Source organism: Bufo bufo, chromosome 9 (assembly GCF_905171765.1).
Source record: "Bufo bufo chromosome 9, aBufBuf1.1, whole genome shotgun sequence".
NCBI lineage: Eukaryota > Metazoa > Chordata > Amphibia > Anura > Bufonidae > Bufo > Bufo bufo.
The window spans coordinates 195,334,019-195,406,107 of NC_053397.1; the positions used below are offsets into that span (position 1 = coordinate 195,334,019).

Genomic DNA, 72,089 nt, shown 5'->3' on the forward strand with positions numbered 1-72,089 from the left:
TTTCGAGTTTCACCTGTAAAATGTGGTTACAGTTATGGGGACAACAAATATGTGGGGTCATTTTATTTCATATAGTTTTTATCTAAAAGATCTGGGATCTTTTTTTGTTTTATTCTTCTCCTATAAAGGGACTTTCATTTTACAATCCTAATTTGGCCTAAAATATGGTGTCATACTGGCAATGACATGTATTAGACGCATAGAAACATAGAAACATAGAATGTGTCGGCAGATTAGAACCATTCGGCTCATCTAGTCTGCCCAATATACTGAATACTATGGATAGCCCCTGGCCCTATCTTATATGATGGATGGCCTTATGCCTATCCCATGCATGCTTGAACTCCTCCACTGTATTTGCAGCTACCACTTCTGCAGGAAGGCTATTCCATGCATCCACTACTCTCTCAGTAAAGTAATACTTCCTGATATTACTTTTAAACCTTTGCCCCTCTAATTTAAAACTATGTCCTCTTGTAGCAGTTTTTCTTCTTTAAATATTCTCTCCTCTTTTACCTTGTTGATTCTCTTTATGTATTTAAAAGTTTCTCTTATATCCCCTCTGTCTCGTCTTTCTTCCAAGCTCTACATGTTAAGGTCCTTTAATCTTTCCTGGTAAGTTTTATCCTGCAATCCATGTACTAGTTTAGTAGCTCTTCTCTGAACTCTCTCCAAAGTATCAATATCCTTCTGGAGATATGGTCTCCAGTACTGAGCACAATACTCCAAATGAGGTCTCACTAGTGCTCTGTAGAGCGGCATGAGCACCTCCCTCTTTCTACTGGTAATGCCTCTCCCTATACACCCAAGCATTCTGCTAGCATTTCCTGCTGCTCTATGACATTGTCTGCCTACCTTAAAGTCTTCTGAAATAATGACCCCTAAATCCCTTTCCTCAGATACTGAGGTTAGGACTGTATCACTGATTTTATATTCTGCTCTTGGGTTTTTACGCCCCAGGTGCATTATCTTGCACTTATCAACAGCCCTAGGGACCTCTGTCTGGAGCTGGGTAGTAGTGATGGACGAACATTGGCTTGGACGTTTTTGCGGATGCAGGTTTGCAATCAAATGTTTGCGAACCGCGCGTTTACGGCGGGCGCCATTCACTTTAATGGCAGGCGAACTTGAAAAACCTTCAGGTCATATTTGCAGCCACCAAATACTTACTAGAAGTGCACAAAGTGTCCCACAACATGGTGAGTGACATACCAGAGGGGGATCAATGGAAAAAATTCCCACAAAAAGTATGTATTTTAATCAGGGGCCATTTTTATGTGTCTTAAAGGGAAACTCTCAAAAATGTGCCCTGCTGGAGCCTAGAACAATTTTATTTTAGGCAACGGGAGTACGGGCCCCAAAAATTAGGCATTCATCTCACAGAAAAGAACAAGTGATTATGTGGCTGGAGGTATATGAGACGGTAAGTGCATAACAATTTTACCGTAGGCCAGTACAGGCCCCAAAAATGAGGCATTCACCCAACAGAAAAGAACTTGTGATTAAGTGGCTGGAGCTAAATTAAGCGGTCACTGGCTAAAAATTTTACTGTAGGCCAGTACAGGCCCCAAAACGTAGGCATTCACCTGACAGAAAAGGCCTTTTATGCTGCTGTATATACATAAGACAAGGACCATTCTTTGTTATGTGTGGCAGATATGTGTGGGTTGGCATGAGGAAATTCAATTACACGCGGTCTTCACAGGTGTTGAATTCTTCCAAGATACATACCTCATTCATTTTTAGAAATGTGAGGTAGTCCACACTGTTGTGAACTAGGCGAGTGCGCTTATCGGTCACGATTTTCCCTGCTGCGCTGAACGTCCTTTTGCACAGGACACTCGACAAGGGGCAAGCCAAGAGTTCAATGGCAAATTGTGCCAGCTCTGGCCACAGGTCAAGCCTGCACACCCAGTTGTCCAGGGGTTCCTCACTTCTCAGAGCGTCTACATCGACCGTTAACTCGATGTAGTCAGACACCTGTCGGTCTAGGCGTTCCCTGAGGCTGGATCTGGAGGGCGACTCTCGATAGGTTGGCTGCAAGAATGATCTCATATCCGAAGTGACCAACACATCTTCAAACCGCCCTCTTCATGCAGGCGTGGTAGGATTGGTACCCGCACCTGTTTCGCTGTGGATGTAAATTCCTCTGCCTGCGCCCGCAACAGCAGAATGCAGCATCTCTCACAGCATGGCCTGTAAATGCTGCATTCTGACAGCCCCCTGTGATGCTGGTAACATGTTCCTCCTTTTGTGTTTGTACCGGGGGTCTAAGTACGTTGCCACCCAGTACTGGTCCTTGCCCTTTATGCTTTTTATACAGGGGTCCCTCTTCAAACACTGGAGCATGAAGGCCCCCATTTGCACTAAATTGGAAGCAGTGTAGCACCCTGGCTCCTGCTCATCTCCCAGGAGAATGTCGTCTTCGGTCTCCTCCCCCCAGCTACAGACAACACCAGGGATCCCTGAAAAGTTTAAAGCATGCTCTTCTTGCTCCTCCTCCTCCTCCCTCCAGCCACCATCCTACTCTGACTCCTCTTCAGACTCCTGCTGACTTGTCTCAGATGGAGTAGCCCCCCCCCCTGGGAATTCATTCAGCATTGCGACTTCCTCATCTTCCAGCTCCTGCTCCTCGATGGCTTGATCAATGACACGATGCAATGCACGCTCTAGAAAGAAGACGTAAGGTACGATGTCACTGATGGTGCCCTTGCTGCGACTGACCAGTTTAGTGATCTCATCAAATGGCCGCAGAAGTCTGCATGCGTCGCGCATGAGCAGCCACTGGCACGGTGAAAAGAAACCAAGCTTCCCAGAACTTGTCCTGCTGCAGAGTTCGTACAGGTAGTCGTTAACGGCACGTTGCTGCTGGAGCAGCCTATCAAGCATATACAAGGTGGAGTTCCAGCGGCCTGTCACAAATCAGACATCTGACGGGCAAGTGGTGTCGCCGCTGAACGTCAGCAAAGCGAGCCATGGCCGTGTAAAATATTCTAAAATGGCCAGAGATTTTCCTGGCCTGCCGCAAGACGTCCTGGATCCCGGGGTATTTGGCAACGAATCGCTGCATGACTAAGTTCAGGACGTGTGCCATGCATGGCACGTGTGTCATTTTGCCCTGTTTCAGCAGATTGACACTGTTGTCGCACACCACTTTACCAACTGTCAAATTGAGCAGGGTTAACCACTGATCAGCCTGTGACCGCAGAGCTGAAAGCAGTGTAGGACCGGTGTGGCTCTTGGCTTTCATGCACAACAGCCGCAGCACAGCAACGTCTCACCTGGCACGTCGAATAGGTTCTGGGGAGCTTGGGGGGTGCAGTGGAAGAGGCGGTAGCAGTGGCAAAGGAGGAGAATCCACACGGGTGCCACGGGTTACATGCTTGACGGCCGTCAGAAGGTTCACCCAGTGGGCAGTAAAAGTTATGTACCTTCCCTGCCCGTGTTTGCTAGACCACGTGTCTGTGGTCAGATGTATCTTGGCACCGACACTGTGTGCCAGAGATATATTCACTTGCCGCTGAACGTGACCATATAGCTCTAGGATGCCCTTCTGGGAGAAATATTTCTTTCTGGTGGACCTTCCATTGCGGTGTGTCAATGGCCACAAATTTTCTAAAGGCCTCCGAGTCCACCACTTTATATGGCAGTAGTTGGCGGGCTAGCAGTTCCGACAAGCAAGCGGTCAGCCATTGGGCAAGAGGGTTATCCGGCGTCATCAACTTTTTACGCTCAAACATTTGGGCCACGGAAGCCTTCCTTCTGCCAGATGAACGTGACGACGTCACGGTGGAAGGTGGAGTGGAGGACAAATGGGGGAAGAGAGGAGAAGGAGAAGAGGCAGGACGTGGAGCGCCGGGAGTGTGGCTTTGTGGGTTCTGACGGCGTTGCTCCCACTGGACTCGGTGATGGGAGGCCAGGTGCCTTCTTAAGGCGGTCATTCCTAGGAGAGTGTTGGGCTTACCGCGACTTATGCGTTGACAGCACAGGCTGCAGATGGCAACACTATTGTCAGCAGCTGACACGTTAAAAAAAAAACACATTGCGGAGCCTTGTGCCGGCATTCTAGGAGCGCCAGAAGTGACCGTGCATAGTGGATGGCTCGTTCCAGATACATTTGTAGTCTGCTTTTTGCCTCCTATGCCCTGCGAGCTCTGCCTGCTTCTCCTCCCTCTCTGCTGCTCCATCTCTACCTCTGAAATCCCCTCCTCTTCCTCTCTTGTGGGCACCCACGTGACATCCATCGACACTTCATCATCGTCACCTTCACCATCACTGACATTTCAGATCTCGGAGTAGGCAGCGACAGCGGGGACCACCCTCCTTGGGCTTATCTGGGTACTGTCGTCAGACCGCTGGGTGGCAGCCATTGCTACCTCCTCTTCCTCATCCGATGCCAAGAATGGCTGCGCATCGGTATGGTCTGGGAATGGATGAGCAAATAATTCCTCTGACTCGAGTGGAGGGGCTATGGTGGTGGAGGGGGTGTCTTTGGGGGTGCACACAGCAGAGAGTGAGGAGGGTGCAGATACAGAGGATGAGGAGAATGGAGAAGCGGAAGGCTGAGTGAGCCACTCAACCAACTCGCACGCACCTTCTCCAACTTCCCACTAAGGCTCCGGCCTAGTGCACCTGCCCGACCCCTACCATCCCTGCGGAACGGCCTGCCTCTTCCTCTGCCTGTTATTTTCAAAATGACCCTGTGCCAAAGTCCCTAGAGAAGAGCAGTATTTGTGGAAGCAGGTATATCACAGGCCTTAATTAGTATTTGGTGGAAGCTGGTATATCGCACCCCTCAATCAGTATTTTGTGGAAGCATGTATATAGAATCCCTTAATCAGTATTTTGTGGAAGCAGGTATATCGCACCCCTCAATCAGTATTTTGTGGAAACAGGTATATAGAACACCTGAATCAATATTTGGTGGAAGCAGGTATATCGCACCCCTCAATCAGTATTTTGTGGAAGCAGGTATATCAAGCCTCTTAATCAGTATTTTGTGGAAGCAGGTATATCGCAGCCCTCAATCAGTATTTTGTGGAAGCAGGTATATAGAACCTCATAATCAGTATTTTGTAGAAGCAGGTATATCGCACCGCTCAATCAGTATTTTGTGGAGACAGGTATATAGAACCCCTAAATCAATATTTGGTGGAAGCAGGTATATCGCACCCCTCAATCATATTTTGTGGAAGCAGGTATATAGAACCCCTTAATCAGTATTTTGTAGAAGCAGGTATATTGCACCCCTCAATCAGTATTTTGTGGAAGCAGGTATATCAAACCCCTTAATCAGTATTTTGTGAAAGCAGGTATATCGCACCCCTCAATCAGTTTTTTGGGGGGCAACAGGTATATCACACCCGTTCCAAATAGTTGTTCCAATAACGCTTGTCCCTCTATATACCTGTGGTATCGCAGCAGAACCGCACACAACTGCTGCACAATACAATAGCACTATAATATACACTGCTCAAAAAAATAAAGGGAACACTTAAACAACACAATGTAACTCCAAGTCAATCACACTTCTGTGAAATCAAACTGTCCACTTAGGAAGCAACACTGAGTGACAATCAATTTCACATGCTGTTGTGCAAATGGGATAGACAACAGGTGGAAATTATAGGCAATTAGCAAGACACCCCCAATAATGGAGTGGTTCTGCAGGTGGTAACCACAGACCACTTCTCAGTTCCTATGCTTCCTGGCTGATGTTTTGGTCACTTTTGAATGCTGGCAGTGCTTTTACTCTAGTGGTAGCATGAGACGGAGTCTACAACCCACACAAGTGGCTCAGGTAGTGCAGCTTATCCAGGATGGCACATCAATGCGAGCTGTGGCAAGAAGGTTTGCTGTGTCTGTCAGCGTAGTGTCCAGAGCATGGAGGCGCTACCAGGAGACAGGCCAGGACATCAGGAGACGTGGAGGAGGCCGTAGGAGGGCAACAACCCAGCAGCAGGACCGCTACCTCCGCCTTTGTGCAAGGAGGAACAGGAGGAGCACTGCCAGAGCCCTGCAAAATGAGCTCTAGCAGGCCACAAATGTGCATGTGTCTGCTCAAAGGGTCAGAAACAGACTCCATGAGGGTGATATGAGGGCCCGACGTCCACAGGTGGGGGTTGTGCTTACAGCCCAACACCGTGCAGGACGTTTGGCATTTGCCAGAGAACACCAAGATTGGCAAATTCACCACTGGCGCCCTGTGCTCTTCACAGATGAAAGCAGGTTCACACTGAGCACATGTGACAGACGTGACAGAGTCTGGAGACGCCGCGGAGAGCGTTCTGCTGCCTGCAACATCCTCCAGCATGACCGGTTTGGCATTGGGTCAGTAATGGTGTGGGGTGGCATTTCTTTGGAGGGCCGCACAGCCCTTCATGTGTTCACCAGAGGTAGCCTGACTGCCATTAGGTACCGAGATGAGATCCTCAGATCCCTTGTGAGACCATATGCTGGTGCGGTTGGCCCTGGGTTCCTCCTAATGCAAGACAATGCTAGACCTCATGTGGCTGGAGTGTGTCAGCAGTTCCTGCAAGACGAAGGCATCGATGCTATGGACTGGCCCGCCCGTTCCCCAGACCTGAACCCAATTGAGCACATCTGGGACATCATGTCTCGCTCTATCCACCAACGTCACGTTGCACCACAGACTGTCCAGGAGTTGGCAGATGCTTTAGTCCAGGTCTGGGAGGAGATCCCTCAGGAGACCGTCCGCCACCTCATCAGGAGCATGCACAGGCGTTGTAGGGAGGTCATACAGGCACGTGGAGGCCACACACACAACTGAGCCTCATTTTGACTTGTTTTAAGGACATTACATCAAAGTTGGATCAGCCTGTAGTGTGTTTTTCCACTTTAATTTTGAGTGTGACTCCAAATCCAGACCTCCATGGGTTGAAAAATTTGATTTCCATTTTTTAATTTTTGTGTGATTTTGTTGTCAGCACATTCAACTATGTAAAGAACAAAGTATTTCAGAAGAATATTAAATTAATTCAGATCTAGGATGTGTTATTTTTGTGTTCCCTTTATTTTTTTGAGCAGTGTACTTTCTATCTTAGAAAGTATATTATAGGCATATCACACCCCTCAATCTGTTTTTTTGGGGGCAACAGGTATATCACACCAGTTGCAATTAGTTATTCCAATAGCGTTTGTCCCTCTATATAGCTGCAGTATCGCAGCAGAACCGCACACAACTGCTGCAAGACACAAATGCACTATAATATACTTTCTATGTTAGAAAGTATATTATAAGTATATCACACTCCTCAGTATATCACACCTATCAATAGCACACCTATACCAGTCCTTAAAAGGACTTTTGTGGCCCTATTAGCTAGCGTTTGGCGTCCCTAACAGCCTGTCCCTGCTCTACAAAGCAACCTTTCCCTACACTGGCAAAACACAGAATGTAAAATGGCTGCCAGATCGGGTTCTGTTATAGGGTAAGGGGTGGGTCCATGTGCTGAAACGTCTTAATTGGCTGTCCTGTCCCACCTGATGGATGTGTCATGGGTCAAAGTTTGGCGCAATGCAAAAGATTATGGTGAACATCGCCATATGTTTGCATGTTTGGCAAATCACGAACGAGCAAAGTTCACCACGAAACGACCGCCGGGCGAACCGCAAGGCCATCTCTACTGGGTAGCAATAAGTGAATGTTATAAAAAGTCATTCTGGGTCAGATTCATCAGAATCAGGTTTCTGATTCAATTTAGACCCAAAAGTGTTGCAATCTCCCTGAAAACCTATGAAAGACATTTTGGTTCTCTGTCGCTCTCTCTCTTCCTTTTGCTCTGTCAAATTGCATGGAATGTGGGTCAAATTTGGATTATAAAGAATCAATTCACTCATCTCTAGTGTTGGGGTCTCTCCAGGAGAATACCAATGATCACATTTTGTTACCGCAACAGCCCACGATTTTTGGCTTCCCAGTGGCGCGTACCCACCTCTTGCTCTCTAGGCCACTGAGCTTGCTCTGTCCCACCATACAGGCTGTGGCCTGCTTTTTGTTTCAGCTTCTCTTACTGTGTCTGTAGGGTATGGGAAAAAAATGTGAGAACACATATACAATCACAAGTACTATCTATTTCCCGGACCCTATTATCCCTGAGAGTTTTAAACATCAAGTTCCCAAGTACTTTATGTTTTTAATAGAGTGATTAATAAAGATTTATTTTACTATTAGTCAGAGAGGCTGCAAAGGTTACGCTAAGGTCCAAGTGACCATCTAATTCTTTTTGCAAAACAGATATAGGGTCGCAACCTCCTGAGGGATCCTTTTGTTTGTTATTGTAATATGTAGGGTATGGGAGCACATCCAGCTCTTAAAGGGCCAATGTGCACCCTAATCTGCTCCTGCCTATGTCTGGCTAACTTAGAGGGTAGAGGTGCCAAAAATAGGTTTCCTAGTGTGTGAGTATCCTGCAGGTGTCTGGTCTGTTGTCCACCCATGTACTGACTTTTTGCCCGTTTACTGGATTCTAACCTTTCGCTGTCCTACCTGACCTGACCTCTATATTGACCCTGATTTTTGACTGTTTCCCGTATATCACGTACTCCACCAGCTCTTGACATTTCTATGACCATGATTTGGCCTGACCCCTTGGGGCCCTGTTCTGGTGTCTCTGACCCTCGTGGGTTAGCTGTCAAACAAACAGAGACTCATCTAGTAAGTAGTGTTCTGATGGTTCCCCTGCAGTGAAGTCCACATCTCTGTACAGGGGTTAACGGATGAATACCAGGGTATTACCAAGATAAAGCCCTTACGTAGTGTTGAACGAAGTATTCAAAAATTGGATGCGGCTGCTTTACCGAATTTTACCCCAAAATTTGCTTATTACTTCGTCACAATGCGCATTTCTTTGTAAGTAGTGGGTGCAATGACAGGGAGCAGCGATTGCGCCGCTCCTCGTAATTGTACCCCTCAGATGCCACCTTCATAGCTGATCGCGGCATCTAAGAGCAATAATCGGGTGTAAAATGAAAAAAAAAAATGACATCATACTTACCTCATCTATTTGCTTGCGACGGACCGGCCGCTGCCATCTTGATTGAAGATCTGGCTCAAAATCTCGCGCAGCCCGTGATGGCGTCACCGCGTCCGCTGGTGTGGTGACGACATATATCACCGCGCACGGGATTTCGTGCGAGATCTTCAATCAAGATGACGGCGGCCAGTCCGTCGCGAGCAAATGGATGAGGTAAGTATGATTTTTTTTGGGGGATTTTTACACCATTTCAAGAAAAAATCTATTCTCTACCACGAAGCAATTCGGCTTTGCGGCGAATTGAATTTTCTCTGAAATTCGGATCGAAGCCCATTTTGTGGGCTTTAATTCGCTCAACACTAGCCTTAAGTTAAATCTGTTGGTTGGCCAAGTGGTTCCACATCTAGTGCCGTAAAACCCTGAAATAACTGTGCCTGAAATTCATCGAGTCTAGGACTATCACATCAGAGTATGGGGAAAACTCGAAAGTAGTTTGACACATTTTCTAGATTCAGTCATTGTGTGACACGCAGTACATCAATAAAACCTTAGCAACATTTTAAAGTGCAAACCAATTTCCGAAATGTATGACAGCAAACATATGTTGTAGGTGGCCCAACGTGGTACATATTGCTCAGACCCTTTGAGACATTTTTACATATAGGTTACATGGCAGAGACACTTTCTCAAAAAATAAAATCTTTCGACAAGACATTTTCATAACCAGAATGCTTTATCTTCCAATTTCGTAAAATTAAAGTGAGTTTTTCTACCACTAGAAACTTTACTAGATGCTCCTCATGAGTCTGTATCCGGCCAAGCCCTGTAAAACGCAGGCTAGTTACATCAGTTTAAGACTCCTGGCTGGCAGCCATCTACAGATATGTAATGGCATGCACAAGCATGAGAAATACACACACAAAGAGTAGAAGGAAGCTTCAGACAGGACTGTATTACTCATAAGAACCCACAGGTACCAGTGAGCAAGGGGAGGGAAGCTCTGAAGGAAATGTACAGGGGAGAGGCAAGGGAGGGAACCGGAGCAGACCTATGAGAAGACTGACAGCCTTGTAGAAGAAAATACAGCCTCTTACTATTTCCTTAATGTGTCCACAGAGCAAGAAAAGTTAACTTTTCAAAGTTTTCTGGACTGTATGGCTCTAATCTCCACCAGCAAGGTAAGTCCTATGATGTACAGCTTAGCAGAGTGCTGGTAGGCTTCATTCTGGTGCGACAGTGTCTCATGTCTTTCTGTTAGTGATTGCCTTTATTCATAGTCACCTTTTCTAAATGGAACACGTTGCTACCAGTCCTGTCCCTGCGTTACGTGCTTTGGAAGCGTTAAGAGGATGTATTAGGAACAAAAAACTAGAAACATGACTTTTTGTGTATGTCTGTCATGATTTTGCTGTGTTGTTTTATATGGTTATAGTGTCGTGTTATCTTTGCTTATGCTAAATACCAGGACTATAAGGCTGGATTCACAACAAGCATTTATTTATTTTTTTTACTCAAAAACTATGCTTTAAAGCAGAGTTTAAAGTCCGCAATGAAATATAAAAGGCACTAAGCATTTTGGTTGGTGATCTTTTTTATGGCTTTTTTCAAAAGACAGCATGCTCTTCTGTGTTTTCTTCTGGCAATTTTTTTCCCATTTAAACATTGCACATTTAAAAAAGTACCTGTAAATAAAAAAACATGAAAAAAGCTTGAAACGCGTGGCATTTTTCAGGAGCACTACAAAAATACCTGTAAAAAAAATACCATGAAAAAAAACTTGAAACGCGTGTCATTTTTTTCAAAAGCACTACAAAAATACCTGTAAAAAAATACCATGATAAAATACCTGTAAAAAAATACCATGAAAAAATACCTGTAAAAAAATGCCATGAAAAAAACTTGAAACGCGTGGAATTTTTTTCAAAAGCAACACAACAATAGAGCATGTGTGAACGAGGCCTAATAGAACAACAGAGGGGTCAGCTGAGATAGAGAAGCTGCAGATAGATCACCATCTGCTGAGGGACTATGACGTACCGCATGCCTTGTCTGAAAAAGGACATGCAAGAGCAAGACGGCTGCAGGTTATTAACCTCTTGCGCGCACAGAGGTTGTCAGATGTGCATGCTGTGATTAGTTCAGGTAAATGTCTACACCAGGGATCAGCAGCCTCCGGCACTCCAGCTGTTGTGAAACTACAACGCCCAGCATGCTCCATTCACTTCTTTGCGATTTCTGAGAACAGCCAAGCAAGTGTGCATGCTGGGGGTCGTAGTTTCACCACAGCTAGAGTGCCGAAGGTTGCTGAACCTGTTCTACACAGTGACAGCATATGGAAGGCAGCGGGTATTTTTAACAATTGTAATGTAGCTGATTTGTGTATGGCAGGGATGGCCAATCTGCGGCTCTCCCACCATGTCCTGCTGTAGGCAGTCTAGGCATGCTGGGAGTTGCAGTTTTGCAACAGCTAGAGAGCCTCAGATTGGCCATCCCTGGAGTATGGATTTAAAGGGATTCGGCAGATTGATTTGAATAGTACTTTAATACTACAGCAACTTCCAACACCCACTGTGTTAAAGGTCCTCCTCTCTACAGTGACAGCAAGGACCCCAACTGCAAGGGGGTTGGGTTGATTATCCAAATTTGTGGCCATTAGGGTGGGGGACACACGTCCTTTCTGGTTGTGTCCAAATCTTCCATCACATGTTGTCAGATATACCTGAGGTGTCATTACGCTGGGGCTACACAGCGACATTGCATTTACTTATGGCCAATGGGTTCGTGATGCGTCACTAGACATGCCATGACTGCGATGCGACAGTCTCAAAAAATGAACACTGCTGGATCACAGACCACGATGTAAATAGCGGGCGACTGCGACTTGCCTACGACCATTCTGATTAGAGATGAGCGAATGATCGAATCCCACGAAGTAGAATTCGATCCGAATTTCAGGATGAATTCGATTCGCCTAGAAGCCGAATTTCCTCGTGCTTCGTGTCAGCGAATCGATTTAACCTGAAATAGTATAAAAAACAAAAAAAATTCAAACTTACCTCCTCTATTTGCTCGCGACGGGCCGCCAGCCTCCATCTTGCTTGAGAATCTTGGCCGAAATCCCGTAGCGGCGCGAGATTACATCATCACGTCGGCCGGCGTGATGACGTCATACGTTACAACGCCAACAGGCGTGATGACGTAATCTCGTGTCGCACAGGATTTCGAGATCTTCAAGCAAGATGGCGGCGGCCAGCCCGTCGCGAGCAAATGAAGGCGGTAAGTTTGAGTGTTCATACACTCAAAGGCCGCGATCATGTATGAACGCGGCATCTGAGGGCTACAATGACGGGGGCGGCGCTATCGCAGCTCCCTCTCATTGCACCCGCTACTTACAAAAATGTGCGCTCGTCACGAAGCGAATTAGTGAAATTCGGAGAGTTAGCCGAATTGAACTTTTAGGAAATTCGCTCATCTCTAATCCTGATATTTGGGTGCGCCTTTACAACCTGAGGGTTCTCACTCACATGAATTTGGCTCTGGTTTTGTTTTACCAGAAAAACAAACAAACATCAGAATAGGCACAAGTGGGTTTCACTTTCTTTTTGCAGTGTTTTTTTTGTTTGTTTAGTTTTTTTGTGGTCACTTATTAAAGATGACCTTTTAAGCTTGTCTTTGATATCTCCCGCGCCACCAGAGGATGTGCTTAATGGATGACAAGGCTGCAAGGCGGACTCTTCATAAATGAAGCACACATCCGTGCACCTAGATTGAAAGTGTAAAAGAAAGTGAATTTTGCAGGGGGCTCTACACCCCCTCCCCCCCCCCCCATCACAACTACTCCTTTTCAGAAAGCAGCAAGGGCGCGTAGAAACGTCACTGCAATGGTGTTTGAAAAGTCACACAGTGGTGGTTTCCAACTTTTTACGGCAATTTCTGTCATACAAGCGCATAGTAAATGACCCCCACTAGTGTGTGTTATTCATAGGGTTTTTCCCCTATAGGAAAGCTGATGGTAAAATACCTGAAAAAAGACCCAGAGCTTTGGCATGCAGTTTTTTTTTAAAAGAAGCCAAAAAGACAAAAACGGCCACCTAGTGAACAAAAAATTCAGGAGCTAAAAAGCGCTTGTATGTCCTGCGTTTCCTGTTTCCCATAGACCTTCAGCTGACATCTGGAGCTGGCATTTCTACAGCAAACAAAAAAATCCAGGTGAAAAGTGCGGGTGAAAAAAACACTGCAAAGAACGCAAAAGTGCAGAAAAACACCACTAAAAACCTGTGTGAAAGCATTCTAAGGCCTCATGCACTTGACCGCTGTTTTGGTCCGCATCCGAGCCGCAGTTTTTGCGGCTCAGATGCAGACCCATTCATTTCAATAGGGCCGCAAAATATGCGGACAGCATTCCGTGTGCTGTCCGCATCCGTTGCTCCGTTCCGTAGCCCTGCAAAAAAAATATAACATGTCCTATTCTTGTCCATTTTGCGGACAAGAATATCATTTCTACAATGGGCCGGCTGTTACAGTCCACAAATTGCGGAAGGCAGATGGGCGGCTTCCGTTTTTCTGCGGACCGCAAAAAAAAACGGAACTGTCATGCGCATAAGGCCAAAGGCTACTTTCACACTTGCGTTGTTGTTTTCCGGTATTGAGATCCGATCAGGATGCCTTCCGTTCCGTCAGCATTCCGTTTTGTGACTGGACACAAAACTGCTTCAAGCTGCGATTTTGTGTCCGGTCATAAAAATGGATCTGGCACCGAAAACAATGTAAGTCAATGGTGACGGATCCGTTTTTTTAGGAGCCTTTATGAAATTAGGAGCCTTTGATTTCACACAACCGCATCCTAACGGAACGGATGCGTCTGGATGTGCACGATCAAAACGGATGCGTTTAATTCCGGTATTAAGATCCTCTGCTGGATCTCAATACCGGAAATGAATAACGCAAGTGTGAAACTAGCCTAAATTGGCCTCTCTGAAACAGTCAGGCAAGAGAAAAAGGCAGACACATCGCACAAATGTTTTTGGTTGTGTGAGCTTTCTACTGGTGGATTTACACGGGGCGACTAGAAGCCGATTGTCCAGTTCCTTCCGGACAGTCGGCTGCTCGCTCAGTGGAGGTGAAGCGCTGGATTTACATGCAGTGATCTCCTCCACAGTATGAGGACGAGGGATCGCTACTGCCATCGCTCGTCCTCGCACGCCGGCATTGTTTCTTGTTTAGACAGGGCGATCTGCTGCCCAGAAACGATAATTTACTCACAAGCACTAACGAGCATTTCGTTCACGGGCACATCGTTCGCAGGAACGTTCGTTCCCGATAATCTCCTTGAATATCACCACGACTAAATCCACCTTCAGATTCGCTGTCACCCTTAGGGACTGGCAGAGGATGCAGATATCGCTGAATGTGGCAAACATTGCTGCCAATAGATATGGGGCACCAGCAGGGGCGTAGCTAACGGCTCATGGGCTCTGGTGCAAGAGTTCAGCTTGGGACCCCCATTCCCTCAGTGCGTTGTGTGTCTTCTTATGTGGCACAAGGGTCTTTGGGCCCCCTCAGGCTCCTGGGCCCGGTAGCGACTGCTACCTCTGCACCCCCTATAGCTACGCCCATGGGCACCAGGCTCAAGACCTGAGACGTGGAGGAAAGGCGCGGGTAGCACCACTGCCCGCAAAGCCGGATTTTATTCTGATGCATATACTGTATGAGTGCTGTAAGGATAAAGCTTTCACATGAGACAGATCATTCCATGCATTACTGCAGCCGGTGAGATCACTGATGATGCTCGCTTCTGGCACCAGCAAACTGCGGCAGGTGGTAACGTAACCTAGAGGGTTAATATTTACATGCCGCTCAGTCACATTGTGCTGTGTACACATGACGGCAGAAGTTCCCATGGATAGCGATGAAGAGGCGGAGGGTCCCACTTGTTGAGACTCTTTTTTTTTTTTCCTGGCATCCGCCAGAGGTTCGCTCTCGGTCTGGTCGGATCCGCACGCCTCCTTGTATACAAGGCCTGTGTATGTGAAGGGAAAACAGGCAGCGCTGCTTGTTTCACTAACATCTCGCATGACAAACAACTCCAGCTTCCCCTCTTCTGTAGAAGGACACTGCAGGCATTGAACTCGCTCTCCCTGGGGCTTCTCCACAGCCCTGTGATAACAATTCAGAGGAAAAACTTTTACGCCCCGCTCATTAAAGTAGAAAATTCCACTAATCCCAAATATGGGCAATCTGAGCGCGTGAGACGAAAATAAAACGGGTTGTTTGTGCCCAGGAATTAACTCTTCAGCTGCCTGTGAGCACAAGAAGGTGCAGGAATCTGTAGTGATGGTGTAAAGCAAGTGTGGACGTGTAATGGGATATCTGGAGCAGCGACATAGTGCAACAGTAATGTACACATCACCTAGTCACTGTGCACCAGAAGGTAGAGAGACAGACAGACAGACAGATAGACAGACAGACAGATAGATAGATAATAGATAGATATGGATAAACATAGATAGATAGATAGATAGACAGACAGACAGACAGACAGACAGATAGACAGACAGACAGACAGACAGACAGACAGACAGACAGATAGATAGATAGATAGATAGATAGATAGATAGATAGATAGATAGATAGATAGATGGATAGATATTATATAGATATGGACAGATAGATCGATAGATAGATATGGATAAAGATAGATAGATAGATAGACAGACAGACAGATAAATAAATAGATATGGACCCCTCTGGGGTCAGCCTTATATGTGTAGCACAAATCTGGTTGACTCTTCCCTCCACCATTTTCCAGAACCCCTGTATGAGTGAGCACTCCCAGAGGATATGTAGAAAAGAACCAGTCTCTTGCTGGCACTTCCAGCATCGATCACTCTGGGACAGGCCAGATAGGAATAGCTTTTTCAGATAATTATCTGGTTAAAACTTTAAATGAGTGCTCCTGTATGCGCACGCATTTGGAGAACCCATGTGACTTGAGGCGAATTGTGGCCAATTCCGAATCCATAAAGGACCTTTTCAGTTCCTTCTCCCAACTCCTAATGAATGTAGGTCGATTTAGTAAAGAGTCAGATATCATTGAGTGATAGAGAAAATAAATCCACCTAGGACACTTAGCTTGAGGATTTAGAGATCTCTCCAGCCAGGTGGGGTCTTTAAGCTCATTTCTCTGGAGCATGATCTTCTTAAGGGAGCACGAAAGCTCGTGAACATCCAGGAAATTTCCTGTGGGCAATACCCCAGAGCAATAACTCGAGATATCGCTTTCCGAACCCAATTCCAAGAGAAGATCTTTGAGGGTCTTCCCTCTAAAAATGGTCCAGAAGCTGGGGACACTAGCCCTTGATGGTAAGACGTAATAAGGGATTAGGTGAACCGGTAAGTGCATTGGAGGGGTAGACAAAATCTGGGTCCTTTCTTGTAAGGAACAAAAGACGGAGTAAATTCCCTTTGTGAGGCCAACAAATGCGGAGTGTGGTGTGGGTATACCCCACAGGCTAGCCCACTGCTGATCATTCAATGTGGCCCTTTCTATGTCAGTACCTAATGGGGCTTGTTTCTCCACGCACAACGAGATCCATCTCTTCAATTGAATCGCTTTTTAATATATTTGCGGAGCGAGGGAGGATCAGATCTGCATAGGATATCCGAGGTTTCTTTGTCAGCCATAAAAAAAGAGGAAAAAATGGATCTCTTTTTTGGGTCAGGAAAATAGGAACCATTTTGGGTCAGGAAAATAGGAACCATTTGCATGAAATACAGTAGTTTGGGCATCACATAAGTGCTCAGGAGGTTCTTTCTGCCCACCCAGGAGACATATGGGATGGAGAGAGAAGACAGCATCCTTTTGATATCACCAATCAGAGGGGTGTAGTTCACTCCATACAGATCTGGGATGCCTCTGGTCAGGTATATGCCCAAGTATTTTAGTTTGGACGACTGCCACTTGAAGGGCATTGTCTTTTTCAGTTCACTGACTAAACCCGAAGGTGCTGATATATTGAAAGCCTCTGACTTAGGCCTCCTGCACACGACCGTTGTGTGCATCCGCGTCCGTGGTTCCTTTTTCCGTTTTTTTTTCGCGGACCCATTGACTTTCAATGGGTCCGTGGAAAAATCGGAAAATGCACCGTTTGGCAGCCGCATCCGTGATCCGTGTTTCCTTGTCGTGAAAAAAATATGACCTGTCCTATTTTTTTCACGGTCAACGGTTCGCGGACCCATTCAAGTCAATGGGTCCGTGAAAAATCACGGATGCACACAAGATTGTCATCCGTGTCCGTGATCCGTGTCCGTGATCCGTGTCCGTTTTTTCCTATCATTTCAATGGCAAACTTGACTTAGATTTTTTTTTCATTTTTCATGTCCGTGGATCCTCCAAAAATCAAGGAAGACCCACGGACGAAAAAACGGTCACGGATCACGGACCAACGGAACCCCACAAGTGCACACAACGGTCGTGTGCAGGAGGCCTTAGAATAATTCACTTTAAAGTTGGAGCTATCTCCAAACTCCTCAAACAACTTAATTATGTGTGGGAAAGGCCGTGCTAGGATTAGTGATCAGGATCAATAGGTCATCAGCAAATGCTGCATTTTGGTGACAAACTCCTCCAACCTGCAGACCCTGAATTTGCTTGTGCTCTCGTATGGCCTGGAGCAATGTTTCCATGACTAAAATAAATAAAGTTGGAGACAAAGGCAACCCTGCCTGGTCCCATTCGAAATCTCAAAGGGAGCAGACAAGGTGCCATTAACCCTAATTCTAGCACTGGGGTGTTTGTAAAGGGACATGATTGCTTGCGCAAATTGACTAGGGATTCCGAAACGGAGTAAGACAGATTGTAGATATGTCCAGTTCACTCTGTCGAAGGCCTTTTCAGCATCAGTGCTGAGTAAGACCAAAGGGACCTTTTTCGAGACTGCATGGTTTATGGCGTGAATAAGCCGCACAGAGTTATGATTACCTTCCCTGCTTTTAACAAACACCGTCTGTTCTGGGTGAACTAAGCCAGGGACTAGTGAGCCAAGTCTACTTGCCAACACTTTTGCCCAGATCTTAACGTCAACATTGATTAAGGATATAGGCCGATAGGAAGCACATAAACTAGGATCCTTCCCATCTTTTGGTAAAATGGTTATCGTCACCCAAAAGAAGTGCATTGCCGTTAATCTGGGGATCATATTATCATATTTGGGGAGAACTTTCTGTAATAGCCTATTGGGAGGCCATCAGGGCCCGGGGCCTTCCCTAGAGGCATAAATTTCAGAGTTTCTGAAATTTCCTCATCCGACCAATGATTTTAATACTGGGGGGGGGGAGGGTTGGGGGGGGCGCACTGCGCCACCAATGACTTTAATACTGGAGGGGAGGGGGGAAAGTGCCACCAGTGTTTTTAATACTGGGGTGGGGGGGAGGGTGCACTGTGCCACCAATGACAATTTACCTTTTATACAGATACAGGAGGCGGGTGCCGGCGGCAGAATCATATAGCCGGCACCCGCCTCCTGTATCTGTATTAAAGGTTAATTATCATTTTTGGCACAGTGGCCACAATCCCTCCCCTCCTCCGCCCACTCTCTCCTCATTGGCAGCGGCGGCAGCAGCACAGGGAGGAGGGAAGGACTGCTTCCTTCTCCCCTGTGCTGCTGAGGGAACATGGAGCGTGCTGAGAGCAGTACGCTCCGTGTTCTGTGATACTAGGCAGGGTGATGTCTAAAGGGACCGCGACTGCCGCAATTTTGAAGTGAGGAAATGAGTGGGCCCCCTAAGGAACAGTGGGCCTCGGCACTTGCCCGGGTATGCCGGGTGCTGACGCCGGCCCTGGATAGATAGATAGATAGATAGATAGATAGATAGATAGATAGATACAGGGGTGCACCACCAATGAGGCGAAGTGAGGTGATTACCTAAAGCAGCACCAGGTGGGGGCAAGATGGGGGCAGCAGAAGGGGGATTATCTGTTTCGCAGTATAGTATTGGGGAGCACAGTGGGCACAGTATGTGGTGCTGTATTATCCTGTATGTTTTGTAGCTTTGTATGTAATGTCTTTACCAGTAAGGCTGGAGGGAAGGGGTTAGGTTAAGAAATTGGCATTGGGGGGTTGGGGCGCCCTTTTAGTTTTCACCTCAGGTAGCAGAAAGGCTACCCCTGGATAGATAGATAGATAGATAGATAGATAGATAGATAATGGATGGATAGATAGACAGATAATGGATAGATAGATAGATAGATAGATATATCCCCCAATATCTCCCCAACAATATATATGCTCACACCTGTATATACTTACCTGCTTCCTATAGTCAGTATGGTGGCTCCTACATACAATGGTAAAGTCCTCATCATTGTCTTCAGGGATCACTCTGAAGTCCCGAAATTTTAAAGGGGTTGTCTCATCATGGACAATGGGGGCATATCGCTAGGATATGCCCCCATTGTATTATAGGTGCGGGTCCCACCGCTGGGACACTCACTTATATCGAGAATGGAGCCCCGCAAGGTGGTGGCTGTAGGACTCCGGTCCGGCCACCACCAAGCCAGCTCCCCGTAGAAGTTAATGGGAGCGTACCGCACATGCGCGGCCCCCGCTCCCATTCATTTCTATGCGGCCGACAGAAATAGCTGATCCAGCGCTCGTCTATTTTCACCGGCCTCATAGAAAATGAATGGAGGGCGGTTGCCCATGCGCAGTGCGCCCTCCTTCACTTGTGGGGCTCCGTTCTCGATATAGGTGCGGGTCCCAGCAGTGGGTGATTATAGAGGTTGTGGATAACCCCTTTAAGGCATAAAAAGGTTATATGAGAAATCTCCAAACCATTTCGACCACGGTGTGGAGATAAGCACGACGACCCTAATGGACATTCATCCAGATGAGAAATAGGCTTCCTGTTTTCAGCTGGTGTCTGGTATATACTTCGTAGTCCGCCTGTAACTCAGCGACACGAGGACATGTGCAAAAACAGATGTTTGATGACCATAAGAAAAAAGCTGATGCCAGTTGAAGTCATGAACATCTGCTGCTGGGCGACAGTCCTGACATTTTTGAAAACCTTTACACGTCTGTCACCTAAGTCACAAAGTGTCATTTCTCCAGCTACGCTAGATTTACTGCAGGTCGCATTCCTTCTAGTTCTCTTATAAAACAACTGGTACTTTCACATTTGCAGCTTCCTGGATGACACAACCATATGCAGATTTCTACTAAACGTGACAAGGTGTCGCAGTGCTGCGCTGACTGACGAGTAAGTCTATTTGGTTTTTATGCAGGTCTCCTGGTTTTCTCATGTGTTTTTGGCCTTTGTACGTTGCAGTAATTGCTGTAATCCCTTTAATACAAAATGCAAGCAGCGTTAAATTGGCATTTCGGCGCTAAATAGAGAGCAAGATGCAGAATAGATTGTTGGATGTCTGATGCATTCACTTTTTCAGTCCTGGAATATTGGAGGCCATCAATATCAGATTAGTGGTGATCTAACTCCCGGCACCCCTGCTGATCAGATGATTGAAGGGGTCATGGCATACTTTACGTAGTGGCCCTCACCATCAGAGGGGACCGCGCTTATCGCGTATAGGCTCATGTCAGCCTAGTTATCGTGACCTCACATTACCAGAGGGGGCCACATTTGTCTCTTGTTAGGTGCTTTTGTAACGCTCACAATTTGATTCAATGTGTCCAGGAAATGGTTACAACATATCTACTGAACATCACTGGACACAGTTAGGGCTCAAACGCACGACAGTATTTTGCGTTCAGTATACTGGCCGTTTTTTGAGTTCAATGGTTCAGCAAAAAAAAATGGTGTCTCCGTGTGCATTCCGTTTTCCGTATTTCCGTACCGTGAAAAGATAGAAAATATCCTATTATTGTCCGCAAATCACGTTGCTTGGCTCCATTCAAGTTAATGGGTCTGCAAAAAAAACTGAACGCATACGGAAATGCATCCGTCTGTCTTCCATATCCGTTCTGTTTTTGCGGAACCATCTATTGGAAATCTTATGCCCAGCCCAATTTTTTCTATGTAATTACTGTATACTGTATATGGCATACGGAAAAACGGAACGAAAATGGAAACACAACGGAAACAAAAAAAACGGAAAAACAGATCCGTGAAAAACTGACCGCAAAACATTGAAAAAGCCATGCGGTCGTGTGCATGAGCCCTTAGTTGATTCTATACGAACAGAAGTTGGTCCCTGAGCATATCTTGTACTCCTGATGATCCAGCAGTGGTTGGAGAAACGCGTTGAGTGAATTAGATGTAAAAGATCTAGCAACATTTATATCAATACCTATTTAGGCACTAGAGAATAGTCTTAATAAGGCCTCATGCACACGACCGTAGTTATGGTCCGCATCCGAGCCGCAGTTTTGGCGGCTCGGATGCGGACCCATTCACTTCAACGGGGCCGCAAAAGATGCGGACAGCACTCCGTGTGCTGTCCACATCCGTTGCTCCATTCCGAGTCCCTGCCAAAAAAATATAGCATGTCCTATTCTTGTCCGTTTTGCGGACAAGAATAGGCATGTCTACAATGGGCCGCCCGTTCCGTTCCGCAAATTGCGGAAGGCACTCGGGCTGCTTCCGTTTTTTGCAGATCCGCGGTTTGCGGACTGCAAAAAAACGGCACGGTCGTGTGCATGAGGCCTAAGATCTATAATTATCTAGACCACTGGATGCTGAATGATACCCAGTCAGGTTGGATGCAAGGATTTTGCAGTCCTTCTGACACATAATATAAAGGGTTCCAGCATTCCAGTGACTAGAGCCTGGGATACAAAGGCCACCATTGCCCATGTGAAGATTTTAACATATATCACGAATAAAGATTTTTTGGTTTTAGTATCCGTACAGGCAGTGAATTTTTAGATTAGATTTGGATACGGTATCAATATATCATATTGTTTTCAGTGATTTCTCGTTAATCGGTTAAACAAAAAAAAAAATCATACTCACCTTATACAGTCGTGGCCAAAAGTTTTGAGAATTACATAAATATTGGAAATTGGAAAAGTTGCTGCTTAAGTTTTTATAATAGCAATTTGCATATACTCCAGAATGTTATAAAGAGTGATCAGATGAATTGCATAGTCCTTCTTTGCCATGAAAATTAACTTAACCCAAAAAAAAACCTTTCCACTGCATTTCATTGCTGTCATTAAAGGACCTGATGAGATCATTTCAGTAATCATCTTGTTAACTCATGTGAGAATGTTGACGAGCACAAGGCTGGAGATCATTATGTCAGGCTGATTGGGTTAAAATGGCAGACTTGACATGTTAAAAGGACGGTGATGCTTGAAATCATTGTTCTTCCATTGTTAACCATGGTGACCTGCAAAGAAACACGTGCAGCCATCATTGCGTTGCATAAAAATGGCTTCACGGGCAAGGATATTGTGGCTACTAAGATTGTACCTCAATCAACAATTTATAGGATCATCAAGAACTTCAAGGAAAGAGGTTCAATTCTTGTTAAGAAGGCTTCAGGGCGTCCAAGAAAGTCCAGCAAGCGCCAGGATCGTCTCCTAAAGAGGATTCAGCTGCGGGATTGGAGTGCCACCAGTGCAGAGCTTGCTCAGGAATGGCAGCAGGCAGGTGTGAGCGCATCTGCACGCACAGTGAGGCGAAGACTTTTGGAAGATGGCCTAGTGTCAAGAAGGGCAGCAAAGAAGCCACTTCTCTCCAAAAACAACTTCAGGGACAGATTGATCTTCTGCAGAAAATATGGTGATTGGACTGCTGAGGACTGGGGCAAAGTCATATTCTCAGATGAAGCCTCTTTCCGATTGTTTGGGGCATCTGGAAAAAGGCTTGACCGGAGAAGAAAAGGTGAGTGCTACCATCAGTCCTGTGTCATGCCAACAGTAAAGCATCCTGAGACCATTCATGTGTGGGGTTGCTTCTCATCCAAGGGAGTGGGCTCACTCACAATTTTGCCCAAAAACACAGCCATGAATAAAGTATGGTACCAAAACACCCTCCAACAGCAACTTCTTCCAACAATCCAACAACAGTTTGGTGAAGAACAATGCATTTTCCAGCACGATGGAGCCCTGTGCCATAAGGCAAAAGTGATAACTAAGTGGCTCGGGGACCAAAACGTTGACATTTTGGGTCCATGGCCTGGAAACTCCCCAGATCTTAATCCCATTGAGAACTTGTGGTCAATCCTCAAGAGGCGGGTGGACAAACAAAAACCCACTAATTCTGACAAACTCCAAGAAGTGATGATGAAAGAATGGGTTGCTATCAGTCAGGAATTGGCCCAGAAGTTGATTGAGAGCATGCCCAGTCGGATTGCAGAGGTCCTGAAAAAGAAGGGCCAACACTGCAAATACTGACTCTTTGCATAAATGTCATGTAATTGTCGATAAAATCCTTTGAAACGTATGAAGTGCGTGTAATTATATTTCACTACATCACAGAAACAACTGAAACAAAGATCTAAAAGCAGTTTAGCAGCAAACTTTGTGAAAACTAATATTTGTGTCATTCTCAAAACTTTTGGCCACGACTGTACATTTGAGCATGAAGAGGCCGACGCCATCTTGATTTCAGATTCCGCGCAAAACCTTGTGCGCTGCATGATGACATCATTATGCTGGCTGGCATGGGATTTTGTTTGGGATCTTCAATTAAGTTGGCAGTGGTGGACTCTTCGCACTGAAATGGATGAGGTGAGTATTATTTTTTTACCGCCATTTCTGGCAAAATTGATTCGTTACCACGAAACACGACGAGGAAATTTGGCTTTGCGGCGAATCAAATTTTAGAAGTCCAGATTCGCTCAACACTAATTATTGGTATATGTGAACAGTGATGGCCAGTTCGCATTGTTTGCCTGCGAACACATGCGGGCTGCCATCTTTTCTCACAAGTCCGGTGAGGCACAGGTAAGCCCTTACTTGTGCCTGTGCGCAAGCCGGTCTGAAACAAATGCGATCACCGAGAGCAGACAGTTCCGAGAACAGCCCGATGAAGGCCCCCGGTGGCTGTTCTCGGAACTGCCTGCTCAGACTGTGCAGGAAAACAGCCTCAACTGGTATCATACAGCTGAACCTTCACTGCAAACTGCTGGTAACTCATTTATAACTTCTAGCAGGAATAATAGAGGAATGGCATAATGTAGAGTGATAAGAATAGATGCTCCAGAATTGTTATTACATAGGGAACGCAAGAAGTTACTAAAACGGACATGTCAGGTCCCCTTTAAATGGTCTGACTGACGTCTTCTCCATACACCCTATTACACATACAGTACAGACCAAAAGTTTGGACACACCTTCTCATTCAAAGAGTTTTCTTTATTTTCATGACTATGAAGGCATCAAAACTATGAATTAACACATGTGGAATTATATACATAACAAACAAGCGTGAAACAACTCAAAATATGTCATATTCTAGGTTCTTCAAAGTAGCCACCTTTTGCTTTGATTACTGCTTTGCACACTCTTGGCATTCTCTTGATGAGCTTCAAGAGGTAGTCCCCTCATTCACATTGGGAGCCCCGTTCTAGAGATAGAAGTGGGACCCCACACCTAATCGGACATTACTGACATATCATAGCAATATTTCACCAAACTGCGAGATGGGTCAACCCCTTTAATGGGTTTGTCAGAATAGTTGTACCTATGAATATGGCTGACCTGTTACATGTGCACTTGGCAGCTGAAGGCATCTGTGTTGGTCCCATGTTCATATGTGCCTGCAAAAATGATATTTAGGGAGGTCTGCAATGCACAGGCACCAACCGTAGGGCCGGTGCATGCGGACGCGGAACCATTCACTTGAATGGGGTCCGCGATCCACATCCAATGGTGCACCCTGCAAAAAAGTAGTGCATGCAAGTGAATGGGTCCGCATCCATGATGTGGTGCAAAAATGGCCGGGGCCCATATGTTGTGGATCCGCTGTGTTCATGGGCCCTTACATATTTGCAAATGAGCTTCTAGGAGCAACGGGGGCATTACTACTACACCTAGAGGCTCTGTTCTTTCTGCAACTTCCGTGCCCTCTGCACTTAGATTACAGGACTAGACATGATCACATTTACACTGTCTGGCCCTGTCAATCAAAGTGCAGAGGGTACAGCAGTTGCAGAGAGAGCAGAGCCTCTAGGTCAGACATGCTCAACCTGCAGCCCTCAAGCTGTTGCAAAACTATAACTCCTAGCATGCCCGAACAGACTACAGCAGGGCATTGTGGAAGTTGTAGTTTTACAACAGCTGGAGGGCCGCAGGTTGAGCATGCCTGGTCTAGGTGTAACGGCAACGCCCCCGTTGCTCCTAGAGGCTCATTTGCATATATTATAACATCATTTTTCTCAGCAATGCAGACACATATGAACATGGGACCAACACAGATGTCTTCAGCTCCCAAGCGCACATGTAACAGGTCAGCCAGTGTCATAGGTACAAAACTGCTGACAGATGCCCTTTCATTTCCCCTATAGTGTCGCCAGTAGTACACCGTCTCTGGCTTAGACAATAGTGGTAGATCAGATCATCATACCGTACAGCAGTGAATATATTTATGAATCACTGTGCAACTTTGTAGTAATGTGCTTGAATATGATTTTTATGAGCCTATTTCATCCATTTCTGTACACCTAATCTGGCATAAAGGTAGAAAGGTAGAAACGCCAGCCGAGGCGACTCTAGTTTTTCTTACGTTGTATTAATGTGATTACTCATTGCCCAATTTCGTGATCCCTTCCACACATTCCTCTGCTCGGTGTTACATGTAATTGGCTCATAAACTTCCCCCAGCACATCCATCTCCCTCCTGCTGTGCCGAGCGGCCCGCACTAAACTCCGATGGCTCTGCCAATTCCTAATTCCTGCAATAACAATCACTATTTCTGCATCAGCCACACACACAAAGCGCCGGCGCACCTCGGCTCTGCCCCGCAGACTGACTTCTTCCACTTTAAACTCCCACTCACGGATCCATGCCAATAACAGCGCCAACCTACCCTGTAGCACAATGTGTCATTCTTATATAAACTCACACCGTCCTTCCCGTCCCTGATATTTTATGTCTTTCCAAATTCAGTGCTTTAAACTTACATTTAGTTCTTAGATTCACAAAAAAACATCCGAAATATTTACTACCCAATTGTTTCGTTTATTTCTGGTGCATTTAGCAGATGGTGATCATTTTTTTTTTTTTTTATTTGGTTAAAGGAACACTCCAGGAAAAATGTTATCCTGGGGAAGAGTTACTTTTCAACAGGTGACAGAATTCTGCCACAATTTGCATCAAAAATACGCCGTGCTCTATAGTAAGTTTTTTAGACACCTTTCTACAAGTGTCTGACATGTCGGCGTGGGTTTGCATGAAAGGGACATGTGGAAAGACAGTTTTTTCTTTTAGACTACATGCACTTAAAAAAACAGCCCTTAAAAACAGCCATTTTTCAACAATTTGTGCATTTTTCACAGCCATTTTGCATCTATTTCTAATGGCCGTTAAAAAGAGCAATTAAAAAATGGTTGATTTCATTGGGTTTTTAAGTCAAAACCCCAACCCCTTCAGTGCCCTCAGTATATATATTATGCCCCCATAATGTCCCTAGTATAAATAATGCACCCCTTTGGGCTCCCGGTAGTTTTAATGGCCTCCATTTTTGCCCACAGTATAGATAATGGCCCCCTTAGGGCCTCCCAGTAGTTATAATAGCCCCCCAAGTTGTGCCCCAGTATAGATATTAGTCTACTGTACATATAGAATGCCTCCGTCTCCTGGTAACAACATAAAAAATAAAAAATAAAAAAATACTTGCCCCACCACTTGCACACAATGGAACTCTTACTCGGCACTGGAGACAGCAGGACCTGACGTTCCCAGCGTTGTGACATCACGATGCTTGGAGCACAGGTCCTGCTGCCTCCAGTGCCGAGCAAGTGCTCCATTGTGTGCAAGTGGTGGGGCGAGTAGTTTATTATTATTATTATTTTTAACTCCTGAACGGCTCTTTTTTAAAAGTGTAGCCTTTTTAAACGGACGTTATATGTGTTCACTCCTGTGTAAACGGCCGTTAAAAACTAGCCCATTTATTTCAGTGGGGTCCTTCTGGCCATGAAAACGGTCAAAAATAGGACATATCCTACTGTATTTTGTAACAGCCGCTATCCACTGGCCATTAAAAAAAAACCATGTCAATAGCCCCATGGACTTCAATTGGTTTTTTAAAACAACCATGTGACGGCATTACAAAAACGGCCATTTTTAATGTTCATGTGCATGTAGCCTTAGTCAGTTACATGATATTGGTTACCTATCCTCAGTATAGTTTATCTTTATCAGATTGACGGGGGCCGGACACCCAGCACCCCTGACGATCAGAGGCAGCAGTGCTTGTGCGAGCGCTGCATCCTCTTCATTAGTTACCTGTCTACTTTGTTTGTACATTTCTGCCATGCATTTTTTTTCTCCTACGGAAAAGAAAAAAGTGCAGTAGCCAGATCATGAGCCTAAAAAAGGCAATGCATATAAAAAATAATGCTGCTAGAACAACATACACAAGTGAAACTCGAAAAATTTGAATATCGTGCAAAAGTCCATTTATTTCAGTAATGCAACTTAAAAGGAATTGCATTAATGCAGCTTAAAATTAGAATTTTGTGAAAAGGTTCAATATTCGAGGCTCAAAGTGTCAGACTCTAGTCAGCTAATTAATCCATACCCCCTGAGCAAAGGGGACCTAAAAATTGTGACTTTGGGGTTTCATAAGCTGTAAGCCATAATCATCCAAATTATAACAAATAAAGGCCTCATGCACACGACCGTTTTTTTTTTTACGGTCCGCAAAAACGGGGTCCGTAGGTCCGTGATCCGTGACCGTTTTTTCGTCCGTGGGTCTTCCTTGATTTTTGGAGGATCCACGGACATGAAAAAACAGTCATTTTGGTGTCCGCCTGGCCGTGCGGAGCCAAACGGATCCGTCCTGAATTACAATGCAAGTCAATGGGGACGGATCCGTTTGACGGTTGACATAATATTCTTGCAATTTCAAACGGATCCGTCCCCCATTGACTTTCAATGTAAAGTCAGGAGTTAATATACCATAGGATCAGAGTTTTCTCCAATCCGATGGTATATTTTAACTTGAAGCGTCCCCATCACCATAGGAACGCCTCTATGTTAGAATATACTGTCGGATATGAGTTACATCGTGAACCTCATATCCGACAGTATATTCTAACACAGAGGCGTTCCCATAGTGATGGGGACGCTTCTAGTTAGAATATACTACAAACTGTGTACATAAGGCCTCATGCACACGACAGTATTTTTTCACGGTTCGCAAAACGGGGTTCCGTTGGTCCGTGATCTGTGACCGTTTTTTCGTCCGTGGGTCTTCCTTGATTTTTGGAGGATCCACGGACATGAAAAGTGAAAAAAAAAACTAAGACAAGTTTGCATTGAAAATGATAGGGAAAACGGACACGGATCACGGACACGGATCACGGACGCGGATGACAATCTTGTGTGCATCCGTGATTTTTCACGGCCCCATTGACTTGAATGGGTCCGCGAACCGTTGACCGTGAAAAAAATAGGACAGGTTATAATTTTTTCACGGCAGGAAACACGGGTCACGGGCGCGGGTGACAAAACGGTGCAGTAGCCGAGTTTTCAATGGACCCATTGAAAGTCAATGGGACCGCAGAAAATCACGTCAAACGGAACAACGGCCGCGGATGCACACAACGGTCGTGTGCATGAGGCCTAACTGCCCCCTGCTGCCTGGCAGCACCCGCACCTAAAGGGGTTAATTGTGCGTATCATATCCCCCTGTAAGAGATCAGGGGCTGCCAGGCAGCAGGGGGCAGACCCCCCACCCTCCCCAGTTTGAATATCATTGGTGGCCAGTGTGCGGCCTCCCCTCCCCCCCTCCGTCGGCCCCCCTCTATTGTAATATCATTGGTGGCCAGTGTGCGGCCTCCGCTCCCCCGCCCCCCCCTCCGTCGGCCCCCCTCCCCCCCTCTATTATAATTTCATTGGTGGCCAGTGGGCGGCCTAAACCCCCCCCTTCCCCCCCGCCCGATCATTGGTGGCAGCGGAGATTCCGATCAGAGTCCAAGTTTAATCGCTCTGGGGCTCCGATCGGTAACCATGGCAACCAGGACGCTACTGCAGGCCTGGTTGCCATGGTTACTTAGCAATATTACAATATTAGAAGCATCACTTCATACTTAACTGCTGGCTTCTGCGATGTGTGTCCGGCCGGGAGCTCCTCCTACTGGTAAGTGACAGATCAATGCGCCGCACAGACCTGTCACTTACCAGTAGGAGGAGCTCCCGGCCAGACACACATCGCAGCAGCCAGCAGGTAAGTATGAAGTGATACTTCTAATATTGTAATATTGCTAAGTAACCATGGCAACCAGGCCTGCAGTAGCGTCCTGGTTGCCATGGTTACCGATCGGAGCCCCAGAGCGATTAAACTGGGACTCTGATCGGAATCTCCGCTGCCACCAATGATCGGGCAGGGGGGCGGGAGAGGGGAGGCCGCACACTGGCCACCAATGAAATTACAATAGAGGGGGGCCGACGGAGGGGGGGGGGGGGAGGGGAGGCCGCACACTGGCCACCAATGATATTAATACAATAGAGGGGGGGCCGGGGGGGGGGAGGCCGCACACTGGCCACCAATGATATTACAATAGGGGGGGGCGCACACTGGCCACCAATGATATTACAATAGGGGGGGGCGAGGGGGGCGCACACTGGCCACCAATGATATTCAAACTGGGGAGGGAGGGGGGTCTGCCCCCTGCTGCCTGGCAGCCCCTGATCTCTTATAGGGGGCTATGATATGCACAATTAACCCCTTCAGGTGCAGCACCTGAGGGGTTAATTGTGCGGATCACAGCCCCCTGTAAGAGATCGGGTGCTGCCAGGCAGCAGGGGGCAGTCATGTACACAGTTCTCAGTATATTCTAACTAGAAGCGTCCCCATCACTATGGGAACGCCTCTGTGTTAGAATATACTGTCAGATTCATCTCTGAAAAAGCTTTTATGCAGACGGACCTTCGGATCCGTCTGTATAAAAAGTAACCTACGGCCACGGATCACGGACGCGGATGCCAATCTTGTGTGCATCCGTGTTCTTTCACGGACCCATTGACTTGAATGGGTCCGTGAACCGTTGTCCGTCAAAAAAATAGGACAGGTCATATTTTTTTGACGGACAGGAAACACGGATCACGGATGCGGCTGCAAAACGGTGCATTTTCCGATTTTTCCACGGACCCATTGAAAGTCAATGGGTCCGCGAAAAAAAACGGAAAACGGCACAACGGCCACGGATGCACACAACGGTCGTGTGCATGAGGCCAAAGGGTTAAAAAATCTTGCTTTGCATGTAATGAGTCTCATATGTTAGTTTCACCTTTTAGGTTGCATTACTGAAATAAATGAACTTTGCACGATATTCTAATTTTTCGAGTTTCACCTGTATGTGTATTGTCTTTTAAAATTCCTATAGACTTACAGCTGGAGTTGGCAACTCATGTCAAAAAATCTAGTTTTAAAAAAAAAATGAAAAAAAAACTACACGTGAAGCCAACCTAAAAACAGCTTCTCAATGTTTATTCTCACAAATTCTCAGTTTATTGCTACATGACATGGAAAGTAACTTGCATAATAGACCGGAACCTGCATCGGCAAAGACCCTGTATAGAATATAAAGCCTCTAGTAGCCAATAAAATACATGATAGCACATTAAAAAGAAAGATGGCATTGTGATGGCTAAGCCTTGAGATAAACATCTCTCTGCAGCACAGGATGCACATCAAGAACTCTTTATCTTTACGATCATGTGTAACCAGGCACACAACATCACACAACATCACGTGGTTCCGCCATTAAGCAGGGTGCTGCGGTGGACCACAAGCGATGTCAACTTTATATCAGTTTCCTGAGATCATGAACGCTGTATCTCAAGCTGAAACAAACATGCAATGCCGAACGCTTAAAGAGGAGTTGTCACCTCTCAAAATAAGGGTTCATGCACACAAACGTATCCCTTTTTTTTTTTGCAGCCCGTATGAGCAACCATTCACTTCAATGGGTCCGCAAAAAAACGGAAATGACTCCATTACGTTTCCGTATGTCCACATAACCTTTCCGCAAAAAAGATAGAACATGTCCTATTCTTTTGCGTTTTGCGAGGATAGGCATTGTTACAATGGATCCACAAAAAACGGACATCATTCGTATTTTTTGCGGATCCGTGTTTTGCGGACCGCAAAATAATACAGTCCTGTGCATGAGCCCTAACACTTCTGAATCATCTATTCTATGATGTACCATTCCATTAATTTTTACTGATAGAACTTATGAATGAATTACTTGCAATCTGTCCCAGACATACGCCTAAGGCCTCATGCACACGAACGTATGTATTTTGGGGCCTGAAAAACACGGATCCGCAAAAAAAACGGATGACGTCCATGTGACATCCGTATTGCCAAATGGACAACAATAGGACATGTTCTATTTTTTTGCAAAATAGACATGCGGAAATAGAATTCACATGGAGTCATTTCCGTTTATTTTTGAAGTGAATGGTCCCACATACGGTCCGCAAAAAAAACAGAACGGACACGGAAAGAAAATACATTTGTGTGCATGAGGCCTTATATAGACGTATTTCTGTTAGTAAATTACCCCCATTACATATACAATAAATGGTTTTTGAGGGTATATACCAAAGTACAGTTCCATTTTACCAGTCTCTTAATATTTTTGCTACAAATTGGCCATTTTTTAAAATGTACTGCATCCAGCATAAGAATTAACAATGATAGGCAGCAATGAAAAGTTATAGTAACCGTCACTATGTACAATACATGAGTAAATTGATAATATATGACTTACAAATATTACTTATTATGGGAACTAATTACAAAAATAAAATAATAAAAAATATATTTATTGGCAATAGCTGCAGTTAAACATCTTTTCACTATAACCGGAAAGCTCTGTCACATTTTCTGGGAAATATGCATCATATAACCTACATTCAATTACACGTTAGAGCACGTCAGCCTGTCTTCTGAAATCTTCACGTTTTCGAAAAGGTTACTTCCTTTATTGCTATTAATAGGCTTTATTAACAAAGCTGTCTATTATCTCCAGTGCTCCAGGTTTTTCAGTCAAATGTTATCATATGCAATTTGGAGTATCAGCCTTGAACTAATATATATATAAATGACCTGTATTTTCCCTCAAAGCACTTGATATTCAGACAAGTTCCCCCATTAAGGCTACATGCACACGACAGTTGTTTTTTGCCTCCGCCAAAAAAAACAGATGCGGCATCCGTTTTTTTTGGAGGATCTGTTTTTTTCCACAGATCCCTTGTAATAAATGCCTATCCTTGTCCGTAAATGTGAAAAAAGTTGGACATGCACTATTTTTTTTGCTGAAGGGAAACGGACAACGGACTTGGAACACAAACGGATGAACTATCAGCATTTTTTTGCTGACCCATTGAAATGAATGGGTCCCCATCCTATCCGCTTTTTTTGGAGGAACCGTTTTTTTCCACAGATCCCTTGTAATAAATGCCTATCCTTGTCCGCAAATGTGAAAAAAGTTGGACATGCACTATTTTTTTTGCTGAAGGGAAACGGACAACGGACTTGGAACACAAACGGATGAACTATCAGCATGTTTTTGCTGACCCATTGAAATTAATGGGTCCCCATCCTATCCGCTTTTTTTGGAGGAACCATTTTTTTCCACAGATCCCTTGTAATAAATGCCTATCCTTGTCCACAAATGTGAAAAAAGTAGGACATGCACTATTTTTTTTTTGCTGAAGGGAAACGGACAACGGACGTGGAACACAAACGGATGAACTATCAGCATTTTTTTGCTGACCCATTGAAATGAATGGGTCCCCATCCTATCCGCCAAAAAAACGGAAGGGAGGCCGAGAAAAACAACTGTCGGGTGCATGAGGCCTAAAAGGCTCATTTCCACCTACCGAAAAAGGCGAGTTCATACTAGTGTTTCGCTTTCTGTCATAGCATTCCCTTCAAATGCGATCAAAACGGAAAGCAATGGAATTGCTATAACGGAAAGCAAAACGGAAGACTTTCAAGACATTCTGTTTTAATCTGTCCTAATAGAGTTGAATAGCCAAAAAAAAACGGAAAGCAGCATTGCATCTGGTTTACGTTATTTTGGACTGAAAAAAAACATCTGCAGACAGGACTTTTGTTTCCATCCAAAATAACAGAAAAATTACGGAATGTTTTTTTCTGTTTATGGACATGAAAGATGGGGGCCTGCCTATTAAACCCACTTTTGTGAACCACAATGGAAAGCCAATTGCAGTGGTCGGGTTTGGGGTGGTCTTAAAGCTACACTGGGCCCCCCAGACACCGTCAAGGTGTCATCAACGTGTTGCTGATCTCCAGAGGGGATGGTAAGGCATGGTGCACCCCAATGGTCCAGAGAGTCAGGGTCTACAGTAAACCAGCGTACTTCTTTACTGGAGGAACTTAAGTGCAAAACAATATCTGCAAGGCACTGAGCTGGCTTCTTCAGTCTCCTCCCTGGCAGAAGAAGGTTATGTGCTAAGGAAAGGCATGAGCTAGCTGTCCATTTCTCTCTCTCAGAAGGCTGGTACCCTGGCCCAAGGACTGGTGGCCCAGGGTTTGTGGCTCAGTCATCTGGCTGGCACTCTTGTCGAAGGGCTGGAGACCCAGGGTCTCCTGCAGAATATTCTCATATAGATGTCTTCTTCTGGTCACTCGTGCAATCTGGCAGAATCTCTTCTACTAAACACTAACAGACTGGAAAAGTCTCTATTTCCAAACACTGGTCCCAATCTACAGACATCTAGGAGCTCTAACTGTCCTCCTTCTATACAGTTTCTAACTGGACTAGAGCCTTTTAGTGGGAGAGACGCAGTGGAGAGGCACAGCCTAAACAGAACCATTGTTACAATTACAGTCTGTCATAGACTTGTACAGAGTTTCAATACAAGTCTATGGGAATGGCTAAGCAGTTTTTTCAGACATAAACAAATGTTCAGATGTAAACAACAGAGCTATACCAGACAGTCAAAAGGTCAGTGTGTCAAGTTTTTTCCACCTACACTTTGGATAATCCCTTATAGCACTGTGGACAATTTCTAGCTACTGTACTTAGTAGATAGAAAGTCTCCAAATCTCTCAGCATTAGTTCACTGGGCATTAACCTTTCCGAAGTGCAGATATAGTGCAATAACAGTGCAAATAAACAGGATATATATTGCAATAAAGATATAAAACGCAGTTCAAAAATATTAAACAGTATAAGTGCACACCACAGCATAAATTACAGTGCAAGTTAACCCTTTAAAGTGCAATAAAGTAGAGTATTGATGGCTTTGCGTAGTAGCAATAGGGGCAAACATCCACAAATGTCCATAGTCCGAATTACCCACTACACTCTATACGAATGGCAACCATTCTGGTAGACTAGACCCATCACTGTATTGCATTGGGGGCCATTCATATGAACGGCTGCCTTGTAAAACTAAATTCCCATTGCAGCAGCCTTTCTCTAAAAAGGTGACAACTATTTGCAAAACACATTTCAGAATTCTATGTACTAAGACCAAATTTCAACTCAAATTTAATTACATTTTTACACTTTACAATATTACTCAGGTTAAAGCGTATGATGTGTGTAATTCCCAATAACATAGTATCATGTTAGGTTAGGTTCACATCTGCAAGGGAGGTTCCAGCAGGAGCCTCAGTCCCAGGATCAAAATACAGCTGCATGCTTGTCTGGCAAGATGCCATTATTCACACTGGAAACCATCTTTCACCGGCAGTTTCCCGCATATGCCAAATCTGATCATTCCTGTATTCTGTTCCTATGCCAGAATCAAAGTGAAGATGTGCAAGTACATTAAATGAACACCCACACAGAGTATTTCCAAACATTTGTGCGTTAACAGCATCCTTCCCGATATCATTATCACTAGGCTGCCTTGAAATTCATGAGAACTGCCATCAGGCTTCACAAAGGAAGTAAATACCCATCATCTAATTGTGCTAAGAGTCAGACGTGTGGCTAAAGAGGTGTAATGTATATGGGGAGCTCCCGACTGTCCTCAGACAGATGAGGATTGAGCAAAGTGAATATTTTTGCAAGATCCACTTATATTGGGGGACCTAAGGAATGGTCAAGTTGGACTGCAACTGCCCTATCCTTTAGTTTTCAGGAAATAATACTATAGAAGATCAATTTGTGCCATCAAGAGACCAGTACTAAATGTCATATAATAGCTGGGGGCCCTGTCCTAGATTTTGCAGTGGGGCCTGGAAGCTTAAAGGGCATCTGTCAGCAGTTTTGTACCTATGACACTGGCCTACCTGTTACATGTGCACTTGGCAGCTGAAGGCGTCTGTGTTGGTCCCATGTTCATATGTGTCCGCATTGCTGAGAAAAATGATGTTTTAAAGAGAACCTGTCATCGTCTTTATGCTGCCCATACTAACGGCAGCATAAATTAAAGACAGGTGACTTGATTCCAGCGGTCTGTCATTTAAAAGTTAAAAGTAAGTGGTTGCCGAGAACCAACATCACAATCATTGCAGACCGGGCCTGGAGAAGAGTCATGGCCACCTGAGAAGAGTCCTGGTTATTCATGACTTCCTGCTCTCCTGCTGATGACTGACTGTCTAATACCGAGTTTTCTCCCTTTCTCTCTAGGAGAGAACTGCCAATCATCAGCAGACGGGCGAGAGCAGGAGATTAGGAATAACCAGGACTCTTCTCAGGTAGACTGGACTCTTTTCAAGGTCTGGGCTCCAATGATTATGATGCTGGTTCTCTGCAACCACTTACTTTTAGCTTATGAGTCACACACTGCTGAGATCAGCATTTCTGTCACTATTTTATGTTGCCCTCAGTGAGGTCAGCATAAAGTTGATGACAGGTTCCCTTTAAGATGCCCTTTAAATTAAAAAAAAGCGCTTATATGGGGCAAAAACACAACATAAAAAAAACTTTTCATGCACATAAGCCACTAGGAGCAACGGGGGCGTTGTCGTTACGCCTCTAGAGGATCTGCTCTCTCTGCAACTGCCGCTCCCTCTGCACTTTGATTGACAGGACTAGACGATAAAAAGGTCATCACACCTGGCCCTGTCAATCAAAGTGGAGAGGACGCGGCAATTGCAAAGAAAGCAAAGAAAGCAGAGCCTCTAGGTGTAACGGCAACGCCCCCTTTGCTCCTAGAGCCTCATTTGCATATATTAAACTGTCATTTTTCTCAGCAATGCGGGCACATATGAACATGGGACCAACACAGATGCCTTCAGCTGCCAAGTGCTCATGTAACAGGTCAGCTAGTGTCATAGGGACAAATCTGCTGACAGATGGGCTTTAAATACCTGTCTGTATAAAATGTTATGATTCCCTAATTATGCCTGACCAGCATCCCATGGTGTGGCTGACACCTAAACCTGCCCATCTTAAGGATGGAAGGGCAGTTTATGACATGTCCTATTGAAATGTTATATTAAAAAACTTACTGTTTCTGGGAAGAAGACTTTCTTACACAATGTTATTCAGTGTACAGGGTTTGGCATATCTACTAGAACATGCTGCATCACATGATATCAGTAGGGGTTCATAGACATAATTTGCAGCTGCTGCAGACTCATTATGACCTTGATTGTCTCCAAATTATCTGAAATCCAAATTCTTCAGAGTTTATTATTGTCTGGTTAAAACTTCGGTGGAAAAATGTGCTCAGCCTTATAAATGTAAAGTCATTTGTATGTACATATATGTATCAAAAAGGTTCTCCAATCACCCACTTCATCACCTGTGAATGTAGTGGCCACAGGGCAGGCATGAGGTGGAGAGGATGGGAGTGGTGGCTGCAGCAAGGATGCTGGTTGTAGTACTCACCCTTGTTCCCTTGAAGCACTCCCTGGATTTGGGGTAATCTCCTTGCTGATGGTGGTTTGGGGAGCCCAGGGGTGCACCTAACCTTTCTGCAGCCTAAGGCGAAAACTGGAACAGCGTTCTCCCCCCATGCCAATTTCTTAACCTAACCCCTTTGCCACAATAAAAGCGCTCATTGCCCATGGCCCTTCTGCTGCCCCCCTCTTGCCCCTACCTGATGCCTCCTCAGATAATCACCTCCCCTGGCCTCATTGGTGGTGCATCCCTGGGGAGCCTCAATGTTACATACTGTAGATAATACAGTTGAAAAAAGACAAGTCTATCAAATTCAACCAAGGGATGGGCGAGGATCAGAATTTTTGAAAAAGGGGAGTGAGACCCAGACTCCTACCCAGAGGTACACTATTAGCCTAAAGTCAGATCTGTTTGGCTGACACAGTGGTTACACACCCACTGACGTAACACCAGGATCGGGGATATGTGTCTGCGCCATGGTGGTTTGATTACTGGGATCTCCAATGTTAATGAAAATAGGGGTCCTCCTTATGAATGGAAGGGCAGGTTGAGCATGTCCACTGCCACTGTCTTTATGAGGTTGCCAGAGATAGCAAGCTTAAAGGGGACAGTCCCTTTAAGGAAAGTATTTTGGAACTTTTTTTTATTGTTGTATTTAGGTTCCAATTAAGCATTTTCCAATTTTGTGAAAACTCTGCTCTTCCTCAACATCAGTGGCAGATGCATCTTTAAAGGGGTTATCCTATGACTATAAAAAATGAAAATAAAACATCATATAGTACATGACAATATTTTTCTAACAAAGCTAGAACCAGCCCTGTACCTCACATGGATCCAGAGATCTCCACATTTATTGCTCTGCTAGATTTTTATCAAGCTGACAGCTCAGGGGGAGTGTCTTTTCTGTTGCAGCTCAGGGGGCGTGTCTCAGCTCTCCCTATCACAGCTCAGGGGGAGTGTCTCAGCTCTCCCTATCACAGCTCAGGGGGCGTGTCTCAGCTCTGCCCATCACCGCTCAGGAGGCAGTTGAAGAAACTGAGCATGTGCGGCCATCTCAGTGAGCAGGTCAAAGAAATAAGAAACAAAAACAGCAGGTGGCACTATACAGACACATTTTATTGAATAACTCAGGGGCTATACTACATTTTTAATAACATGCTATTACAAAAGTATTCAGATTGAGATGCTGGTTTGAAAACTGTGCAATATTTTTCGTGGGACAGCCCCTTTAATGCCCCCCAACATTATGACTTTTATGACATTTCTTTAGAACCAATTGTAAAAGAGATTTTGCACTTTAGACAATTCCTGTTTATTACAATAAACTGATCACCAATGTACTGCTACTGGAATCTCTAATGATCAACTTTGTGGTAATCCAAAAGCAACTGTTCAGTTTCCCTGCAGCGCCACCACAAGAGAATAAGACTGTCACGGTCTCGCTTGTGACTGGGACTAGAAGATCGAGGAGACTGGCTGCACGTGATTGACAGCTACTTTGGTTTCACTTTTCTGTGTTGTTGCTGGGGATGACCACACCTCTTGTCTCAGGTGTAGCTTTATTTGTCATTCCTTATCCTCTATTTAGTCTGGCCTCACCCATCATGCTATGCGGTTAATAGCTCCTTGTTTGTGGAAGTCCTGGTGTTGGTTCTCTCTGAGTTCCTGCTCGTCTGTATACTTCTGGAAGTTAAGTTTATCTTCTTTGTTGTTTGTTGCTTTCCCTACCTGCTGATATTAGACCAGAGGGGGTCTCCTATTCCTTCATCTTGGAAGGAATAGGCCATCCGTGTCCTGACACTATCTGCAGGGCCTTGTTAGGGTGAGATTGGGCTTAGGTTCCTGCGTATGAACATTCCTACCATCAAGGTCTGTTCATACTGATAGCAGTCAGGGTTCTGCGTAGGGACTCACCAGGTGTGACCATTTCCCTTTCCCTAGGTTCCAGGCCTAATACCTTTTCCCTTTCCTTTTGTGTTCAGTGTGGAGTATATTTACCACACTGTGCCGTGACAGAGGCATTACGCAGGTCTCATTGAAATCAATGGGCTGTCCATACACTGTAATTCATTGATGTGCTTGTTCCTTCAGGGTGAGAGATGTCCTTTGTAGCTTCTCTCCTCTCTAGTTTATGAGGAACCTGAACAGGTGACCCCAGATAACTCCTGTGTCAGCTTTGCTTATAGCCTAGCAATTAATATATCCTATATCAACATGTAACAATAGAATAAGCAAACAAAACAAATTGTACAAACAGAATTTTTGCCTTTTTGAACTGTGTATTTAATGTTTGAACACGTCTTCAGATAAAAACCTAAAAATTTAACAATGCAAACTAAGCTAAACAAACACTAGACCAAAATTACCAGCCAGGCAAATAGCAATACAATTGTATAGCCTGTGTGGACTTTCCTACACACCCACATATTCAGATCTATTGAAAGATTGGGTTCACAGACAATAGGTACTAGGTAAAGCTTTACAAAGCCTGTATCTATTGAAACCAAAATGCAATGAACTGAGTGACAGATTATTTTTTGAGATGCAGTTTTAATTGGTAATGTTTTGGGCTATATACAACTTTTTGATCACTTATTAGTCTGTTTCTTTTTTGAGATGGATGATCAAAAAGCTATTTAATCATATTTATATTAGCTTTTTATGCCGTTTACCATGTGGGTTAAATAATATGATACAGTAGTTGTATCGTTTGGTTAATTATGGATGCAGCAATGCCCTTTATGTAAAGCTTATAGTTTTTCACATCTTTTTATTGCTTTCAGTTAAGGCTACTTTCACATCTGTGTTTTTCCATCATAGGATCTCAATTGTGGAGGAAAACGCTTCCGTTTTGTCCCCATTCATTGTCAATAGGGACAAAACTGAACGGAACGGATTGCACCAGAATGCATTCCATTCCATTTGGTTGCGTTCCCATGACGGTCAGAAAACGGCTGCAAGCTGCGTTTTTGAATGCATCATGGGATGCGGAGCGAGGTGGATCCGGCATGAAACACAATGTAAGTCAATGGTGCCAAATCCGTTTTCTCAGTCCCCCGTTGACTTACAATGGTTTTAGAGATGGATCTGTCATGGCTATTTTAGAGATAATACAACCAGATCTGTTCATAACGGATCGGATGCAGATGGTTGTATTATCCAGACGGATGCATTATTGCTGCTCCATGACGGACCCAGCAAAAACACAGATGTGAAAGTAGCCTAAAAAAGGCATTAAGTATTGTAATATAAACTTAGATTTTTTTTTTCTTTTAATTTATTTTTCATAATTCTTTATTTAGTTTTTCTTACAAATTTTGTTAGTCCCAAGTGGAAATGTTTGCATGTATGTGCTTACATAATACACTGCACTACTTATGTAGTGCAGTGTATTATTCCTGTCGGTTTTACACTGACAGGGCCTACTAGGCTTTTGTACATGGCAAACCCAAAGGCCAGTGTTAGGTCCCCAGTTGCCAAAGCAACCCCTTGGCACCCTGCAGAAACAGTGATTGGACAAATGTATTTTATGTATTTCAATTTTTATTTCCCTAAAAAAGCAACACCATCCCCTGCAGGCAAAAATAGACGATCAGCAAAATTTTCCCTATATGTGACTGGATATATGGTCATTTTTCACTTTTGTCAGGACAGATGTATGTGAGAAGAGTCTATTGTGTGTCTGAGATGCGCGAGATGAGGACGTTCTGTTATCTGTCTTCTCTCAGAAGTCTGTTATCTGTCTTCTCTCCTGCCACTTTACTTTCAGAAGTTTTTACAGCAAGTTTTGACATAAATTTGACATTTATGAGGTTTTTTCCATGTTTCATGTCAACATTTCAAATTCACTTGTCGTAATGCTGTCACAATTTTGGATTCAGTAGGTAAACAAAAAGGAAAATCTGTCATAAAAAAGAGTTGTTTTTAAGTGGAAGCTCAGTTTAGGAGAATTTTCACTCAATTTTTAGAGGTATAACTGGAAATATAAGATAAACTCAAGTTTCCTTTTAAGACCCTCATATACATTAAGCTACTTTCACATCTGCGGTCTGTATTGCAGTGCCGGATGCAAAGGGAATGCCTGCCAGCCTCATTAAGTATAATGTGGTCCAGCGGGGATCCGGCCAGATTCTGGCAAAAATGCAGAGAATTGGCCAGATACATGTACGGCACTGGCAGTGGCGTATATAGAGAAGTAAGGGCCCCATAGCAAGGATCAAACCAGGCTCTCCCCACAGGACAAAAGGGTTTCTGCCTAAACCCTTTTCAATGACCCTTGGACCCTTTTCCACTGCTTCATTTGCTAAAAGTTGTTCTTTATAGGGTAGAGTCCTGACCAGGTTTTCACCTCCAGTAGAAGAGGAGATAAACCCAACTAAGACTGGACCTCCTCTTGCCCTTGGCCCCGCCCATAGCAGTCGCATGATCTACCGCTATGGTAGTTTATACCCCTGGGCGCTGGTCTGGAAAGGGTTCATGTGTATGGAGAGCTCCCAACTCTCACAAATGGTGTTGAAGGAGCGAGGGATCGGGCGAAATTAATACTTTTACCCGATCCTTTTGTTCTCCCAGGAGATAAGCCACCACCAGAGGTGTCTGGCAGTGGCCTTCTCCGCTCTCCCCATTGATTGTACATACATATTTGGCTATACCGAACATGTATGTGTATGGGGGATGTTGGGAGGGAGTCAGGAGAACATAGCTGTCGAGCAATCGTTCTTCCAACAGCTGTTGAAAGTGTTTGGCCACCCTAAGAGTTTACTTTATCTAAGGCTCCTGGGTCCCAGAATAAAAAGAAGGGGATCCCCACTTACCACGTGCCCATGTTTACCACGTGCCATCAGACACTAGGGTCTGACTGACTGTTACCTCTGCCCCCCCTATAGCTTCCCCCTCAAAATGGACTACAGGCTATAGGGTGAAACTAATAATTTCTGCTTACTAAGGGATTCCCAGAGGCTTAGATTTGGCCAACCAGAAAGCCTATATTTGTCCACTGTAGTCCATTGTAGTCAATAGCCCAATGCTGATCCTGCCACTCTCTGCCACCATAAGTGATGGAAACCTGTGTATAAGCTTGTATAGAGAGGCAGCCATCGCAGCTGTAGAAAGGAGGACGTAGATGATGGAAAACAAGGGACCGCGCGAGGCTCATGAATACAACCGACCTTTTAAGCTACTGTAGCTCTAGGCAGGAATATATGTCCTACTGTTCTAAGACCTATTGCTCTCCAGCTGTTGCAACACTACCGGAATGCTCTGACCAGTCTATAAAGGGCATGCTGGGAGTTGTAGTTATGCGATAGCTGGAGAGCCATCAAATGAGTTGAAGAACATTACTATTGAGATTTGGTGACTAACATGGATAATGCGCAATACAGTATCTTCTACGTATCTGTCTGCTTAGAACTCCTTTTCCATATTGGCATAACTTCAAGTTCCTGGGCCCCAATACAAAGTCTATAATGGTCCCCACACCTACAATGTGCCATTTATAATACTGGTGTCTTCTTATGTTGCAGAAGAGACTTTGGACCCCATGCACAATCAGGGCCCCAGTGCAGCTGCTATCTTTTCACCCCCAATAGCAAAGAATTTTATTATCTGCATACACAAACTTCAGAATCACCTGGCCTAAAGGGGTTGCCCGGGTTCAGAGCTGAACCCGGAAATATCCACATTTTCACTTAGGCAGCCCCTCTAATATGAGCATTGGAGCATTTCATGCTCCGATGCTCTCCTTTGCCCTGCGCTGAATTGCGAAGGGCAAAGGCATTTTTAGGAAATCCGGTGACGTACCTGGCTCTCCATAGGGACTGCTAGGCGGAGGCCGGTGATGTCACCGGAACTAATGGGCGGGCTTTAGCGCTGTCTTAGCCTGTAAAACCCGGACAACTCCTTTAAGCCTGTAGTACACCTGCCAATTTTTCGGCAGATGATCGCTAACGAGCATTCGTATGAACGCTTGTTAGCGATCATCTTGCAGTGTAATACTGCCGCTTAAAAATCATCGTTTGCCGGTGGCAGATCGTGCTGTGTAATCACAATCTGCTGCCGGCAAACCGCTAGACAGCATGGGGACGAGTGATGGCATTACGATCGCTCCTCCCTATGCTGCGGAGGAGATTGCTGCATACAAGCGCAGCCGTCTCCCCACTAGCGAGCAGGCGATTGCCGGTAGAGAACACTTCCCTCCCAACAATCGCTTGCTCAATTGGCCTGTGTAATACAGGTCATTTTGTGATCAGGTTGCATGCATGCAGGACAATTTTCGGGCATTTTTACCATAGTTGCCAGATGTTCAATGCTAATAAATGGAAACTTATAGTAATCCTACTCACCTATTGCTTTTTTTCTGCACTTTTCCGGACTGTAGCGTTTGCTGTGGATTCAACATTATGCTGTTTTGTAGTCATTTTCTTATTTATTTCCACATGGAAACAAAATTCGAAATAAAACAAATGTAACTGTGTATAAACAAGGCACCTGACGTCACAGAATAATATCACATGCATTATTTTACAATGCCTAATTTTTAATATATTTTTACTTATTTCCTAGGGTTGAAACTGCACTCTTGCCTCGCTGAATACAGTGCTGAAACTGTCGTACACAGGTAAGTGGACAACAAGGTTCATCTTGAGTCAGGGCTGATGCACACAAATGTATTTTCTTTCCGTGTCCGTTCCGTTTTTTTTTGCGGACCATATGCGGAACCATTCACTTCAATGGGTCCACCAAAAAAACGGACGTTACTCCGTGTGCATTCCATTTCCGTATGTCCATATTTCCTTTCCGCCAAAAAATAGAACATGTCCTATTATTGCCCGCATTACGGACAAGGATAGTACTGTTCTATGAAGGGCCAGCTGTTCTGTTCCGGCAAAATACAGAATGCACACGGATGTCATCTATATTTTTGTGGATCAGTTTTTTGCGGGCCTCAAAATACATACGGTCGTGTGCATGAGCCCTTAGCAGGTGGTGTTTCATAGAACCTCGTGTGAACCGAGTTTATTATCTTTTTACATATAAAATAGACAATGAAGCAACTTTTAAAATCGTAATGATTGGACATATTACACTGTTTGGGTACACAGTTCCTGTGCAGACCTATGTGTTTCTATAGTTACAAGCTACAAACAAATGTGCTGTGTACTCCTGACGTTATGTGTAACCCCCTTATATCTGCCCCTTTTCTTCTATCTGTAAAGTAGGTTAGAAAGATGCAGAGGTAGAAGCCTATGAGTCACATAGGCAAGCATAGCATCTATATACACAAAAAAACAACATATTTTAATCAAAAGTATTTGCAAAAATGCTTTATCTTTATATTATTATTTCAGTACCCCCTCCACACACACTCTTTAGACTCCCCCACATCATACAGTCATCCAGTCTCCAGCCGCCATACTGTACTTTATTACAGCACTCTCCAGGCATCTATAGATGGCGCTGAGAGTCAGGCTGCCTCTAGTGAGTCCACCCAGCATATATTACACTAAGGCTATTTATAAAATGGGCGCACTAGCCAATCCATGGGGATGATGGGACCTCAAAAATGAACACATAATACCCTATAGCAGGCATGCTCAACCTGCGGCCCTCCAGCTGTTGTAAAACTACAACTCCCACAATGCCCTGCTGTAGGTTGATAGCTGTAGGCTGTTCGGGCATGCTGGGAGTTGTAGTTTTGCAACAGCTGGGGGGCCGCAGGTTGAGCATGCCTGCCCTATAGCAACACCATATACAGCAGTACAGCACAACATACCTCTCCATTAGCACCTAACACTACAGTGATGCACAACAAACCTTCCCAGTAGGAAAAAAGAAACACCACAGTGCCTCACAAAATACCTCCTCTATACTGGCACATAGCCCTTTCCATCCCCCCACCACTGGCATCAGCCAACCCCAGAAGCACAAGACGTAAGACACGGTGCAGCACCACTGGCCGAAGCATTGTTCCACCTCCCACCCCTCCACCATTGGCAGCAGCATTGTCTCAATTCCCACACTGCCACTACTGGCAGCAGCATTGTCCCCCATTCAACTCCTCCCCCACTGGCAGCAGCCAAATAACCCCCCAGAAGCACAAAACGCAAAACACTGTGCAGTACCACTGGCCGCAGCACTGTTCTCCTTCCCACCCCTCCACCATTAGCAGCAGCATTGTCTCCATTCCCACACTGCCACTACTGGCAGCAGCATTGTCCCCTATTCAATTCCTCCTTCACTGGCAGCAGCCAAATAACCCCCAGAAGCACAAAATACAAAACACTGTGCAGCACCACTTGCTGCAGCACTGCTCTTCTTCCAACCCCTCCCCCATTGGCAGCTGACACTTTTACACAAAATAGAGTGCATACCCTTTACCCCTCCAGGTCCAGTCATGATTGCACCACAACCCCCCCCCCCCCCCCCCCCCCACCCCCTGCAGTGCAAGCTCCATTAGGGGTCTCCATTGCATATTTCATTAAAAACATCAAAACAAGTGTAGCAACATGCTTGTGTGATGTATTTTTGCTTGGGATAAAAAAAAGAGCTCCTCTGAAATATCCTACAAGGGTTTTACTACATATGATTTCGGCAGTATCTCCCTGAGGATTTATATTTTAGTGGATTTGGACTCTATATTATTATAGCACCACAATGGACGCTGGGTTAATATTTGATTACCCTGTATTTTACTGTAGTATCTGTTACTGTGAAGTCCACATATAAAAGTAGTGAGCAATTCTAAACTGTATACATATATTGATAATACAAGAGTATTCTTATGCAGTAGAGGGAGCTTTCAGCCCACTTAGGTGCAACTTCTACCTCTGCACCCCCTCTACCTGTGCCATGTGTGTATCCTTCTGGGAAGCACGGACTACACACTGGATGAGCAGATACTAAAAATATACAGTTTTGATGCCATTTGAACTACTAGATGATAGTGAATAATATTGTTGCGGTCTCTTGGTAACACATGCAGATGTAAACGCCACATTCCAGGGCAGGGCTGCGGCTGTGATTCAGGCTGCTGCTATTTGCCAGTTGACTGCACCGGCGGCTTACACAATGTTCTCTCCGAGGTGGTAATTGTCACATAGTTTCAGTTTTTAATCTTGTTTGCTCCTTTCTCTCCCACCGTCCTCATTTGTACAGGACTGTCGTCATCAGTTGGGAAATCCTTGCTCCACTGTCTGCAAGTTTTATTAGATTGTCTTTAACCCCTTTTTAAACTATCACTTTTGACTTACTAACAAACACCATTTACAATTCTATTGAATAAGTGCTCATGCACACGACAGTATTTTGCGTTCAGTATACTGGCCGTTTTTTTTGTTCAGTATGCGGTACATATACTGAACCATTAATTTCAATGGTTCAGTAAAAAAAAACTGAAGTGTCTCCGTGTGCATTCCATTTCAGTATTTCCGTATTTCCGTAGCGTGAAAAAAGATAGAACATGTCCTATTCTTGTCCGCAAATCACGGTGCTTGGCTCCATTCAAGTCAATGGGTCCGCAAAAAAAGCGGAACTCATGCGGAAATGCATCCGTATGTCTTCCATATCCGTTCCGTTTTTGCGGAACCATCTATTGAAAATGTTATGCCCAGCCCAATTTTTTCTATGTAATAACTGTATACTGTATATGGCATACGGAAAAACGGAACGGAAAAACGGAAACACAACGGAAACAAAAAAACGGAACGACGGATCCGTAAAAAACTGATTGCAAAACACTGAAAAAGCCTTACGGTCGTGTGCATGAGCCCTAAGGGACATGTTGTGAGTATAGGACTATTGGTTAGCCTCTTATAGACTTAAGTATTTCCAGACAGCTTCTATTTGATTTTTCATCTCTGCTTTTCATGAGCCATAACTCTCATAGCGAACACCTGGAAGTCCGGGTTTGCCGGGTTCGGCCGAACTTCGGCTCAAAGTTCGGGACGCGAACTTGACCCCGAACCTAAACCCCATTCAAGTCAATGGGAACCAGAACTTTGGGGCACTAAAATGCCTGTTACATAGACATAGTAAGGCTTATTACACACGAAAGTGTGCGCTCCGTAGGCCATATTGCGGACCGCATTTGCGGATCCGCAATACACGGGCACCGTTCCGTGTGCATTCTGCATCATGGATGTGGACCCATTCACTTCAATGGGTCTGCAAATCCAGAGATGTGGAATGGTGCAAAACAGAAGCACGGAACGGAACCCTACAGAAGCACTATAGATTGGGGTTTCGCCCCGTACTTCCGTTCCGTAAAAATATAGAACATGTCCTATCTTTTTCCGGAACAGCCAGATCGCAGCCCCATTAAAGTGAATGGGTCCGCGATCCGCTGCAGCCGCCCCACGGTGGGTGTTCGTGCAATGCGGCCCGCAGCACGGCCACAGGGCGCACACGTTTGTGTGCAAGAGGCCTAAGGTCTGGAGGGCTGCAAAAGGAAGCAAAATGGTGGTAAGAGAAGGACAATTGCCCTGCAAACAAATGTGGATAGGGAAATTACTTAAAATAACATAGAATAGAATTTTTTAAAAAATAATCTTGAACTAGGAGGCGGAGGTCAAAGTGGAGTAGGAGGTTGAGGAGTCGTTAGATGTGGCGGTGTAGGTGGAAGCGGTGGTAGAGGAGGAGGAGGTAGCCAACACTTTTTGTTTTTTGTTTTTTATTTTTATTATTTTAATTAATAAATTTATTTTTTTATATATAAATTTGGGAAGTCCCCAAAAGATTGGGAAATAGAAAAGAGAATGCAAAGAGAAAGTGCGCTGGAGTATAGCAATGGCGGGGTGCAGCCGGTATACTTGTCTACTCAGCACAAGGTACGGACAAGTCCAAGATCCATGCCTGGTTCAATTTAATGAATGTGAGCTATTCCACATACGCTGTGTTCACCGTAGGGCATAATTTATATATTTGTGTAGTGTGGGTTGTTATGGACACAGCGATACCAAACATGTGGGGGAGATTTTATTTTTTACATTTTTTTCATTGAAAAGCATATTTTCAATGAAAAAAGCGTTTTTTTTAATTATATAATATATTTTTTTTTAACCACTTAATGGTCCCACAAGGGGACCATAACAGGGAATCTTTTAATAGCTCCTAAAATACAATGCACTATCCCTATAGTGCAATGCATTTTATTGTCAGTGCTATATTGACATTGACCACCAGGCTGCGCCAGAGAGGCACAGCCTGCTGGAGAACACTCAAGACAGGCTTGGGGCCTATACCAGGTTCCAGTCTGCCTATAAACACATCGGCACCCCGCAATTGCATTTGCGGGGGGGGGGGGGCGATTGGCGACAGAGGGAATACGCTCCCTCTGTCATCGCTTACATGTGGCAGGCGCCATTGCCCACACCGTGTAAGGCGTTAAACAGTCCAGATTGGCACTCCTCCTGGCCTGGGCTGTTAGAGCAGGAGTGCGGCTCTCGTGCAGAGGACTCGTGCATCGCTTAGACCCGACCGCTATGAAAAGGCAGCGGCCCAGCCTAAGGTTCCCTATCGACCGCTGTAAAAAAGTGTATTGGTGGTCGCTAAGGGCTTCATTTTCCATGTTTTTTATGTTTTACTACTTTTGCACAATATAACAACTTAAAAAAAATAACATTTTGCTTTCTTTGTCAATAGACATAACCTTTTTTAAAGAAGCTTTAACGATTAACGTTTATTCCTTTTCTGAGAGAGAGATGAACAGAAAACTGCAATTGTGACTGTGATTTTTATTTCCCTATTTTAATAATATTCATCATATAGGATAAATAATTCATTAACCCCTTACTAAAGACCTTAAAGGGGTTGTGCAGTGTGATAATATTGGGGACCTATCCAAAGGATAGGTCATCAATATCAGATCAGCGGGGATCCAACTCCTGGCACCCCCGCAGGTCAGCTGTTTGAAGGGGTTGCGGCACACATGCGAGTGCTGCATCGTCTTTTTACTTTGACTGCATGCTGTCTAGCTCATAGTGGTGGTGCAGTGTAACTACAGCTGCTCGTTCTGTTTAATTAAATAGAACAAGCAGCTGTAATGAAATTCGCAGCTGCTATAGTCAAGAAGACACGCAGTTAAACATTGAAGAGGACGCAGCGCCTGCTCATTCTGGGCTGTGAAGTCCAGGAGGCGGTCCTATCGGGGATTAACAGCTATATCTGTATAAACAGACATAGAGGAAAGGCTGTCAATCACTGATAGGACCGCCTCCTGGACTGGACAGGAATTTAAAAGAATGAAATATAACTTATCCTAAACCTTTTCCTATAAAACTATATATCAGTCTGCTCAGCTCCTCCTGCTCTATAACATGGCAACTTTTGCTTACATTGCATTTTCATCATGTCAGGTTCCCATTAAAGGTGTAATCCTGTGATAGATATTGATGACCTATCCTCAGGATTGTCAGGTAGGCGGGGGGGTCCGAGTCCCGGCACCCAATCAGCAGTTTCAGGGAGCAGCTGGACTTTGCTCCCATTTTGCATGAGCTGAACTCAAAGATCTGAAACATTTTCTACATACACAAAAGACCCATTACTCTCAAATATTCTTCACAAATCTGTCTAAATCTGTGTTAGTGGGCACTTCTCCTTTGCCGAGATAATCCATCCCACCTCACAGGTGTGGCATATCAAGCTGCTGATTAGACAGCATGAATATTGCACAGGTGTGCCTTAGACTGCCCACAATAAAAGGCCACTCTGAAATGTGCATAGTTTTGCCTTACAGGAGGGGGGTCAGAAAACCAGTCAGTATCTGGTGTGGCCACCATTTGCCTCACGCAGTGCAACACATCTCCATCACATAGAGTTGATCAGGTTGTTGATTGTGGCCTGTGCAATGTTGGTCCACTCCTCTTCATCAGCTGTGCGAAGTTGCAGAATATTGGCAGGAACTGGAACACGCATCGTTTACGCCGATCCAGAGCATCCCAAACATGCTCAATGGGTGACATGTCCGGTGAGTATGCTGGCCATGCAAAAACTGGGATGTTTTCAGCTTCCAGGAACGGTGTACAGATCCTTGCAATATGGGGACGTGCATTATCATGCTGCAACATGAGGTATAGGAGGAAACACCAAACAGACAAACAGGAGGGAAATAGAAAGCCACTAGGCCTCAACGCTAGGGACAGGAAAAGGACACCTCCTACTAACCCTACTCCTGGCCCTGACTCCTAACCATATGGGCACCCCTTGAAGGTAGAAATGCCCATACCCTGAAACCTGGGACCCTGGAGACCCTAGAGAGCCCTAAGAATATTGTCAGAGCTGAGACAGCCCAGTTATTCCCCGATGAAGGAACAGGCGTCTCCCTGAGGCCTAGTAACAACAAGCAAGGAAGGGAAAACAAAACACAAATAAACGCGACACTTAACTTCTGTAGTGATGGACGAGCAGGAACACCAGAGACAACCTCACACCAGCTCAGCCAAACCCAAATGAAGCTATCTACAGTCAGAAGGGTGGGGCAACACTAAATAGGGTAGAGTAATGAGTACTAAGCTACACCTGAAACAGGGGATGAGGTCACAAACAAACACTGAATAAAGAGTAATCAAAGAGGGTGTTAGATTCCTCTATGCTCCGCCAGTCTCCTTGATCTCCTGACATCTGTCACAGAAGGGACTGTGACAGTAGCCTAGGAAGAGGCTGCGGTGCTCACAGAGCTGCCGGCCTCTTCTAATAGCTGATCAGCGGGGATCCCGGGTGTCGTACCCCCACTAATCTTATATTGATGAACTATCCTGAGGATAGGTCATCAATAATTATTACTTCATAACCCCTTTAACTATGTATTATTAGTATGGTTTTAGATTTTTCTAGGATCGTGTTAGATCATTCTTTATTACTCATTGGCATTTTGATTCAAGCCAACAAAAGGTCCGTGCACCCCGAGATTTAGCACATCTTTCCGAACTTTAAAATGTACATGGTGAACCAATATAACTTTTATATTGAGAAATGAATCAATCTAGAATTGTAGAACTATTTTAGATTTTAAAAATTAAACGGGTGTTCAAGGCTGCACATTCATTTTAAGCTTCCATTGTTGAGGGTCCGCCCAGTAGTTGCAATGTGAAAATTAAAAGTATCATTTTAAGACGCCATTGGGAAAACTCTGGTAACACTTTTACATCTTGCCTTGTCCTGCTGCTCTTTTCAAAGCACACGATATGCAGTTTTTGTCGTTTTAGAAAAGTAATAAGACACAGTAATTAATAAAGCAGTCACTATCAGTACTCATGGTACCAGGCGCCTAAGGCAAATGAAAGTCGAGGGAATTTATTAAAAATAAATACATTTAAAACTTCATTAGAACGATTACATTTTAATGATTCCCACAAAGTGCTCACGTATTTCCTACACAGTTTCAATACATTAATGAAAGTAATCTTGCCACTTTCACCACTTTTCATCAGTCAGAGCCAAAATCTTGATGGCAAAATCCAGCTACGGGTAGGTTACATTTCAGAGAGGAGCAAACAATACCAGCTGCCAGGAGGATAAAGAATACTATTATTCCACTACTGACTTCTAGTAACTATAGTGTGAGATCAAGGTGTCTTAAAACCCAAGGCAAGGACATGTTGCATTTGCTATTCCACAGGCTCTCACAATGTAATCAAGGAGAGAAAACCATGGTGCACTGTTTGTGAGGTTAGATAAGGAAGGAAGAAATATTTAACACACTATAGGATTCTGTAATGAAGAAAACCTTGTGGGTATACAGGTGAAACTCAAAAAATTTGAATTTCGTGCAAAGTTCATTTATTTCAGTAATGAAACTTAAAAGGTGAAACTAACATATGAGATAGACTCGTTACATGCAAAGCGAGATATTTCAGGCCTTTATTCGTTATAATTTGGATGATTATGGCTTATAGCTTATAAAACCCCAAAGTCACAATCTCAGGTACCCTTTGCTCAGGGGGGTATGGATTAATTAGCTGACTAGAGTCTGACACTTTGAGCCTAGAATATTGAACCTTTTCAATTTGCATTACTGAAATAAATGAACTTTTGCACGATATTCAAATTTTTCGAGTTTCACCTGTATATCTACCAAGGGGTATAATTACAGGAGACGAAGAGCAGCAGTTGCCCCTGGGCTCTATAGCCTGAGGGTCTCCAGGGATCACTCTGCTACATAGGAGGACACCAGTCTTACACATGGCACATGTTAGGTGAGGAGCTCTCTTGCAGATTTTGAATCAGGATCCCGAAGCGTTAAGTTACTGTACATTTCACTAAACACACTGATAATGCCCTTTTATCGTGGGCCCAAAGATCGAGCAGACTGATATTTACTATCCCACGTTTTCAAGGGCACACTGGGAACTTTAAGTGGCCCTGAAAAAAAACCTAAAAGTGGCCCCATGTTGTAGGTGGGTCCAAATTTACAGAAGGCGGGGACAACAGAAGTAGGCAGGGACAAAATACTCAGCAGAAACAAATAACAGTGCAAGACAAAATACTGCCCCAGCAGAACCAAGTACCACAGTACAGCACAAAATATTGCCCCAGAAGAACCAAATACTACAGACGTGTGTGTTCTTTTTACCTCATTGTGCCAATATTGTATGTGACTGAGCATTAGAAGTCATACTCACAAGTTGCTGGTACAAAACCTTTTGTTTCTCTTTATTTCTTTACTTAATTCCAATATAAAATGGTACATCATGAGGGACGCTGAGACAGACATCGGTCACACCTCCTCCCCTCCACGCGACGTTTCGGGAGAACATGCCCCCTTATTCATGCGTGCAAGTAGAGGGGGAGGTGGGGTATTTATAGCACGAACAGCTGATACATATATACAAACCAAATCTAATATATAAAGCTGAGTGTATGTGTGTGTATGTCCGCTAAAGGAATCCGCACCGTCGCATTTACAATCCCGAAATTTGGCACACATCAGGTGTCCGGGAAGGTTTTAGACCGGGTCTCAGCTCTCTAGCACATACTGTTCCTGAGATATTCCCCAAAAATGCATTAGCCAATAGAAGCCTGGTCACATGACCCTCATCAGCCAATAGAAGCTCGCAGGCCCTTAGTCTCCACATACACACAGTTTTACACCAGGTTTCCATAACAACACAGCCATTTTTCTTCACTGCTGTAGGTCAGCTTTAAAGGGGCAGGGTGCTGTGGATGACACTATTAAGGGAGCGGAGTGCTGTAAAGGTCACAGTTCAGGGGGCAGGTATGAATGGCCACCCTCAAAAGACAGACTTAAAAACCCCGCCCACAGGTCCCGCTAAGCCACAACCCCGACCTGATTAGGCCACGCTCCCTCCTACTCCGCACCCGGCGGGGATTGAAAAAATGAAGGTAAAAATAAACTTTTGTCAGCTGCAGGGGTGGGAGGGAGGGTGACTTTCTCCCTGCAGGCTGCAGCTCACACAGCACAGTGCTGCTGTCTGAGAGTGAGCTGTTCAAAAGGACATCCCTGTGTCCATCCAGGCCCTGCGCCGGACAGAGTACAGAGAGTCTGAAAGCCGGACTGTCCAGCCTAAAACCAGACCCCTGGCCACCCTAGGGGCAGGCTGCTGTGGAGGTCACAGTTAAGGGGACGGTCTGCTATGGAGGTCAGTGTTAAAGGGAAGATTCCTGTAGAGACCACTGTTAAGGGGACGGGGTGTTGTGGAAATCAATGTTAAGGAGATGGGGTACTGTGGAGGTCACTAATAAAGGGGCAGCCGCTGTGGAGGTCACTGTTAAAGCTGCGGGCTGCTGTGGAGGACACTGTTAAGGGGGTAGGGTGTTGTGGAAATCACTGTTAACGAGACGGGGTACTGTGGAAGTCACTAATAAAGAGACGGCCACTTTGGAGGTCACTGTTAAAGGGGAGGGCGCTGTGGATGTTACTGTTAAGGGGGCAGGCCACTGTGGAGGTCACTGTTAAAGGGGCGGGGTACTGTAGATGTCACTGTTATAGTGAATACTGTCGATATCTTTTAATGACACACAAACATTACATGAAATAGATTAAATATACCCGTGCAAAGCCGGGTCCTTCTGCTAGTCCTTTATACAAAATACATATCCATAAATAACCCTAAAACATGAAAGTGATCAATCATATAAATGCACTAAAGCTACATATTTCATGTAACCCTTTAGGTATTAAAGACTGCAGTATCCAAAAGGTCTCCCTTTGTAGCAGTCTCCTACTGTTATCCTCCTCATTGTCTCCACTTTTTACTACCTCCAGAACCTGCCACCTGAGATCTGACACCTGATGGGCCCAATCATAAAAAAGTCGGGAAACCGTAGGGTCACCTTGTTTTTTCACCTCCACTGTATCCATCTTGCACACAAACATGTACTGCCCGTGCCCGTGCTGCAGACCACAAATTGCGGTCCACAATGCACGGACACCGACCACGGGGATGCCGCATGCGGATCACGACCCCGTTCACTTGAATGGGGTCCGCGATCTGTCCGTCCTGCAAAAAGATAGGACAAGTTCTATCTTTTTGTGGAACTAAAGCACGGAACAAAACCGTACGGAAGCACTACGGAGTGCTTTTGTGGGGTTCCGTTCTGTGCTATGGGTGAATGGGTCCGCATCCATGATGCGGAATGCACATGGCCAGTGCCCCGTGTATTGCAGACCCGCCACGGGGAGCACACGGTCGTGTGCAAGAGGCCTTACTTTCCCTTCTGAGTTTCTTCCCAATGCTGGACTTATGCTCATTGATTCTGATCCTTATAGCCCGAGATGTTTGCCCAACATAAATCTTACCACATGAGCATTGCAACGAGCGAGACACATAACGTCATATACTGCTTGAATATTACTCAATTTTAATTACATTGCAAGTTATGCTGCTGTCCTACACAGATCACGTCACTAAAAGGGTTTTTCCATGATATGTGTTTTTTTTTTAAATACCCTCCTTCCCTCCACCGCCCGCTGACCTGAGAACCACAGCATATTTGTAAATAGCTTCCTCCCATATCAATTTCTGTAAAATGTATGAGACACCTATTGCACAGAAAGGATGTCCTCGCTGTGGTTGTGCAACAGCAGCGGTGAAGCACTTGCGAAAACAGGGAGAGAAAGAGGAGTCCATGTACAAACCTGACCACCCTTGCATCGTTAATGCGTTAAGGTCAGTAAGCGCCATAGGAAGAGAGAGCATATTTTTTAAGTCTTGGAATTAGAAATCCCTCTTAACTAGAGTTGAGCAAACCCGGCACCCGGACCCGAACCCGAACATTTACGTAAAAGTTTGGGTTCGGGGTTCGGCGATTTTTATGGTGCTTTTTGAAAGGCTGCACAGCAGCCAATCAACAAGCGTCATACTACTTGCCCCAAAAGGCCATCACAGCCATGCCTACTATTGGCATGGCTTTGATTGGCCAACTGCAGCATGTGACCCAGCCTCTATTAAAGCTGGAGTCACGTAGCGCCGCCCGTCACTCTGCTCGGATTAGTGTAGGGAGAGGCTGCAGCTGCTGTGAGGGAGAGATCAGGGAGAAATCTTATCAAGAACTATTTTTTGTACTCAGCGATCTACAGCAAAAGTGTTTTGTGGGTGCAGTGCACAATTTTTTTAAGCCTGCACTGAGCCAACTACTGCTGAAAATGAACTTTTTTTTCTTCAGTTAGTCAATATCAATACATAATCGGCAGCCATTTTATGCACTGATAGTGCACCAGCATAGGCTATCTGCATGTCTGCAAGTCCAGAAATACAGCTTTGGCATACTGGGGTGAAAAATGCCTCTGATATATTGCACATCTGGGATTAGACAAGCATAAGTGACTGTCACATTTAGGACAGAAATACAGCTTTTTGGTTAGGGTGAAAAAACCCTCTAATATACTGCACATCTGGGATTAGACAAGCATAAGTGACTGTCACATTTAGGCCATAAATACGGCTTTTGCTTACTGGGGTGAAAAAACCCTCTGATATACTGCACATCTGGGATAAGACAAGTATAAGTGAGTGTCACATTTAGGCCACAAATACCGCTGTCATATAGAGTTTTAAAAAAAAAATTGAGTGCAATACCCTACATCAGGGTTTTTATTGGCGGTTAATTATTTTTAACAGACTTAACCACTTTTTACTTTGCTTTGTAAACGCTATGAGAAAAACATCTAATAAGGGACGCGGTCATGGTCGTGGTGGTGGTGTTGGTGGAGCCTCTGGTGCAGAGAGAGGATGCGGCCGTTCTGCCACAGCTACACGTCCTACTGAACCTACTACCTCAGGTCCCAGTAGCCGCCAGTATCTACAGCGATATTTGGTCGGGCCATTCTAAGGATGGTAAGGCCTGAGCAAGTACAGGCGCTAGTCAATTGGGTGGCCGACAGTTGATCCAGCACGTTCACATTATCTCCCACCCAGTCTTCTGCAGAAAGCGCACAGGTGGTGCCTGAAACTCATGCCCATCAGTCTGTCACATCACCCCCGTGCATATCAGGGAAACTGTCTGAGCCTCAAGTCATGCAGCAGTCTCTTATGCTGTTTAAAGACTCTGCTGGCAGGGTTTCCCAAGGGCATCCACCTAGCCCTTCCCCAGGGGTGGAAGACATAGAATGCACTGACGCACAACCACTTATGTTTCCTGATGATGAGGACATGGGAATACCACCTCAGCACGTCTCTGATGATAACGAAACACAGGTGCCAACTGCTGCGTCTTTCTGCAGTGTGCAGACCGAAAAGGAGGTCAGGGAGGAAGACTGGGTGGAAGAATGAATGTCGTGCCACTGACTTTTAGAGTTTGGAGATAGAGGCAGTGGTGAGACCGAGCCAACAGCGTAGCAAAAGCGGGAGCAGGGTGCAAAAGCAGAGCAGCCGTCGCCAAAACAGTTCGCCTGCTACTGGCCACCGTCACCAGGGACCGAGCACACCAAAGGCAGCTTCAAGGAGTTCCCTGGCATGACACTTCTTCACACAATGTGCTGACGTCAAGACCCGAGTGGTTTGCACGCTGTGCCATCAGAGCCTGAAGCGAGACATTAACGTTCTGAACCTTAGCACAACCTGCATGACCAGGCATCTACATGTGAGACACGGGCTGCAGTGGAGTAAGCACCTTCAAAACCAAGAAAGGGCTCAGGCCCCTCCTGCTCCCTCTTCTGCCTCGGCCTCTTCCTCCGCCTCTGGAGGAACGTTGGCACCTGCCGTCCAGCAAACAGAGGATGTGCCACCAATAACACCACCTCCGTCACCAAGCATCTCCACCATGTCACACGGAAGCGCTCAGCTCTCCATCTCACAGACCTTTGAGAGAAAGCGTAAATTCCCACCTAGCCACCCTGGATCCCTGGCCCTGAATGCCAGCATTTCTAAACTGCTGGCCTTTGAAATGCTGTCATTCAGGCTGGTGGAGACGGACAGCTTCAAACAGCTCATGTCGCTTGCTGTCCCACAGTACGTCGTTCCCAGCCGCCACTACTTCTCCAGGAGAGCCGTGCCCTCCCAGCACAACCAAGTATCGGATAAAATCAAGTGTGCACTGCGCAACGCCATCTGTGGCAAGGTCCACCTAACCACAGATACGTGGACCAGTAAGCACAGCCAGGGACGCTATATCTCCCTAACTGCACACTGGGTAAATGTAGTGGCGGCTGGGCCCCAGGCGGAGAGCTGTTTGGCGCACGTCCTTCCGCCGCCAAGGATCGCAGGGCATCATTCTTTGCCTCCTGTTGCCTCCTCTTCCTACTCGGCTTCCTCCTCCTCTTCTACCACCTCCTCATTCGGTCAGCGACAGACCTTCACCACCATCTTCAGCACAGCCAGGAGTAAACGTCAGCAGGCCGTTCTGAAACTAATGTGTTTGGGGGACAGGCCTCACACCGCGCAGGAGTTGTGGTGGGGTATAGAACAACAGACCGACGAGTGGTTGCTGCCAGTGAGCCTCAAGCCCGGCCTGGTGGTGTGCGATAATGGGCGAAATCTCGTTGCAGCTCTGGGACTAGCTGGTTTGACGCACATCTAGTGCCTGGCGCATGTGCTGAATTTGGTGGTGCAGAAATTCATTCACAACTACCCCGACATGTCTGAGCTGCTGCATAAAGTGCTGGCCATCTGTGCGCACTTCCGGCGTTCTCATCCTGCCGCCGCTCGGCTGTCAGTGCTGCAGCGTAACTTCGGCCTTCCCGCTCACCGCCTCATATGCGACATGCCCACCAGGTGGAACTCCACCTTGCACATGCTGGAGAGACTGTGCGAGCAGCAGCAGGCCATAGTGGAGTTTCAGCTGCAGCACGCACGGGTCAGTCGCACTGCGGAACAGCACCACTTCACCACCAATGACTGGGCCTCCATGTGGGACGTGTGTGCCGTGTTACACTGTTTTGAGTACTCCACCAACATGGCCAGTGGCGATGACGCCGTTATCAGAGTTACAATACCACTTCTATGTCTCCTTGAGAAAATACTTAGGGCGATGATGGAAGAGGATGTGGCCCAGGATGAGGAGGAGGAAGAGGGGTCATCTCTAACACTTTCAGGCCAGGCTTTTAGAAGTGGCTCAGAAAGAGGATTTTTGCAACAGCAGAGGCCAGGTACAAATTTGGCCAGCCGGGGCCCACTACTGGAGGACGAGGAGGAGGAGGATGAGGAGGATGGGGATGAAGTATGTTCACAGCGCAGTGGCATCCAACGCAGCTCGGGCCCATCACTGGTGCGTGGCTGAGGGGATACAGAGGACGCAGACGATACGCCTCCCACAGAGGACAGCTTGTCCTTACATCTGGGCAGCCTGGCACACATGAGCGACTACATGCTGCAGTGCCTGCGCAACGACTGCAGAGTTGCCCACATTTTAACGTGTGCTGACTACTGGGTGGCCTGCTGGATCCCCGTTACAAAGACAATGTGCCGTCCTTAATTCCCTGACTGGAGCGTGATCGGAAGATGCGCGACTACAGGCGCACGCTGGTAGACGCGCTCCTGAGAGCATTCCCGACTGACGCCGGGGGACAAGTGGAAGCACAAGGCGAAGGCAGGGTAGGAGGAAGAGGTCACCAACGCAGCTGTGTCAGCGCCAGCACCTCAGAAGGCAGGGTTAGCATGGCCGACATGTGGAAAAACTTCGTCACCTCGCCGCAACAACCGGCCCGAAATGCTGATATGGAGCGTGTGAGCAGGAGGCAGCATTTGAACAACATGGTGGAACAGTACCTGTGCACACGACTACACGTACTGACTGATATTTCTGCCCCATTCAACTTCTGGGTCTCCAAATTGTCCACATGGCCAGAGCTTGCCCTGTATGCCTTGGAGGTGCTGGCCTGCCCTGCAGCCAGTGTACTCTCTGAACGTGTATTTAGCACGGCAGCAGGCGTCATTACAGACAGACGCAGCCGCCTGTCCATAGCCAACGTGGACAAGCTCACGTTCATTAAAATGAACCAGGCATGGATCCCTCAGGACTTGTCTGTACCTTGTGCAGAATAGACATTTATACCACCATCAAACATACATTCTTGTACTCAAGTCAAGTGCAATGATTCTTTGGTTTCTTTTTTTTTTATTTGTCCCAATATTTTGGGGGCTACCTACCCCAATAAAAAATAAAAAAAAACATTGTTGGCTACCTCCTCCTCCTCCATTGCTGCCTCCACCTACAACACCACATTCACCGCCTCCTCAACCTCCGACTCCATATCCACCTCCTTCTCTGAGTTGCAGGTTAATAATTTGTAATTTTTAGTTATTTTATTTCATTTTAAGTTATTTCCCTATCCACATTTGTTTGCAGAGCAGTTGCCATGCTCTTAAGCACATTTTACTGCCTTTTACAGGACTATTTTAGAGCCATTTTAATTTAAAAAAGTGCCAATTTTAGTGCCCTAAATTGAAAAAATTCTATTTTCAATTGTCAGGTGACATTTTACCATTTTTGGCGTATACAAACCCCTGCTGTGCCTGGGTGACAGGGGCCTAAATCTCTCAAAATCCTCTGTTCTATTGCTGGGTGACAAGAACCCCCTTTTGCCGTGAATGAACCCCTGCTGTGCCTGGGTGACAGGGAACTAAATTTAGTGAAAACATCTGTTACTGATCGGAAGATGCGCGACTACAAGCGCACGCTGATGATAGCATTCCCACCTGACAGCGGGGGCACAGTGGAAGCACAAGGCGAAGGCAGAGGAGGAGGAAGAGGTCGCCAACGCAGCTGGGGCAGCACCAGCACCTGAGAAGGCAGGGTTAGCATGGCCAAAATGTGGAAAAGCTTTGTCAGCCTTGGAGGTGCTGACCTGCCCTGCAGCCAGTGTATAGTGTGAACGTCTGTTCAGCACGGCAGAGAGCATTATCACAGGCCGCAGCCATTGTGGACAAGCTTACGTTTATAAAAAAAATGAACCAGGCATGGATCCCACAGACTTGTCCGTACCTTGTGCAGAATAGACATTTATACCAGCCTCAACCATCCATTCTTGTACTCAAGTGCACTTATTCTTTGTTTTAGTTTGTATGTCCCAATATTTAAAACTAAATAAAAAAATAAAAAATAACACAAATCAGTGTTGGCTACCTATTCCTCCTTCACCGCCGCTTCCACCTACACCGCCACATCAACCTACACCGCCACATCCACCGCCTCCTCAACCTCCTACTCCTAGATCCAGATTGTTATTTTAAATTTTTCTGTATTTTATGTTATTTTAAGTCATTTCCCTATACACATTTGTTTGCAGAACAGTTGTCATGCTCTTAAGCACATTTTGATGCCTTTTGCAGCCGTCTATCCCTTTCCAGGACTATTTTAGAGCCATTTTAGTGCCCAAAAGTTTGGGTCCCCATTGACTTCAATGGGGTTCGGGGTCATATTCGGGTCAAGTTCGGGTCCCGAACCCAAACTTTTTTTTTAAGTTCGGCCGAACCTGCTGAACCCAAACATCCAGGTGTCCGCTCAACTCTACTCTTAACCTAAGATTTTGCAGGCAATTGTCCTACCCGGCAATCACCTGCTCATTAGTGGAGGAGTGCGCTGCTATTACATGCAGCAATCTTCTTCACAGTGTAGAGAGGAGTGATAGCTAATGCCATCACTTGTCCCCATACTGACTAGTTGTTTTCCATCGTGATTAGACAGCACGATCTGCCGCCGGTAAGCGATGATTTTTAAACATGCTTAAAGTGGTTGTCCGGGCTTTTAATATTGATGACCTATCCTCAAGATAGGTCATCAATATCAGATTGGCAGGGGTCCAACACCCCCACTGATCAGCTGTATGAGGAGACGGCGCCCACAGTGTGCACGTGCCATCTCCCTTCTCTGTTCCTCCTCTGCTGCTTTGCCATATACAGAGACTGGAGACGGCACGTTCACACTGCAGGCGCCGTCTCATCATACAGCTAATCGGCGGGGGTATCAGGTGTCGGACCCCCGCCGATCTGATATTGATCCTATTCTGAGGATAGCCCGGATTGCCAGATGAATGTTTGCTTGTTCATTGGGTAATCAGCTGCAGGATTACACTGCCAGATCAGTGTAATGCTGGAGTATTACATTGCCCATGATCTGGCCGACAACTGGCCTGTGTAATACTAGTTTTAAGGTCATTTACATAGGTAGATTATTACTCAGTTTGTACAAACACTCATCCCAAACCACTGTTCTGTGTAAATGTGCCACCAATCACCCAACAAATGAGCAAATCGTTGATTAGTGAATGGGACTGATCCTCTAAAAAGTTGATGATGCACAGGTAATTTTGAAGAGAAATCAGTGCTTGCACGAGTGCCGCTACCGCTTCAAACAGCTGATCAGCGGGCGTGCCTGGAGTGGGACCCCCACCCATCTGATATTGTTGACCTGTCATGAGGATCTGTTTTAAGCTACTGCACAACCCTTTTAAGTTTCAGACCATCTTAGGACATCTAATGTTTTTCTCCTTCAAAAATGGAAGACATTTCAAGCATGCACATTGTGTTACATGCACTTTTCCTCTGTCTAATTGCAGCCTGTCTTTATCTGCTGATCTGTAGATTCTAATAAAAAGACCTCTCGTCTGACTTGTTTTACATTGATACCATAAAATAACCATTACTATCGAACGGCAATTAAAATACCAAGCCAAGCAATTATTTCTCCCTGGGTTGATGTCAGGACGGCTCACATTCTGTATCGGCTTTCTAGAAAATTGATCAAACACCACAATGTTTCATTTATGACCTTTTATTACACCGTTCCCCAAACACAATCATTTTAAAACTTTGAGTTCATTATGACTGAAGGCGAAACATCGAAAAGCTTTAACCTTTCCGCTGTAGAGGATAAGTAGGATCGGTTCTGACTGTTGAGCAGATTTTGCATATGACTTGGTGACCTTCAGCAAGGATTGTGTCAATTAATCATTTCTCTGTACAGTCTTGTAATGAAATGTGCGGCATACTGTACATTATGGAGGTTTTCTGAGGATGCGTGTTCATGGTTGCTCTTTGGAGGTTGGGACAACCAGGCCATAATTTAAAATGAAAAATCGCCAATCGATCTCTGCTGTTATTAGAGACTTGGTCTAGGCTTCCACTGATGGGATTCAGATCTATTGTCTACCATGAATGATTTTTCAACTGCAGCACCTGACAATGACCAAGAGAATCCAACAGTGCAAATCAACTGCTGTATCAACCAAAGACCTCTCTTGGGTTGGAGTCTGCGCCCAGTGCTACCTTGAAATAGCTTCCGACTGTTGATTCGATTGTGTGTAGGGGACTGAGTTAATGAATTTCATAGCCCAAAATTACTAGTAAATTGTTAGAAAGGTATAAAAGGTGCTCTGTGATGAACCATTGAAGAGTAAGGGGTCCTTATACCATTCTTTCTCAAGGGCCCAATGCAGTCTGTATCTTGTATGCATGAGACCTTATAGGGATTCCTATAACTGAAACATTTCAAGTGAAACGATAGAATCCTTCAACAGTGTCATGTTCTAGGGGTCAACAGAACCCCTGAACATATCGCGAGTAGAGATGAGCGAATTTCTTAAAAGTTCAATTCGGCTGATTCGCTGAATTTCACAAAAAGATTTGCTTTGGGACGAATTACTTCATCACAAAGCACATTTTTTTTTGTAAGTAGCGGGTGCAATGACAAGGAGCTGCGATAGCACCACCACCATCATTGTACACCTCAGATGTCGTGTTCATACATGATCGCGGCATCTGAGTGTAAAATTTACAATAAATTTTTTTTTTTTTTATCAAACTTACCGCCTCCATTTGCTCGCGACGGGCCGGCCGCCGCTATCTTGCTTGAAGATCTCGGCCGAAATCCTGTGCGGCGCGAGAGTACGTCATCACGCCGGCTGGTGTGATGATGTAATCTCATGCCACACGTGATTTCGGCCAAGATCTTCAAGCAAGATGGAGGCTGGCGGCCTGTCGCGAGCAAATGGAGGCGGTAAGTTTGAATATTTTAGTTTTTTATACTATTTCAGGTTAAATTGATTCGCTGACACGAAGCACGAGGAAATTTGGTTTCTAGGCGAATCGAATTTATCCTGAAATTCGGATCGAATTCCACCTCGTGGGATTCGATTCGCTCATCTCTAATCACGAGCATACAAAAACCAGGCAAACAGATCAGAGAACCAAAACAAAACTTTATTAAACATGACCAAACAAGAAAGACCTGATCCTGGACAAACAGGCAAAGTAAACAGTGTCAGACGGCTCACCACTAAACCAAGTGCACCGGTTTGTTGATTTGGGGCCAAACCCTAAGGGGGTTGTCTAAGTGAACCCTTGATCTTCACAGTACCCCTGATGGTGGGGATAGACTTTCTTGAGGTCGCTACCTCCTGGGATGGTCCCGGTGTACTTGGCCAAAACCTGCAAGATAACCGATGCTGGTGAATAACACCAGCAGCCCAGTCACAAAAACAAAACAGGAACTGGAACCCAAACAACCATAAACATAGGACACAGTACAGACATAAACCACATTCTGAACAGAATACAAGACATAAGGCGAACACAGACAAAGACAGATGCCTGGACCCCATGCGGAATGGATGCGTGGTGGTCCCAGACAGAGTTGCTCAGACATGGACCCCATGTGGAACAGATACATGGCAATCATAGACAGAGCTGTTCAGGCCTGAGACAGGCAGGTTCATGGACACCGTGCGGAATGGATGGATGGCGGTCACAGACACAGCTGTTCATACATGAGACAGGCAGATGCCTGGACCCCATGTGTAATGGATGCATGGCGGTCACAGACAGAGCTACTGAAACATGACACTGGAACCCATGCGGAACGGATGCATGGCGTTCCCAGTTAGACAGGGCCAAAGACATAGAGACATGGTGATATCAAGACATGATGACCTCAATGAATTACCAGGTGACCACACAGATCAGGTTAGAAACAAACACCCAGGCCAGGAGCCTGCACCCTGCACAGAGCCAAGCTGGAGACAGATGGCCTCAGGCACACAGCTCGCAGGTCTATATAGCTGGTTCATGAGGGCACCTGACCCCCTGGTAATCAAGCACAGAGCAAACTAAACACAGAGCATACAAAACACAGGAGACAGTTCACACGAGGCACAGAACACTGTAGCCAGCAAGCACCACAAGCAACCAGCATACATGGGAAATGCCCACAGCCGGTATGCAATATCACAGGCAGCCAGCCAACATGGCAACTCAGAGAACTGTCCTGTGATACAAACACAGGGAATATCCACATACACAGGCCCACGTACAGACACAGAAGACCATAGCCAGCACGCAGCACCCAAGCAACCAGCATACACGGACGAACCCCTTTAAAGAGACGGTTTGCTGGCAGCAGGTTAAGGAAGGTGGATTAGAAGGAAATGCAATATTTTTAAATGCCAAAAGGTATAGATTTGTTTAAAGTAAATGTGCACATCAGCACCTCTTATGTCTATGACATTGGCGAACCAATTAGTAACACAGTCCACAGTAATGCAGCAGCAACCACAGAACTATCATTAACCTAAAGGAAATGTCCCTGAAGGTGGAGATTTCCTTTAACTCATCTTTTTGCCAGGTCCCATTGCTCCATAGTTAAATGTTATTTTCATGCTTACTATCCCGTTGTATAGCTAAGCCCCGTAGCAGTCAGTCCCAGATTTAAAGGGGTTATCCGAGACCTAAAACAGTTAGATTGCTTTAAAATCATCCCACAACTTTCTAATTTACTTACATTTTCAATTCTGCCCCATTCGCCTGTGTGAATTGTGGTCACGTGATTCTCCAGCCTGCTTCTCACCATAACATCCGCTGCCAAGAGTCGTCAGCGCCCATGATGCACAGCGCAGAAGTTGTCGGAATGTCATCAGCCCTGCTCCAATGCCCACTTTGCTGGCCCTCCCCGTCAACCACTCTTCTATACGCTCACTGCTCCCTGTTCCTCCCCGTCAACTATGAAGTGCCTTTTGCGCTGTGGCATTAGAAGAACTTTGATATCTCTGACTTTTAGTCTAACCAGACTGTCTATTACTCTGTAATTTCTCTAGAGCCGTTCTATGGAAACAGTAGATTTAAAGAGCACACCAAATGCTTCAAATAAATTCTTTATTAACTTCAACTTTTCTTCATATTTAACACTGCCGCCTCCGCAGCAGATAGTCCATGTACAAAACACGTGTTGAAAATATATTACAAAATGGCGGTATCCATAAGATGGTGTTTCAACTGTTTAATCTTGTCATTCAACATAAAATGGTGGATATATTTCTCTCTTGAGTATCTGTACTCTCACTTTAAGTTATTTAAGCACTTTATGATCTCTCTGAGAGGGATATCTGCTAACTAATAGTTCTGCTTGGTCAACTTAGTTTGCAATTGCTTATGAGCAGTTTGTATGCAATTTGTATGGAATCTGGTTTGTATGCTTGCAATTTGTATGGACTGTTAAGTAGTTCACAGTTTGCAACTGTAGCTTGAAATTTGGTGGAACTGTAGGTAAACACACATATAACTGGTTCAGTATACAGTTCTAATCACAATACTATATACTAAATACCTATTTTGGCCTCTTGTTCCCATAAAACTGGACTCTGACTGGAACTGTGTGTCTATTCAGCTCCTCTCTCTGGTGAGTAATAATTCTAGCAGCTCCTGCCAGGGGAATTCCCAGACAGGCTGTGTGTAAGGCTGGCTGTGATTGGTCTAGACTTCTTTGCAGCAACAACAGATTAACACTATGCTTTCTGTTGTTTCTGCTGTGTCACTGAGCTTACCTTACATTACAAAATTAATCTTAAAGGCATATTATCTTTTTATGCTTCTGTGAACACAAAATATAATAGTTATATGACATCCAAAACATGATGTCACAGTAAATAACTCTGCTTTTGTCTTTAACACGTAACCATAGAAACTGTATTAAGGCTATTGGCAGGTCTAGCTGTATAAATATATAAGGCATATTAGCAAACTAGGACAGGTCTTAGCTGGCCAGCTACACAGCACCCTGCATCTCCGTCCCATTGCCCCTATCACTGTCACCCAGCACCTCTCTTCCATTGCCCTTTATCCCGGGCTCCTCGCATCTCTCTCCCATTGCCCTGCATCCCGGCACCCCAGGTGCGGGTGCCGGGGATGAAGGGCAATGGAAGAGAGGTACGGGGTGCCGGTGATGCATGGCAATGGAAGAGAGGTGCGGAGTGACGTGGATGCAGGGCAATGGAAGAGAGGTGCGGGGTGACTGTGATGTGGGGCACTTGGAGAGAGGTGTGGGGTGCCGGGGTTGCAGGGCAATGAGAGAGAGATGCGTGGAGCCCAGGATGCAGGGCAAAGGAAGAGAGGTGCGGAGATGCAGGGCAATGGGAGAGAGGTGTGGGGTTACAGTGATGGGGGGCAATGGGATGGAGATGCGGGGTGCCGGTGAGCAGCGTGGCAGTGTAATTGATCTGGAAGGTTGACTGGGAGGAGCAAGGAAAATGGGGTATAGAGGGGAGGTTGACGGAAAGGAGCAGGGAGCAGTCGGTGTATAGAAGAGTGGTTGACGGGGAGGGCCAGCAAAGGGGGCGCTGAAGCAGGGCTAATGACGTTCCGACGACTTCAGCGCTGTGCATCATGGGAGCCGACGACTCTTGGCAGCCAGTGTTATGGTGAGAAGGGGGCTGGAGGGTCACATGACTGCAATTCACACAGGGCGAACGGGGCAGAATTGAAAATGTAAGTAAATTGGAAAGTTGCTTGGGGGACGATTTTAAAGCAATCTAATGTTTTAGGTCTTGGATAACCCCTTTAAGTAAAGGCTACACGTGCCCAAGGCTGGGAAAGCAGGGTCACAACATACATTTTTATTTGCAGCAGTGCAGAGCTATGCTCAACATTTTATTTGTCTTTATATTGTGTCAGAATAAGGTGTTTTTTTATATTGTAAGTATTGCAGCATTGGCTCAATAAGAGCTGAATCACTTCACTGTATCTTATTTATGCTGGTTGTTACACGTTTAGAACCACAGAGACACATCAAAGTTTTATAACTACCCCAGGGACGCATCAAAAGGCAAAACTATAAGGTACAACTCTATGGATCTTTATTGTTTTTTTCTTCTACAAAGGGAAACTTATTTTCTGCAGTATTACTGCGGAGAAAATGAGCACCATTATTATGGTTTGTCATCTGCAGCTAGGGGAGGGAGCAATGGGGGGTGCATTTATTTTGGCTAAAGGTGGACGACACCCTGTTATCAAGAAGCATTAGACAATGAGGCAAAACAAGAGAGGTGCAAATGGAGCATTAATGGTCTACCTGTTGTGTCCCTCTCATATAGGGACTCCAAATAGAGAATTCTAGCCAGCGAGTCACTAAGATGTGAATACCTTTATTTGTTATCTCTAATTGTCACTTACAGATGTCCCCAGTGGTAATCTAAATGTAATTTCCTTGTTTTGGCGGCATTCACACTCTACCAATTTTAAGTTATATAACTGGGAGCAAACTGGAGAACATTCAAGCAAGAACAGAGAAAATCTGCAAATCCTTATAAATTTTGCCCTGATTAAATGGACTATCCCCTAATTAAAATGTGATGCCATATCACTAGGCAGGGGTGGCCAACCTGTGGCTCTCCAGCTGTTGCAAAACTACAACTCCCAGCATGCCCAGAATGCCTACAGATAGCCTACAGCAGGGCATGGTGGGAGTTGTAGTTAAACTACAGCTGGAGAGCCGCAGGTTGGCCATCCCTGCACTAGGGTATACTGTAGCATTCTGATTAGTAGGAGCTTGGCCTCTAGGACCCCTGTTGATCCTGAAATTAACGGTCACATCATTTGTTTAGCTACCAATACAGTTCTGGAGATAGGAATTGTGCACAAGATCTCAAAGGAAATGGTGTCAACCAGAGCTGGGCCACCTCTTGTCAAGGGCACCCTCTCTATGGTACATATGTTCTTGGTCCGAAGCACCCTCTATGTGGCTATATGGTGCCTCTGTACAGCACCCTATTGCAGAGATATTCCTCTAGGATGTTTCCTATGTTGGATTCATAGACAATCTGACCAGGGACAAAAAAAACTCTGTATGCCTCCAAATAAATTTTTAAACATAAAGTAGGCGCAGTAGGGCTCCTATAATGGAGCAGGAGAACGAAAAGGCTGAACGCTGATGTGAACTCAGCCTTAGTAATGGGGAAACAAGAGGTTCCTAATACATGGTCATGTTGAGTTCTCTGGGCTTTCTCCTCTGTTAATAGAGGTCCTGAGTAAAGAATCTCTGTAAGCTCTGTAACGTTAAAGGTTGCTTTGGAGCTGACAACCCCTTTGGTCTGGAGCTGTGCCCCTGAACATAAAAAAGGAAGACTCAACTGTCTGCGGTTCTGCCACTGATCCATTCCTGGCTCCTTATGGTCCCTGCAGGTCCAGGAAGGGGCTTTGTCCCTTGACCACTGTAGCCAATCACAGGCCTCACAGAGGCTTGAACATTACATCACTGCTATGACCTAGCATTCAAACTGCTGCGACCACCGAGGCTTGTGATCGGCCACCAGGGGCGTAGCTATAGGTAGTAGTAGTCGCTACTGGGCACACTCTTGCACCAGGGCCCATGAGCCTTTAGCTACGCCCCTGTTGGCCACAGTGGTCATGGGACCCAACTGCTTCCTGGTCCTGTGGAGAATGAAAGCAGCTGGGAACAGGGCAGCGGAGGGACTGCGGACATGTGAATCTTCTTTTTTTTATGTTTGGGGACACAGGTCCAGACTAAAGGGGTTGTGGGTTCCAAGGCTGGATATCCCCTTTAATATACCCTAGTATGGCATAGATAAAGGTGTTCTCTTTGGGGGCCCTTTAATTAAAAAGTCATAATAACACCTGTCAACATCAGTTAACTTACCAATGTTTTCCAGATACCAGACCTTTTTTTTTACACTGCAAGAAAGCAAAAGCCAAAAAACAGCAAACATTATGAACATGTTGTACAAACCTGCAGACTAACTATATAGCTAATATTAATCTCAGGCAGAGCTTCACCTCATCATTTTTAGTTCTCTTTAAAAGCAAGCACCTGAATGCTTAGTGTTTCGGCTGTCTCATAGACACGTTCCAGCTGGCGTGCTCCTCTCAAGCAGTAAACATGAGAACCGCGGTCCGCTGCCAGTCTTAACATAAACAGGATGTGTAACGCTCCGAGGCCTCAGTAAGAATGGTGAATCCTTATAAACAGGAAGTGCATATTACACTGAATGCCCTCAATCACTGAGAAACCTCACAGTTACCAGACTGGAAGGCCTGGGCTGCAGTTAACAATACTGTATTCTGTTTCTACTTTTAAGGCATTGTTCAGCTTTTTACAAGCGATGGCCTATACTCAGGATAAGCCATCTGTTACTTTGGCTATCGTTGCTTTACTTGCCGGTCCTGAGTTTCTGTATCTCGTCAGCTTGAACTTACCTCTTGCTCTCCCCTTCCGGGCTATCTTAGCCTGCTTGCCAGCCTCTCTTCCTCTGGCCAGGGGTGCATTCGCCCATGGTTCTTCCAGCTCACACACCCAAATCTTCTCCAGCCTATGGCTGGCTATGTTGGGGCAACGTATGCACTTTTTCCTATGAGAGGGTGCCTGACCAATAGGTTCCTCGCCTGCTAGTATCCTGCAAATGTGTGCTGTATTTGTTGTCTGCCCAAGTACCAACTTTTTGCCTGTTTCCAGCTGCTTGACCTGATCTGTACCTGACCTCCATATTGACCCTTCACTGCCTGCCATCAGACTTTTACAGAATGTCATGTACTCTGCCTGCCAAACGGTTTTGTCTGATCCCTCGGTGCTCTGCTATGCTTAACTAGACTTGTTCACTAAACTAGTTCTGTTAAGCTTGACACCTTCAGTTGCTTTTCAATGGCCGGGATATCACAATGGATCAGCTGTCAATCACACAGAGACTATTACTGGAGGTAGCAGCCTGGTGGTTCCCCATAATGTAGTTCAGATCCTTTTAAGGACTGCCAGGAAAACACCCCTTAGGAGTAGCCCAAAGTCAAATCTGTTGGTTAGAACAAGTGGCTCTGCACCCACTGCCATAACACCATCACTATCTGATCGGCAGGGGTTAAACACCCCTCAACCCCGCTCAATGTAGCTCAGGCACCAGAATAACACCCCCCACCCCCGTCTACAGTGTAGTGGACGTAGCCGGTTACTGCAGCACTGCTCCCATTAAAATGAAATGTTTATTGCCATACACAATACTGTGGTGGGATATGGTCTGGTGCTCCTGGTAGACATTGTTCAGAGAGATATCTTTTAGGTGAATATAAGGCCTCGTGCACACGACCGTTGTGTGCATCCGCGGCCGTTGTTCCGTTTTCCTGTCAATGGGTCCGTGGAAAAATCGAAAAATGCACCGTTTGGCTTCCACGTCCGTGATCCGTTTTTCCAGTCCGTGAAAAAAATATGACCTGTCCTATTTTTTTCACGGACAACGGTTCATGGACCCATTCAAGTCAATGGGTCCGTGAAAAATCACGGATGCACACAAGATAGTCATCCGCGTCCGTGATCCGTGTCTGTGATCCGTGTCCGTTTTTCCTATCATTTTCAATGCAAACTTGACTTAGTTTTTTTTTTCACTTTTCATGTCCGTGGATCCTCCAAAAATCAAGGAAGACCCACGGAAGAAAAAACGGTCACAGATCACGGAACAACGGAAATCCGTTTTGCGGACCGCAAAAAAAAACGGTCGTGTGCATGAGGCCTAATAGTAAGGTTTTTTTTTTATTCTAAGAATCATTTTGGGATGTGACTAGGGGCCTCCAAACAACCTTGATTCTACAACAGGTGAAGAAGTGTGCATGTATAGAAATATGAAGTGAATATAGCTCCACAGAATAACACTGCCATATGTGGGGCCTATGTTATATATAAAGAGTACAGATCCAGAATATGCTTGAGGTGTAAATCTTAACCTGTGCCACAAATCTTTGAAAATACCAGTGATTCACAAAAAATTAATAATTTCTCTTTTTAACCATTCAGGGAGAAGTCGGCCTTTGTACGAATAATTGGAATATCGCTTAGAAATGACTACGTGACTGCATTTGATTGCGTTCCCTGTATATTGACTTCTTAGCCAGTACAGAGACTGTCAGAAACCGGGATTCCAGATCTCACTATGGAGTCCATAAATGCATTCTTCCAAAGGATCTATGACATGATACAATATAAACATGAGCAGGGGATATATAACACCATCTGCCTGGGGGTTCTGCTCGCCCTCCCGCTTCTTGCTTTACTCATTGCTAGCATTATTTGTTGTCACTTTTGCTGTTGTCGGACCAGAAAAAGTAACACACTGAAGCCTTCACCAAGTAAGAAGAAAAAAAAGAAAAACGAAGAAGAGGACTTCTGGATACCAAGTCCACAGGCCAAGTCCATCATGCTGGAGAAAGTGCCTTCAATTTCTGTATAGCTATAACTGAAACTGAACAGTTTGCTTATCTGCTGGAGCTGATTACAAAGTGGCCATCAACAGATCTGCCACAAGCTATAATACTGAGTATAATAACCTGCTGCATGGGATGGACAATCTCCAACCGTATTGTAAATCCAGGACTCGGTAGCGGGAATTAGTGCACATTCCCTTTTTTATGCCATGAACAAAAATGAAGGAGCTCAGGGTGGATTTTAATGGAGGTGTAACAGCTACTCA

General features: G+C 45.3%; 1 protein-coding gene across 1 annotated transcript in view; it reads left to right on the top strand.

Annotated features, from left to right (window-relative positions):
- Positions 1 to 71,520: 71,520 nt before the first annotated feature.
- Positions 71,521 to 72,089, top strand: part of KIAA0040 (KIAA0040 ortholog) — an 883-nt gene continuing 314 nt past the window's right edge. The window contains exon 1 of the mRNA XM_040408260.1: positions 71,521 to 72,089. This exon is cut by the window's right edge and continues 314 nt beyond it. Coding sequence (XP_040264194.1) covers positions 71,553 to 71,849 — 297 coding nt within the window. The 5' untranslated portion in view covers positions 71,521 to 71,552 and the 3' untranslated portion in view covers positions 71,850 to 72,089.